The 72,089-nt window shown below is 33.9% G+C and overlaps 2 protein-coding genes, 1 long non-coding RNA gene and 1 pseudogene across 4 annotated transcripts; 1 reads left to right on the forward strand and 3 right to left on the reverse strand.

Annotated features, from left to right (window-relative positions):
• Positions 1-2,905: 2,905 nt before the first annotated feature.
• Positions 2,906-5,250, reverse strand: LOC120142425 (WRKY transcription factor 44-like). 2 transcript variants are annotated; one of them, XM_039157131.1, is made up of 5 exons: positions 4,935-5,250; positions 4,723-4,857; positions 3,948-4,627; positions 3,657-3,815; positions 2,906-3,410 (listed from the first exon to the last, which is right to left on the reverse strand). In XM_039157131.1, the coding sequence occupies exons 1-5, from the start codon at positions 5,151-5,153 to the stop codon at positions 3,221-3,223; spliced, it is 1,383 nt and encodes a 460-aa protein (XP_039013062.1). In that variant the 5' UTR covers positions 5,154-5,250; the 3' UTR covers positions 2,906-3,220. The 2 variants fall into 2 exon arrangements, with proteins under 2 accessions (XP_039013062.1, XP_039013061.1); XM_039157130.1 differs by having other exon boundaries at positions 2,906-3,413.
• A 1,160-nt stretch (positions 5,251-6,410) lies between these two features.
• LOC120142360 lies at positions 6,411-27,049 on the reverse strand. The gene is made up of 3 exons (XR_005517841.1): positions 27,039-27,049; positions 19,337-19,339; positions 6,411-6,501 (listed from the first exon to the last, which is right to left on the reverse strand). It is a non-coding gene; the product is annotated as an uncharacterized LOC120142360 (long non-coding RNA).
• A 10,453-nt stretch (positions 27,050-37,502) lies between these two features.
• On the reverse strand, positions 37,503-38,904 carry LOC120142385 (annotated as a pseudogene).
• A 23,413-nt stretch (positions 38,905-62,317) lies between these two features.
• Positions 62,318-64,490, forward strand: LOC120142386 (hsp70-binding protein 1-like). The gene is made up of 6 exons (XM_039157092.1): positions 62,318-62,565; positions 62,665-62,807; positions 62,899-62,949; positions 63,218-63,439; positions 63,547-63,649; positions 63,848-64,490. Exons 1-6 carry the CDS (start codon positions 62,480-62,482, stop codon positions 64,353-64,355), a joined length of 1,113 nt encoding a protein of 370 aa, XP_039013023.1. The 5' UTR covers positions 62,318-62,479; the 3' UTR covers positions 64,356-64,490.
• The last annotated feature ends 7,599 nt before the right edge of the window (positions 64,491-72,089 follow it).

Below are 72,089 nucleotides of genomic sequence, written 5' to 3' on the forward strand. Positions count from 1 at the left end.
TGTAACATAGTATTTAAATCCATTAGAGTACATAGGGGCAGGACCCCATACATCAGACACTACAAGCTCTAAAGGTTGTGAGTAAGCATTATGTGATTCATAAAAGGGCAATTTATATGATTTAGCAAGCTGACATGCTTTGCACAACACCTGATCTTTATTTATATCAAAAGGAATTGCATTGCAGTGTTTTAGTGCAGAAAACAAAACTTCTTTAGAAGGATGACCTAGCCTTTTGTGCCATACATCCATAGAAACTAGTATTTACAATATAGCAGCTTATTGAAGACACAGAATTATGAGCAGAATTATTAGACACAGAATTATGAGAAGAATTATTAATACGAACCCTATTACCAGTAGGTAAACAATTGTTATTATAACCAGAGTCACTGTCAACATGCTTATTCATGGCAATATTGAATTTGTACAGTCCCCCATCTTCACTTCCTTTAAGCAAAATTTTCCGAGTGTGCAGGTCACGAACTTGACAAAAATCAGGATAAAATTCAAGCAGAACCTTATTGTCCTAAGTGAATTTAGAAACATATAACAGATTTTTAGTGATATTAGGCACATACAATTACTTATTTAGGTGAAACTTATTAGACCTAGCACAGAAAAACGAGTTACTAGTGGACTGTATTGATAGAGAACTACCATTACCAACAATTACATTACATGTTCCAGAGCAAGTATCTTTAACCTATAGGTTGTTAAAATCTTTAGTGATATGGTGTGTTACTCCAGAATCAGGATACCAGGCATTATCATCCACAGTTTTAGGTGTAGCAATGTAAGCTTGTGATGTGGCATGAGGCTGAATAGGGGCTATGGACTGAGGTGTATTTGCAGAAGAAAAAGAGGACATATTGTAAGGATTTGGGCAGGTTTGCTGATGAATATTAAATGGAAAGGACTTTGGGCGAAAAACAGGACCTTGTGGGCCTGTTATCAAAGGTGAAGGAGTATAGTTCATGGAATTATAAGGGATGAAGGTGTCATTGTTTGAACTATAAGAACTGACATTGGCTTGAATATTGGAATAACCTCTGTTATTGCTATTCTGTGGGGGATGAGATGATTCATTTTTATAACTCATGTCAAACCTATAATAACGCCTTTCAACAATGTGTCCCATTCTGCCACACAGCTGACATTGTGGTCTTGAGGATGAGAACCGCCCTCGGTCTCTACCCCTATTACTGTTGCTATTATTATTGAAGTTTTGACCAGCATTCTCAACAAATTCACTCTTATTTTGATATTCAGATTGTGACAAATTATTAGGGATCACTTGATCAGTTGCAGATTGGGTAGCAACATGAGCACAAACAGTGACTTGGTTGAAGGAATGTGACTGTCTAGTGTCAGCATCCAGTAATATAGTGCTAACAGACCTTAAGTCAGGAGGAGTGGGAGTAGCAGTTATAACAGTGATAACTGACTCAAACTCAGGTGGCAATCCATTTAAAATGGCAATGATATGTTCATTTTCTGAAATTATCTCACCACAGCTAACTAGATTGTCACAAACAGACTTGATTTTCATCAAGTAATCTCTCATACTCAGCTCCACCTTCCTTTGAGAATGAAGCATTCTCTTATAAGACATTAACCTAGAAGTAGTCTTGCCACTGTATAACCTATGCAGTGTACTCCAGATTTCAGCTGCAGTATTAAGACCTATGAGATGAGGCAACACTTCCTCACTAACAGTAAAGACCAACCATGAGGCAAGTGCTCCATCTTGCTCATCATACAGTTCATATTCAGGATTCAAGCTAACTACACCATTTGAAGTAATATACTGTGTAGGCCAGGAAACATTTGAGTCTATATATTTCTGAAGCCTATGTGTTTTAATAAGGAGAAAAAAATGTTGATGCCATATCAAATAATTGTGGTCATCTAAAGTAACATTGATCTTCTTAGTAGAGAACAACCTAGTAGAAGAGGCAGAACTACCAGTGGTATTTACAACAGTTTCATCAACAGAATTTGCCATGTAGAGCAGAAGACAAATCACCGGTTTGCAACCAGAAAAACAGCAGAGAGCTGAATGCAATAAGCTAACAATCAAGGAATAAGAACGATCTCACCAGTCGAAGATCCTTCGAAGAGCACAGACAAAACACCGAAATAAGCAGAAACTGAAGAACAACCAGACTAGAGAAGACACAACAAATCAATCCTAAGAATAAGCATAGACGAAAATCAAATTGTCAAGAGACCTAAAAAATTGAACCAATTTGCACCAGATTATGAATTTAGGGCCAGTTAGGGCACAACAACACAACTGCAGCAGAGCGGAAGTAACGAGCGCCGAAGGAAATTAGGCGAATCAAGAACCAAGTGCAATTGAGAGCATAAGTAGAACAATCTCACCATAATCGCAAAGTAGAACCGAAGAGGATGCAACGACTCAAGAATCTAGACGACGCGCAACCGAAGAGAACTCGACGAGGAAGCAAGGAAAATTATGCAGAACGGAAGAAAAAGGCCGCAGGAATTTAGGCGAATGATACCATGACAGTAAATGAAAATGATACTAGCTATGGTAAACTGAAAGAGGGAAGAGAGAATCAAAACAACAGAAAGAAAACAATGTAAACAGAACTTTACTGAATATGTGAAACGAATACAAGGTTCAGAAATTACAGAAAGGATACTTCATATTGGGTCATGTATATTGGACAGGCCCACTATATATAACACAGGGCTTAACTAACTGGCCCAACTAACAGACTTCAATTATAACAACTTAATCAGAAACGGTTACAGCTAATCAATTGTAGTCAGCTGCAATCAGCTGTAGGCAGCTGCAATCAGCTGTAGTCAGCTGCATTATTATACTCTAACATATTAAGCCAAAAAAAAGGGTAAAGGATAGCATAGAGCATCATAAGCTACATAAATGACTGGCATAACAATAACCCGAGAGTTTAGGATCTAGAAAAACTGAAACAAGACAGTATTGCTAATGATATATGAGACATTAGATGTGCAAAGTTTTCGGTTATTATATGATGGGAAAATTAAATTATTCATAAAAATAAAAATTATGCAATAAGCTGAAGGCAGGAAGTCCGGAAAACTGGCCTTCATAAAGCAACTTTTGTAGGAGAAAGTTGTATACCGTCAGCTTGGTAATCGATCTCCTCGATATGCCTCTTGGTGCCCTTGATCGGAGCCTTTCTCGAGACCAAATACGAAGTCCTCATCGCTCGTCTTTGATTGCAGGCGAATTGGAATCGGGATCAGAGGTGGCGGCTGCATGATTGGTGTTCCTAAGTGGCATCTTATGGTTATGTTTACCTTCATATGTTGTAATGAAAGCTCTTGGATCATCCGATGCTCTTTCCACATGCTTCCGTACATTGCATTTTAGATTAGTGCAGCTGTAGTAACTTCGGCAAGAAAACAGGGGCAAAAACTAAATAATTAGCATATGTTAACAGCTCCGATTTTAATGGACATTGATCCATGTCCGGTAATCAAAGAATCTTTTGTAGTTTTTCGGAATCTTGAGGCTGAAATTTTACATTGTTTCAACAGACAACCTTGAACCAACTGCATGACAAAGGTTTAGAGAGTGCCAAATTAAGAGATCCTATATATGATGTATGTATGTATATGAAGTGTATTATTTCAACCTGGGGTATGGATTTCCCTTCACCACTTTCTGCCCATATTTTCTCCATCGAAAGCCGTCTCCGATGATCTTGGAATCAGTACAACTGTGCACTTCAACACGAGGTTCTTGTATGCATTCCCCTAAGGTGCCCACTTCACTTGATTGATTCTCATTTCTCCTGAAGGAAACAGATCACGGTTATTCAATGTAAATCAGGCTTTTTTCCCGATTTTCTTAATGTTTTCGGATCAAGGAAATCATGCTATTTCTTGGGACGAACAATGAATTTTATATCAGCTAATTTTCTCACCTTCTTTTACTTCTAGATTCGTCATCTGCTCCATCTTTGTTTCCTTCCTCGCATTCCCCGCTTAGTCCAACCGAAGTCTCGAAAGTTCCACCGGCATTAACAGCTCCGGTCATAACATATTCGTAAGGTAGTGGAGCTTTTCCTTGATAAGCCGGAGGAATATACAACCCAACTTCATTACGATTTTCAACTCTACTCTCGGAACCTTCGTTCCTTTCACTATAATTATTACTCCACAAGGGGATGTTGTTGGCATCTTGACTGGTTCCATCAGAACTAAATCCCACCCCTTGAGGCGAGTTTCGTTTCGCAGGCTGAGGCTTTGAATGGTTATGTTCACCCTTGTAAACAATTTCAGCTATTTGTCCGTCAAGTGATCTTTCAACTTTCTTCTTCACTGGACAATTCGGATGCGTACACTTATAGTAGCTACGCGGATATTCACCTCCTTTAACTTGTTTTTGTCCATATTTCCTCCAATTATAGCCGTCGTAAGAAGGTCGATCGCTGTTCGCTACCACAGGTAATACTTTGGGGTCCTCCATGTTCTGAGATCCCACCTTTGAGGGTTCACTTGTCTGATCTGTTTCTGTATGTGAAGAAGTATTTCGATTAAGTTCTGGTCTAGCTGGTACCTCTATTGATTGCACTGTTAGTTCATTGCTAGCACCGAAGTTTCCCTGTAAAAAAAAGGTGTCAAATCTACGAGAACGGCATTGGTAATGAGCATCCGACAGGAGAAACTGACCAATTAAGAAAATGTAGACAGACTGACCATGTTTGCTAATAGAGAAACAGTAGTCTTTGATACAAGCTTTGCCTGTGGTTTGTACACCGTCGTGGTAGATTTGACATCGGATTTTAAAACCTTATCTGATGAGATCGAAATGCCTATCCCGGACTGTTCTGCCTGAAATCAACCAATAGCGAAAAGATGAGAGGTTGAAAGATCTTGAAATGAGAAAGATATCCAGATGAAGAGGAAACCTGGGAAGAAACTGTGGCAGATGGAGCACGATTGACAACCGGCTTGAACCTCACCGTCTTCGGCCAAATCGCAGGCACTATGTTTTTGGAACAGACAATAGGTGGTGAAGCATTAATAGCCCCTGCGAGGAGCTCTGAGAAGGACTTAAAACTGGAGCAGGTAGGCCTTGAACCTACTGGTTTAGCTATAACTATCATCTCTGCTTCTTTAACCTCCATTTCAGTAAGTGTATCTATATGGACTAATTATGTTCTACTTGAGCATAATGTGCCTTGGAAACGCAATTTACGCCACCCCTCCAAAACCGATCAAGCCAGATAACAGTAGAAAATATGTATTAGTCTTCTCGAGAAGGAAACCTTGGTGAAAGACGATGACCAGAAGATTTGTTAGAGGTCACTCTTTGTAGGTGTCGACTTCGGTAATTCACGGCTCAAAATCAACATATTCAGACCTACATGTTGCAGTGTTATATAAACAGGAGATTAAATCAACATATGAATATGTGTTTACAAAATGAGATTGATAAATCTTCTAAGCGAAACAAATACACACACACACACACAGATATATATATATATATATATATATATATATATCAGTAGCAAAATCTGCTTATGGAGTACATGAGAATTTGCTCTAGTTCAACATAGAACCATATTCCGAAGCTAATATGAATATATGATCACCTCTACGCCTCTATAATCGGAAAAAAACGACTACAAGCTTCTTCTCAGATCTTTGGCATCCCGAAGACAAAACAATTGGCTGTTGCAAAACATACCAGCAGCAGTCAAACTAGGACACAGGCAAAAGTTCAAATTCAACTCTCCAATAGCAATTCGAAGCAATCTTTTCACTTAGAAAAATGATATTGAGGTGAAATATGCTATAAACTTTCATTTTATGAAACAATTTCCATATTATTTCCCAGATTTTCTGACCAGCCGATAGCATGTAAAACGATGCTAAAAAATTTGCAGCAAATAATCACAAAGGCTTCACCTTAATAGTATTTAGAAGAAAACTTTTGGCTAATAGATAGTCTTCTTCAATGGTAATCAAGACCTCAAAAACTTACTTTGTAGGTTAATAATTAGATTAACAAACTTCCCACAGAGCCTAAATTTTAGACTCTGATCTAAAACCCAGAAAATTATTGAGCATAAATTCAGAGATATAACAATAAAAATAGAGCTAAAGAGGATGGAAACTAACCGGAACAGAAGATAAGAAACAAAAATAGCAACTTGTTTCTGCTTCCATTAAATCTCGTTTAATTTCACTCTTTTCAGCTCGGTCTGCATAATAGACCCAGGAATTTAATGAGAGAAAAAGAAAAACATAACTTTATTAGTAGGAAAGAAGAATAAGATCTACATGTATATTAAAAAAATGAAGAACAAGGAGAAACCTTAACCAGTTAACAGATGAAACAACAAACTTATGTTTGGTGAATACATGTAAGTATATATACAAGAAATGATGTTTCCTTCTGTTCTTGAACTTATTAAAGGAACCCAGAAAAAAAAAGCTTTGCAGACAGGAAGAAGAAAGGGGTTTAAGCTGAAATTGATTTCATGGAGAAATACGTTTATTTTCAGACCAGAGTAAAACATAAATCTTCAATGTATGTTTAGTGTCTGAAACTGAGAATGTGAAAGTTCATAGCTTTTGTTTACTACGGAAAAAAAAATGAAAGGAAAGGTAGTACTTTCTTTTTAATTATAAAAATTATCCATATAAATGAATTTGAATACATTAGATTTCAATGTCAGTGAAATTAATCTATTAAGTGTGGAAATAATCAGAAATTTGGTGACTAAGTTTATGATTTTTAAAAATATGTAAACCTTTTTGTAATAATTTGAGGATTAGATGGGGGTGTTTGGAATGTTAGTTGGGACGAGAGTAGATGAAAGGGAAAGATGTGGTTGGTTTGGGTTTCAAACCGAACTTCTTCCTCGTCACTGACTGGTAGTTGTGTCTGTTCTGTTTCACACGTGCCAATGTTGAACTCATATGAGTAAATAACCAATGGGTAAAGTAAACAAATGCCCCCTGACTATAAAGTTCTATTTTATTTAGTCTCCCAACTATTAAAAGTTATAAAATAATATTTCGATTATAGAGCGTTACTTTGTTAAATCCCTAAATTATGAAAAATTTACAAAATACTCAAATGACAATTCATATGTTCTAAACTCATCATTTTCGTTAAAAAATTAATGACAATTTGAACTAGATGTTAGGAGGAGAACTTGCAGTGTTTGTTAGTTAGAGATTTTATTATTAGAAAACAATAAAAAAGGAAAATATACTAGAAAATATTATTGATGTAACCCAATACAATTAGTGGGTTTATGTACCCCACGTTACAAATTAAAATGAAAACAATCCAACAAAATAATATGTAACAAACTAACTAACATGTCTAACTTTGACTACCATCAATGTTTTAACGAAAAAGGATGAGTTTGAAACATATGAATAATTTAGTGACTATTTTATAATTTTTAATAATCAATGACTCAACCAAATAACATCATATAATTAAATGACTATTTTATAACTTTTAATAGTTATGAACTCAATAGAACAACACCCTATAGTTGTGGAACTATTAGTGTGCTTTACCCATAATAAATATCAACAACAACATCTTTTTACTTTTACCCCGACTTTTTTTATAGGTAAATTTACGTTTTAACTCATATGTTTATCGTTAAGATAATTTATTGTAACTTATATTATTATAATATTTAATAAAATAAGATATTAATTTTGTTATGATAGAATTTGAATTAAGCATATGACAAAGTAAACGAATTTTGCTCTGCAGAGTGAATATGTTATTATTTTTTAAAAAAAAAATTAAGTTCTAGCACACATGATAATATATAATTAATTGATTAAAAAATTAAATAGATATTATTTTCTAGTTACTTAAATTATTAAAAAAAATAATTTATAAATGAAATTTATACCCGTTAGTAAGACAAAATTTTAAATAATAATTTTTATATTTTCAAAAATAATTTAATCTTTGATGCTTACTTTTTTGGCAAAAATATTCATTTTCTGAATGAAATCATTAATTATATTGTCGACATGTAAAAATATTTTAATTATTTTTATTAAATAATATAATAAGTAAAACGTAAAAATTTAAAGTGTCTAAGAAAAGCTTGAGGAATTATTTTGACCATGAAGTAAACTTAAATTAGTATATTTGTCGCTATTTTTTAATTACAACCACTTGATTTTGAAAATCATTTAGTTGTATTAATTTTTTATTTGACTAATATTAACGTTTCGATTAATATGATTGACATAACTTTTAATATATGTTGATGTGACAATTTATGATATTGACGTGTTAATTCATATATAAATAATAACATAGATAGAGAGAAAACTAACTTTTAACAAACTTTGAGAACACAATTGATTTTTTCATGGAGTTCAAAGAAATAATATATTTTAATTTAAAGTCAAATTTATTTAATCTTTAAAAGTTAAGGAATTATTAAAAATGTAAAACTATTGAAAAAGTTAAAATTTATTAAAATAGTAAAAAACATTTAATGATATGTATTTAATATACACATGGAGTTATGGATAATTAACAACAAATCAAGATTTGGTAGCTTCAAGACCTGAGCGGTTATCATTCCAATACTTAACTCATTCACCATCTAACACCTTTTTTTCAACAATAGGACCAATTTTACGATAAAATTGACCTAATAAGCCGGGGTAAAAAAATTAGTAGATTAGGTGAATCCGATTTTCGGATTTTATTTTGAGATATAAAATAAATGTCAAATGTTACAGTGCATAGCAAATTCATCACGCCCACATGACGAGTTCCAACTCAATAATAAATAAACAAATGAATGTAAGGTGATTGTATATTATAATGTTGACTATGCTAAAGGCTATGATACACGACGGTTGATAACTAGGAACATATTTAATATTGGTTAAAGAGCAATGTAATAGTGTAGTAAGAGAGAATTCTACAGCACACACACTGTAGCACACCACTAAAATAATATGTCGAAACACACAAGTAGCTAAATTGTCTTTATTAAGTAAATATTAAAAGGATAAATTAGACGTTTTGTATCTAAATTGTCACTTTTATTTCGTTTTAGTATCTAAACTTTAATTTTTTTTAAACATTAACGGCAATGCATATGTGGCATGGCATGTTATTTTTTTATTTTAATTACCACATCAACTTTGTCTTTGTTCGTCATTATATTTTTAATTAATTTTATTTAACCAATTAAGTTGTGACATGTTTGAAACAAAAGGAAAACAAAAATACTTTTTAAATATCACATGATTCCTTCTATATATATAATGTATTCAAATTGATTCATATGTTAAACATTGGATCTCCTGTCTTAGTTAAGACGGGTTTTAGAAAGAACGGGCTCAAAATCACGATCAATTCTTTTTTCAAATCCCGCTGCGACTGTGGGAGCTATTCCCGCAAGCCAAAAATGACCCACAAATAGGAATAATCCTAGAACAAAATGAGAGGCAGCTAACCAACTTCTCGGAGAGATGTGTCATCACCTATAGAGATAAAAATATAAAAAATCATTATTGCTCTTAGTATAAATTTAACTTGGGTCTCTTAAATGAGAAACAAAACACTCAATCATTGAGCTAAGCTAATTATTTTGATAAATTTATTACATTTATTATTTAACTTATATAACGGTATCACCATATAATCAATTTTTTATGATTATAAAATCCAAATATGAGGCAAATTAAATTAATGAACGAAAATTTAGTCATTCAACTATAATGTGAATTTTATACTAAACTTAATACTTATATCATTATTAAATTAAAAGACTAATTTTCACTTTATTAAGAAATAAAAAATTAATTAAATAATTTTTATATTTTTATAAAATTTATATGAAATCATTATAAAAAAGTATATTTTATAATATCATAAAAATATTTATTTATTTTTAAAAATATATTAATTATTTATTTGAAATAATATTATTTTTAAATTATTTTCATTATTTTTAAATAATTTAAAATTTAGGGTAAATTATAGTTTAGTATCCAGCTATCACTTTGGTTCCATAAAATATTATTTAAAATTAAATAAATAATTTAAAAATAATATTATTTCAAATAAATAATTAATATTATTTCAAATAAATAATAATATGAGTTTAAAATTAAAAAATAATTTAATATATTTTTGCAATATTATATATATACTTTTTTAGAATTATTTAATATAAATTTTATAAACATATATAAATAATTATTTAATTATTTTTATTTTCAAATAAAGTGAAATTATTCTTTAATTTATTAATGATATAAGTAAGTATTAAATTTGATATAATAAAAATAGATTCACGTTATAGTTAAATGACTAAGCTTTTAATCATTAATTTGAAGTGTCTCATATTCAAATTTTTATAATCATCGAAAATTTGGGATACTAATATATAAGTTAGATACAAAATGTGGTGAAATTAACTTAAATGACTAGCTTACTTCAATTGTTGAGCACTTTGCATTTTATGTAAGAGACCTAGGTTCAATTCATTCTAAGAACAAGAATCGCCATAATTGGTGACACATGTCATCACTTAATTGGTTGAATAAAATTAATTAAAAAATAATGACAGAAAAATAGAAAGGTGATGCGAAAAGAAAAAAAAAATAAAAAAATGACATGTCATGCCACATGAGCACTATCGTTAGTGGTTTTGAAAAAAATAAGTATTAAAAAAATAAAAAAAAATAGGTTAAGTACTAAACGTATAATTCACCCTTTTAGTATTTACTTAATAAGGATAATTTAGTTAGTCCGGGTCTACAAAAATATTATATTATATTATATTTATTATTATTATTAATATTTTTTTATTATTTTTGTAGGCCTACACTCAACAACCCTGATTTAGTGAGATTCAAAAAATAAGTCAACGTATTTGAGTCTTATTGAAACACTAAAACCAACGTATTTGAGTCCTATTGAAACACTAAAACCGAAGCATTTGAGTCCATGTAGGACTCTAAATCTGAGCTAAAAATATGTTTCTTTAGACTATAAATAGACTCAAGCATCAAGAGGAAATGACACAGAGAAAAACGTGGGACCTTATTCCAGAGTCTGAAACACAAAGTACACAGTGTGTTGTTGCTTCACACGATCCCAAGACATTTAAATCCAAGTCTGGGGTTACACCAGTGGTGCAAAAGCAAGCAAAAAGAAGCGCTAAGGATTTGTAGCTGAGCTGAATACATAGACTTTAATTTCCATTTGCAGTTCGAAAGGTTTTTTTTAATTGCTTTTGTTGTTTTGGAAAGTGTTTGTTTGCGGAATTTTACAATTGTTGTTTTTTTTCTGCTTTATAAAATACCAACGCTGACTGTTTTGAAATGGACAAGTTCTATATTTGTTGTATTTATTTCACATGTTGGTGTTTCTCATGTTCATTTGTCATAATAAATATGAATTAAGAAATGATAATACATTATTTATTATTATTTATTTATTTTATTATTTATTATTCATTTTTTTCTTTTTGTTTAGCATTCAATATTTTATTTTGTCATATACCATTTTGTTTATTTTTTCTTCGGTAGTAATTTCAACCGAAGGTAAATAATTTGAATCGGGTTTTTAAATTTCAATTTCAATTTTCGCAAATAAAGACAACCGGAAAATTAATTGGTACCGAAAGGGCAGTTCAAGGGTGCTAATCCTTCCTTGACCGTAACCGACTCCCGAACCCGACATGTTTCTGGTACAACGCAGATCAGGTAAAGTGGTGTCCGACCCACCTAAATTTGTTTTAAAGTGGTCGGTAGCGACTCTAACCCAATTCATTCACGTCAAAGCCCAATTCCGGGGCCCAACCGAAAGACGGTCGTGACAGCTTGGCGACTCCGCTGGGGACATGTAAGTGAGTCAAGCCAGAGTTAATTTTAGATTGTCTTTTTATGCGAAAATAGTGAATTTAAATTTTAATTTATTTATTCGATTCAAATTATTTACCTTTGATTATTTTTCAAGTAAATAGTTGTACTGATATTTTTTTTCAATGATTTCAGATTTTTTTTAAATAAAAAGTTTCATCTCAGGCTCTATACATGAGCTCCAAACCCTATTTAAGTGGGGTGAAAACGACGCCTTCGTGTGAATTTATTCACCGTGCGGGACTAGCAAGTAACCTTTGGGATTCATATACCTTATGTCTTCGTGTGAATTTATTCACCGTGCGGACATAAGGGAATGTTTCCTCTCGAGTTTAACTTAGTCCACACAAGCTTGTAATGGGCTTAGGACTAAGGGTCTGGCAAGCCCAATGGGGCACCGGCAAGGAGAACTCGAGTACCTTTTTTAGAACCTAAACCGGGAGAGTACAGGGAATTAGAGCCCACCCCAAAGCTTCATTCCAAACTCTTGGATGCCTGAATTATTTTTTGCTTTACTTTCTGTTCAAAACATACAAACTAGACAAATATGCGGCTTAGGATTTGTTTGAAATTAACATGCAGAATAGAGATCATGTCAGGGTAGGAATTAAAGCATGTGGGGTAGATATCATATGGGGTAGGATTTTTCATTTTTATTATTTTTAATTTTATTTACCTCACTAACTCTTTTTTATTTTTTGTTATCTTTCATTTTGTTTTCATTATTCACATCATTTAAAAGAGGTATTGATCCACTAAAAACGTGTTTGTTAAACATGAATAATCTGCATTAATGGACAAAGGGGTTGTAATACAAGAGATGAAAATGCAGAGGACAGTCAAGGCGACTATGTGTCACATTCAATCCAGAAGACGCGGTACCCACAATTGAAGAGTATATCAATCTGCTGCATTATAAAGGACTCAGAATGAACCGGGTCTACATCAAGCACAATGAAAGTCTATCTTTGAAGAACTGACTGGTAAAGGTTGTAGAGCAAAACGAGGAAAAGGTTACAGACCATAACGCTCCTTTCGAAACTATGAGAACAAGATGGCGAAACCCTAGCTGAGCTTAATGCCATTGCTGACGAATTCAAGAAGCAAACTTTGGATAGTTTCTATCGATGGAGGGCTCCAATGGTGTTGCCGTTAGGGAATAGACTCAGCAGAAAGTGGAAGCCGGAGGTGCAGTTCTTCGAGACTTTTTTTGAGGGCAAACAATTCGTCATTTGCATGGTTCATCCAGAGAAGCCAGAGCGGTTCGACAGGTTATTCAACCAGTGACAGACAAAGGCAGAAGACTAGTCAACATATCAAAAGCTGTCATGATATTTTTGTCTCTTAAAAGATAAAACATTTTTGTCCCCAATAAGGATTATTCCTAATAACAGACACATTTTTTGGATAAATGCCTCGAACATTGCATGCATCAAGCATTTCTGCATATTTCGCATTACTTTTCTCTTTTTTATTATATTCATATGTCTAATAAAAAATGAGAACATTTCGATCCTATGACATATAAGGAGCTTTACCAACAGTTGTTGTCGCACATGTAGTGTCACCATATCTAGAGAAATCCATGAAGCCCCATACCCCATGTAGTATGATGAGAACGCTCATTGCGAATATCATAGTGGTGTCCTAGGGCGCACTATCGAGAACTACTCCACATTCAAGAGAATCGTACAGAAAATACATAACAAGAACTGGATCGACTTCAACAACTCGGGGGCATCCAAGTAAGGCAGATCATTTCATCATTTGAGGCATTCTGTTTGAGTTTGTCTTTTCATTATTTATCAAGTTTTTGTAAGAACATTTGAATAAATTTATGTTACTTTAATGATGACGAGCAATGAATCACATTTGAAAACTTGCAATTCTTTGAATATCAACTGAATTAAGAAGCTCTGTAAATGGTTCAAAGTTATGAATCCCTAAAAAAGTAACATGATTTAAAACAAGGACTTTGACATTACCCAAAAAAATACACTCAAACACCGTATCATGCTTTTGCAATTAACTAATGTGACATTTTCCTTTCATAAGGTGCGGACAACATGAGGCATCCTTTTACATATGACATTACTATACTTTTTATTTAAGGGGTTCAGTGATGATAAAAATCTTCACAGATGGAATAGTCGAGTAAGCAAATCTAGTTTAGGCCAGTTGCTTGAAAATTGAACTCTAAAGATGAGATTCCTTGACTTTTAACAACACTTAGGCTATAACAGGTTCTTCTTGACAATCTTAAGAAGTTAAATCCGTAAAAACTGGGCTATTCCGCTAAGGCAATTGGTTATAGAGGAAACTCGAAAGCCCTGGCTTTATGAATAGATTGCGTTCAAACCATGACATTGCTCAGACACTTGGCAACTCGGTGTTTGCTCCACTGCTATTGTCAGGCTGAAGACTTTGTGATGAGATGAACCCTTCAGTTAACCTGATAAAAGTGATTATAATATTAAGCTTTCCCTCTAAAGCAATTGGTTAAACACCCTGGCTTTATGGATTTGGCTAGCCAGATAATGGCAAATTAAATCAAATTTATCTAAACAAGAAATTTTTGGTAATGATGGACTAAGGGAGTTAAGGAACACCTGTTATAGTCAAATACACACGAGCACTCAAGAATTTCATTTTTAGACCGATATTTTTGCACTATCTTTGTTAGAGAAGCTTACAAAACTTGAACAAATGGAAGATTTCAGAGGACTGAAATAAAAGGTCTAGTAATTGATCATACTAGTTGTGTCATTTTGTCCGCACCCAATTAAAATGTCAAACCAAAGAAAAAGCATGTTGCGATATTTCAAAAAATGACATTTTGGGTTACCGAAACTTTAGAAAGGAAGTCAACCTGAAGTCAATTTGAACATTTTTCAAAGAGCTATAACTTTGAAAGCATTAAAAAGAGTTATTGATTCCTTTGATATACTTTGAACTCATGTTTACAATTTGATTCAATTGCGAACAATATTTTACATAATTTTTATCCTTTTCCCTCTTAAAATAAGAAAAAGGAGAAAAACATTTTCAAACAGGATAGTCTCAAATATGAAAGGTCAGTAAAGCCAAAGCTCGAGAAGCAAATGGGGCACGATCGATTCCATGGATCATATTGGCAGACAAAACACGAGACTCCAATCCAAGATAACTCATTCATGTTGCATGCATCTTAGATATACTTAGGAGCATCACATTTATCATTTTTAGCACACATAATTTTTTATAGCTTGTAGAGTCAATTTCAACTTCGCAGCGAAAGAAATTGGACTCGAAACAACACAATTTGTTCGAGAGTAGATTTCAACTTCACGACGAAGGATATCTAGCTCGAATCTAAACTTCACAATAAAGGGGTCATATACGGTTTCAACTTCACGACGAAGGGAATCGTGTCCACCCGCAACATACAATACTTGGATTTCAACTTCACGGCGAAGGATATTCAAGTCAAGGCTCAACTTCACAACGAAGGGGCCATCAACGATTTCAACTCCACGACGGAGGATATCGTACCCACACATCCACGATTTCAACTCCACGACGGAGGATATCGTGCCATTCGGGGCTCAACTTCACGACGAGGGGGCTTTCCAATTTCAGAGCCAATTTCAATTTCACAGCGAATGATATTGGACCCAAGACAACACAAGCTCAACTTCACGAAGAAGGGGCGGCTGATTGTCAACAAACAACTTTTCAATTTCATTCAGAGTCAATTTCAACTTCATAACGAAGGATATTGGACTCAAGACAACACAAGCTCAACTTCACGACGAAGGGGCGACTGATTGTCAACAAACAATTTCCCAGTTCCATAGCCAATTTCAACTTCACGACGGAGGATATTGGACTCAGAGCAATACAACTTACTTGGATTTCAACTTCACGATGAAGGATATCCAATTCTAGGCTCAACTTCACGACAAAAGGGCCACCCACGGTTTCAACTTCACGACGAAGGGAATCGTGCACACAAGCAGAATCAATCTCTAGATTGGATTTCAACTTCACGACGAAGGATATCCAACTCAAAGAAGTAGTATCTGTCAATAAACTTTCCAGTTTCAAAGTCAATTTCAACTTCACAGCGAATGATATTGGCCTCGAAACATCACAACTTACATTGGATTTCAACTTCACGACGAATGATATCCAACTCCAAGGTTTAACTTCACGACGAAGGGAATCATGCTCACCAGCAACATTCACCTTTATATTGGATTTCAACTTTACGACGAAGGATATCCAATTCCAGGCTCAACTTCACGACGAAGGGTCCATCCACGATTTCAACTTCGTGATGAAGGATATAGTGTTCATTTGCAATATAGCTCAAGTCGATAAGGGTTATCTGCTAACAAAGACCTTCGAGTTTGACTACGCTCAGCTCCAAGGCACATCATTTACAGCATAACTCAAGGCTAGAAGGGTTATCTGTCAACAAAGACCTTCGAGTTCGATTCCATTCAGCTCCATGGCATATTAACCGTGTTGCATTAGCAAGGAACTACTTTTTGGTCAAATTTTTACACCCAGGTCTTTAAATCGAGAAGAAGACCAAGGTCAACCAAGATTGGCAACAAAGAGTCACTTTTCAATTCACCCGCGATTTCAACTTCAAGAAGAAGGATATCGTGCCCAATGGATCGACTTAGTGTCACAACAAACACTATCAAGTCTCAAATCAAAGAGAACCGGACAAAAACTGGTTGTCTTTTTCATCTTTGCCCTATTCTTGTTAACACAAAAATGTGCAAAGAGGGGCAGCTGTAGACACCCGTTTTTGTCCGGGTCTACAAAAACATTTTATTATATTATATTTATTTATTTATTATTACTAATATTTTTTTATTATTTTTGTAGGCCTACACTCAACAACCCTGATTTAGTGAGATTCAAAAAATAAGTCAACATATTTGAGTCTTATTGAAAAACTAAAACCAACATATTTGAGTCCTATTGAAACACTAAAACCGAAGCATTTGAGTCCATATAGGACTCTAAATCTGAGCTAAAAATATGTTTCTTTAGACTATAAATAGACTCAAGCATCAAGAGGAAAGGACACAGAGAAAAACGTGGGACCACATTCCAGAGTCTGAAACACAAAGTACCCAGTGTGCTGCTGCTTCAAACGATCCCAAGACATTTAAATCCAAGTCTGGGGTTACACCAGTGGTGCAAAAGCAAGCAATAAGAAGCGCTAAAGATTTGTAGCTGAGCTGAATACACGGACTTTAATTTCCATTTGCAGTTCGAAAGGTTTTTTTTAATTGTTTTTGTTGTTTTGGAACGTGTTTGTTTGCGAAATTTTACAATTGTTGTTTTTTTCTGCTTTATAAAATACCAACGCTAACTGTTTTGAAATGGACGAGTTCTATATTTGTTGTGTTTATTTCACATGTTGGTGTTTCTCATGTTCATTTGTCATAATAAATATGAATTAAGAAATGATAATACATTATTTATTATTATTTATTTTATTATTTATTATTCTTTTTTTCCTTTTTGTTTAGCATTCAATATTTTATTTTGTCATCTACCGTTTATTTTTTCTTCGGTAGTAATTTCAACCGAAGGTAAATAATTTGAATTGGGTTTTTAAATTTCAATTTCAATTTTCGCAATTAAAGACAACCGGAAAATTAATTGGTACCGAAAGGGCGGTTCATGGGTGCTAATCCTTCCTTGACCGTAACCGACTCCCGAACCCGACACGTTTCTGGTACAACGCAGATCAGGTAAGATGGTGTCCGACCCACCTAAATTTATTTTAAAGTGGTCGGTGGCGACTCTAACCCAATTCATTCACGTCGAAGCCCAATTCCGGGGCCCAACCGAAAGACGGTCGCGACAAGTATAATTATCCAACATCTAAGAGGAATATCAGTTGGCAGTATCAACAACACAAGAAAATGCTTTGTTAAACCAACTAAAGAAAAATCTTCTTCATCTATCATATTATTAGGTAAGGCTTCTATGCGATAATTTATCATCCATGCATCTAGTAGAGAATTCAATTTTTCATGCAATGACAACAAATAGAAGTGCATTATCACTATATTCGTGAGAAAGTCCTTGAAGGGAAGATCAAGATGGTGTCAACAAAATTATATGAACAAGTTGCATGTATATTCATGAAGAGTCTAAGTACAACGAAATTTGAAAAGTTTAGAGAACACTCGAAATGATTTACAAATCATATATGTAAAAAAAGTTTGCGTTAAGAGAAGTTTTGAAGGCTAATGCAATTTCTAGATAAATCTATAATAATAATTAGTGTATATATATATATTGAGAATACTTTAAAATAATATAAAAATAGTAAGTATATTAAAATATTCATAAAATAATATAAATATTTATAATATTTAATATTGTATATAGAATTATCTATAAAACATCTAGATATATATAAGATTAATATAGTTAAGATGATGACACATGTCAATAATCTAACAGTCATTAAAATTTATAAATAAATGTGAAATATATCATTTCTATTGAGTGAACGAGTTAAAAAAGAGAATTTAGAAGAAGTGGATAGAAAATAGTGAGATAAATATATACTATTATAATTATATTGTTATTAGTGGGTGTGTTGGATTCATAACTTTCTAATATTGTTTAATACAAAAGTATCCAAATAAATTAGTCAAAAGTTAAAGAAGCAAAATCTTTATGTGAGAGGAGGAAAGATATAGAAGAGATAAGCTAAGTACGTAGATATAAAATAAATATAATAACTAAATATTAATATGTTGAAATGTTAATAGTGTAAATTTTTAAAGTCCTAAATTCTTTCTCTTTTTAAATTTAACTACACGACATAAGTAATAGATTAAAAGTAATTATATTGTAACGCATTAAACCTAATATGTTAACACTAGGCTTAAAGTGTCACATTTGGGAATAAGAGTGACCCAAAAATCCATCATATAAAAATTTCAAAAATTTAAAATTAAAAAAAAAACATCTTTCATACTTAAATACAAAATGTCTGATAGTTGAGATAGTTTATATACAAAATATAAAAAATCGACTCTTTCCTGATCCATAAGATATGTAATAGTTCAAAATAAGACCCGACTTCCAACTTAATACATATATATATATATATAAACACAAGTACACATGGAATGCACATGCCCCTAATAGAATTCAGAATTGTACTTCGGTAATCGAGATGATGGAATTCCTCAACGATGGTGCTCCTTGGATCTACTATCAACGATGATTCTCCTAGAATAACATATTCTCAAACGCTCATTAGCCTTATCAAACTTTCTTACAGTCACTTATTGACCTTCTTATTCAGCAATATCATGTATCTTGTATCAAAGCATACCTATGATTTTAAGGATATTCACATACTATATATCTCCACTCATGGTTATTAAGCAACATTCTATTAATAAGGTACGTATCTCGTACAATACATCACCTTTCTTGTGGTTGGGTGTGTATCATATACAATACATCACCACTCTTTTATTTAGGTGTGTATATCGTACAATACATCACCACTCTTTTATTTAGGTGTGTATCTCGTACAATACATCACCTTTCTTATGGTCGTATGTGTATCACGCACAATAGATCACCACTCTTGTATTTAGGTATGTATCCCGTACAATACAATACCTTTCTTGTGGTTAGGTATGTATCCCATACAATATATCACCACTCTTGTATTTAGATGTATATCTTGTACAATACATCACTATTCGGTTATTTAGGTGTGTATGTCGTACAATACATCATCTTTCTAGTGATTGGGTGTGTATCCCATACAATATATCACCTTTCTTGTGGTTGGGTGTATCTCGTATAATATATCACCACTCTTGTGTTTAGGTGTGCATTTGATACAATACATCACCTTTCTTGTATTTAGTACACTAAACTAATAACAAACTTACACCAATCAAATTTAACACTCAATTCCAATAGTGGAATATAACATAGACTTACACCAATTAAATCATCACTTAATTACAGCAGTGTTATATAAAATAGACTTATATCAATTAAATAATCAGTTAATTCCAGCAGTGGTATATAACATAGACTTACATCAATTAAATCATCACCTAATTTCAGTAGTGGTATATAACATAGACTTACACCAGTGAAACTTAACATAGACTTGCACTAGTTAAATCATCACCTAATTCCATCAACGATATATAACATAAACTTACACCAATTAATTCATCACTTAATTCTATCAGTGATTTATAACATAGACTTACACCGGTGAAACTTAACATAGATTTACACCAGTTAAATCATCACTTAATCCCAGCAGATATAACATAGATTTACATTACTGAAATTTAACATAGACTTACACCAGTTAAATCATCACTTAATTCCATTAGTGGTATATAACATAGACTTTCTCTGGTAAAATAACCCTTAATATGATCATAATAGTCCTACTCAACCTATGTATATCAAAATAAGGTTATTAAGAACCATTATAATTCTTCAAAAAGAGCCAATTATACCGAGTATCTAGAATTCACCTTAGACATGTCGCTACTAATGGCCACTAGATTCATCCACACGTATATAGTCTTCATTTACAACATAAAAACAATCATTTATATCCAAAACCAAATCCATGGCACTATTTACATAAAACATGCTTTCAACTCACAAATCTAAATATTATGGTTCACATGGGTACTCTAAGAATAGAAATGCATTACCTTAGCTTTAGTCGTTGAAAAGAAAACTCCTTGCTCATTTCTTCAAGCTTTCTCTTTTTGTTTAGCTTTTTTGTTTAGCTTGAGAAGCACTACAACAAAATAGATTTTTAGCGGCGTTTTTTTAGTCCTATAGTGGCATTTTTAAGCGCCGCTAAAAGCACTTGCGGCGATAGGAAAAATGCTGCAAGAAGCGCCGACCATACCAGCGTCGCTAAAGTTAGCGGCATTTGAGAACAAAAAATGCCGCAATAGGTCAATATCTATCGCGGCGTTTTTAGAACAAACGCCGCAAAAGATCGAGATATATAGCGTCATTTTTTGAACAAACGCCGCAAAAGGTCTGATCTATAGCGGCATTTTTTGGTACAAACGCCGCAAAAGTTCAAATCTATAGCGGCGTTTTTTAATACAAACGCCGCAAAAATTTAAATCTATAGCGGCATTTTTTTATACAAACGTCGCCAAATATGCACTCCGTTAGTGGTGTTTTCCCCTAAAATGCCACTAATCGAAATTGATTTTTAATATATCTTCTTCCTATTTTGTATTACCCAAATTTAACCTGTAATAAAATCCAATAACCATCTTAAATTTCATTACGATTCTAATTAAGTAATAATACATAAAACATAAATAAATCAAAGTTTACACATCCAAGTTAAATAAATAAATCTTCAGTGGGTACTGAAACATCAAGCTAGACGTTACATAAGTTTAGACACCAAAATATTGCTTAAGTAAGAGAAGGTTTAGGACAATTGATTAAAAGACAAAAAAAAAAGTCCTACCAACACTAGGAAACACATGATATATGAATATCCTCAAGACTAGCAACCAAAAATTTGCTACTTAAAGCCTCTCCAGTAATCCATCCGTAAGATCATTACTACAAAATTCAAATCGAAGAAGTAAATAGTAAACAATTAAAACAACTTCTTGTAAAGGTAATTTTACTAAAAAAGATTGAACAAAAAGGGGAAGGGAAAAATAATACATTAGAAAGTGAAACTCACATCAACATCAGAGTTCCGAGGAGATGGGCTACGAGAATCAGCAAGACGACCTCATGGTGAAACACTTCGAGAACTTAGAGACCGCCCATCAAAGTTGCGTTATGAACTTTCACCCCTGGGAGATGCCTTGTGTGGGGGAAAGACTTTTCTGAGGACTAGGGTTGCGGTGAGCAGGAGAAGCACATAAACAAAGAAGGTATTGTTACAAAGCTGAAGCAAAAAAGATTTTGAAAACAGAGGAAATTACTTTCTAAAATGTGAGCGAAGTACAAATATAAACCTCATTGTTCTACTACCACTGCCGATCATCATCATCATCTCGCCTTATTGCTCGACCTTTAGAATAGCCAGGACTTGCACTGCAGCTCATGCTTCTACGCCGATAGTCTCTATTTCTCTCATGATATCGATCACGTTCAAACCGGTCATAACTCCTACTACGACTTCTTCTCTTATAATCACTGTCTCTGTAATAATCATACTGGTGACTGAAGATAATGAATATTAGATGATTAGAGTTAGACCATAAGAAATATATAATTAATCCCTATGTAATTTGGCTATTAAAACAAGCTTAAAAGCATCACATGTACAAACCAAGAGTGTTTCCCCTCTTTAACTCAAATAGGATAAAAGTTAATTTAGAAATGTCAAGATGTAAACTGGGAAAAAACAATTGTATTTGTCCAGACATCCAATTCAGGAACAAGAAGATAAACATTGATTTTAATTTAGTAATTTAGAGCAATCAACACCCGATACCATCATGTTCAAGCTATCGTAATCAAGACTCTACCAGTTGATAAGGAAAATGAATAACATTATAAACCCTCATGATTATCCTTTCATCAATGTCTCCCATGATTTACAAAAAGGTGGGGACAAGATAGAAGAGAAAATACAATTATGGTACAAAAATATCAAAAGTTCTTTGATCTCAGTATCAAAAAGGTGGGGACAAGATTAAGAGTTTTTATCATGTAACATAGACATTTACCAAAGGTTCACCTCGAAATCTAACTTATGATCTTAGTATCAAGTTCCTTAATATCTTTTACCACAATTTGAAATACATTTTTGATAGAATCTTAGGAGCATATAAGTAAATATTATCAATAATGAAATCTGACCCCCCCAAATTTATAACTTTAGAATCTGTTGATGCCATTAAGAAATAATAACACAACCATAGCTCTGTAGGACAATACACTACCTTCAAACAATATATCAGGTCCTCTTTGTCATCTGATGACAGTGCAAGGTTTTTTAGAACAAGAGTCATGAAATACATGATTTTCTGCATGATGCACAAAAAGCCTAATCAGGAACTAATATGCATCAATAGATAGAACAAATTAGTGATAATTAGCTATGTTAGGATTCCCCTCTCACTTTAATGATGGTTCCATTATAATTTTCTTCTCATCAGTGACATAGACTTTCATTCCTGACATATGATAAAATCAACAATGAGTATAACTCTATCGAATTTGTGCTGGAATTATGCATGGGGTGGTGGTGGTTGAAACAAACGAATAAAACACAATGCGTGCAAATAAGCTAAAAACTCATAACCACCACATACTTGCAAGTATGTTAAATTAAATGTTCTCAAATGGGCTACTTTCCAATACTTTTCTTGAATAATTTCACAACATAATTATATGCCTCAAGGCCATTTTTTCTAACTCGTTTGCTAGTCTAAAGCATAACCAAGACACCTAGCATGCACTCTTTTTAGTACAATCAAGTTTTACAGTAATAAAAACAGATTTTTTTAGAATTGCAATGCCTTGTATCATGAATGCGGTGGTACTCGGATTCTTCTTGGAATGCAAAGAAGAATTTAGATCAATCAATGATACAATGTGAACACATTTCATGTCATGAACAGCTGTGATTATGTTAAATAAGGCCACATGTTCTCTATAAATTTGTTAAAGCCAATCAACCTTGAGAGAAACATGCAATTATTACCTTGGTGCATAACTTAGGACCAAACATACAGAAATGACATAGCATAGAACATACACGGTCAAAATCTGAATTCTTGACCCACAAGGGGATCTATGGAAGCATCCTCTGCAAAATTTTCAAGTCTTCCTCAACCAAATGATGGATTTTAGGATCCTGAACACAGGGAATGTTAAAAAGGAAAAGAAACAACATGACCAACTTATCAATGGTTCAAAGGCTGAACTAAGACAATGGAGACAATTCGTTTTGTTCAGCCATTTACAAACATCAAAACAACCCAAATTGTTTGGTAAATGCCTCTACTACAATAAGCAAAATCCCAGAAAAACAGGGGTGGGACAGGAGCACAAGAACATAAATAACTCTGGTGAATGTTAGAAAAGTTTTTCAACCCTAAAACTTAAAACTTTCTTAGAAAAACATAAGTTATCAATTTGATCACTTTAAAACCATGGATATGCATCTTTCAAAGCAAGAACACTACAAAATACAAGTCTTAGCACATTAAAACTCGAACTGTATTTAGAAGACAAATTGAGTTAACCATAAATACGAGTAAAATGAAATATTTGATCAGCTTAGAGTAAAGTTATCATTTTTATAATACATATTCATTCTTTAAACTAATAAATATGCTTGCGAAAGTAATCAAAAGAAAGAAAAAGAAGAAGTAAAACATAAGGAAAATTCAACAGAGAGAGAAACAAACCTTAACATCAGTGGGAATGAAGTAGATGAACATGTAATACCCAATGACGATCCCAACAGAAGTTCCAATTCCGAAGCCAAAAACACCCAATATAGAGCTCAATATACCATCCTTCTACTGGGAAGATATTTCAGGAAGTTAAATCGAAGATGCATAAAAAATATTTTTTCTGTTCAGTTCAAGGAGAAGAAAAAAAGCCCAGAAATGGAATCTGAATAAGATTCTTGTCTGAAGCAAAATTGAAAAAAAATAAATAAAGAAAGAAATACAAAGAGATATTAGCGTTACAAAAATAAGGAACAGAAACGAGATAAATAATTGAAAATCATTATCAGTCAAAGCCACAGAAACATTCGTCTACGATCTGCTCCTCCATTTTTCATTGCACTCCTCAACAACTAGCATTATTAATTATAATTAACTAAAAGTACCATTTGTTTCGCGTTGCATAAAGTGAGATCGGCTAAGAAGTAGCAAATTCAACGAAGAGAAAGTGAGATCGGGGAAGAGGCAGCATAAGGGTTTTGGTAAAGGGGGATGAAAAAATAGGTGAATGGGGAAAATGAGAAAGGGTTAAAGGGGAGGGACTTAGAAAATATAAACTTGCGGCGTTTGTAAATAAAAAACACCACTAATTTACGTGTATTTAGCAGCATTTTTGCTTAAAACGCCACTAAAGTACAAGTATTTAGCGCCGTTTGTCAAAAACGTCACTAAAGTACTAGGTTTTAGTGGCGTTTGTCTAAAAACGCCACGATATATGTACCCTATTGCGGCGTTTGTTTACAAACGCCACTAAAGTACTTATCTTTAGCGGCGTTTGTCAAATAAATGCCACTAAAGTACGAGTTTTAGCAGCGTTTATTGAAAAACGCCGTTAATGTTACCATTTAGTGGCGTTTTGGATATAAACGCCGCGATATGTACAAATTTAATGACGTTTGCTTTAAAAACGCCGCAACAAACGCCGCTATATACCTGTTTTACTGTAGTGAAGGTTCCCCTTCTTCCCTCACTATAATGAAATTATCAAATAACACACATATAAGAAAATTAAAGAAGGATAAAAAAGAGAGATACACTTTCACCCTTTTAAAGCTCCTTCACTATTTCTCTTCTCATCCAAGCCCATCAAACCTTAGACGATTACTACCTCCAAAATATGGAGATCCACTACTCAAAATAAAGCTTTAGTCATGAGGAGAACAATTCTTGCCTTAAAAATTTGTTTCTATGGCTATGTGGTTTCAAATAGGAGAAATATGAGTTGATGGAAAATGAAAGAGAAAAAAAAGAATGGAGAAGGTAGAGATGATGATGTTTCTTCTCTCTCCTTTCTTTTTTTTCCCTTTAATACTCACGGTTACCTCACATTTCTAGAACTAATCTCTAGATTTTTATTTACCAAGGGGTTAATTAAAATATAAGTAATTTTCTCTTTATTCTAGTTTCACTTTTATCATCCGAACCTATCAGTTGAGCCCTAAATTCAATTATACTATACCCAATTACACTTCACCTATTAATTTAATTCATACACACATTAACTTAGGTCCATTTCGAATATCAATTTAAGATTCTTCGGACCATTACATATATAATATAAGAAACAAATTCATTCCATAATTCTCGTATTCAACTTTCTTTTTGAGATCAACAAAATATGTTATAAAATAAAAAACTTACAAAAATTTCTTTTGAGACTACAATCTTTAAATAAAAATATCTCTAACAACTCGGAATTTAATAAATAAATAAAATTCAAGATATATTTATATTATTATTGGTTTAAAAAATTAAACTTGAGTAACAAATATTTAATAAATAATGAAACAACTTATATCTCCATTTTTTCACAAACTTAAATAAATAAACCAATCTTAATCCCCTAATAAATTAATATTAGCTTTTTACAATTACGAACTAACAAATTCTAAGTTTACTAGTTAAAAACTTACGAATATTATTAGATACTTCAAGAAAGGTTTTGGAATGTTCAAAAATTATTTTCGTAATTTCTTCAACACTTGTGAAACAAATTTTGTAAACTAAAATCTAAATATTTCTAATATTTTTACTGTCAATAAATACTTTTGGAATACTGATACTCAAAACATTCATGAAAGTACATTATACCTTAGTTATAGATAAATTGTATTATAATACTCATGTATTACTAGTTATAGATAAATTGTATTATAAATTTGGTGTTCTTTTATCAACTTATTTCCTCACGTGCCGCCGCAACCTCCACTCAGCCGGCGGTAAATACCCATTTCTTCTTCCTTCCCTTTCCTCTCCTCCTCTCCATTAAAAAAACCCAAAAAAAGAGACATCTTTACAAAAGACAGAGAGAAGTTTGGCTCTTTAGCAAGGTTTATTGAAGCACTTGGGATTTTAGTTTGTTTCGTTTGTTGTCTCTCTAGGCTTTATTGTTAATAACAAGAGGAGTGGGAAGAAAAATGCTATAAGATCTATTGATGTTAATTTCTGGAAAAACAATATCAATGATGAACTAGAATTAATAATGTCTAATCATACATTGGAATTAGTTTACTTGGTTTTTCGGAAGAAATTCAAACCAGATGGTTCGATCCAGCGATACAAGGCAAGATTAGTTGTCAAAGGGTTCACTCAAAATTTTGGTTTAGACTTCTTCGATACCTACTCTCCCGTGACAAAAATATCAACGATCTGAGCATTATTTGTGCTAGCCTCCATTCAAAAGTTGCAAGTACATCAAATGGATGTAAAGACTGCATTTCTGACCAGAGATCTAGATGAGGAGATCAACATGGAGCAACCTCTTGGCTTCGAGGTGCCTGGCATGGAAGGCAAATTGTGTAGACTGAAAAAATCGCTTTATGGCCTGAAGCAAGCTTCTAAATAGTGATATGATAAATTTCACAAAACTATTCTAAGTTTTGGTTTTGTTGCGAATGGTTCTGATGCATGCATGTATTCGAGGATGTTTGGTACTGATTGCATCATCATAAGTTTATATGTTGATGACATGTTGATTTTCAATACGAACATTGAGTCCATTAACAAAACAAAGAATTTCTTATCTACTAAATTTGAGATTACCGATTTGGGAGAAGTTGATGTGATCTTAGGGGTCAAAGCTACCAAAACTGAAAAGGGATTTTATTTAAATCAAACACATTACATTGAGAAAGTGTTAAATAAGTTTGAAAGTTTTGATGTTATCCCTATTCGAACTCCTTATGACCCTAGCATACATCTCTTTAAAAATAAATGAAGTAGCGTTTTCCGTACTGAATATACTAAAATAATTGGAAGATTGATGTTCTTAATGAACTACACTCGATCTGATACTGTCTACGATGTTAGTAGACTTAGTAGATATACTCATATTCCAAGTGGTGAACACTGAGTTTCTCTTCGACTCTTACTCAAGTATTTTAAGGGTACAATGGATTGGAAACTTGAGTTTGTTAGCTATCCTGCATTTTTAGAAGGATATTTTGACACCAAATGGGTTTATCATAATGATGAGGTAAGCTCTACGAGTGGGTATGTTTTTACTTTGGGTGGAGCAGCGATCTCGTGGAAGTCTGTGAAGAAAACCTATATTGCTCGTTCCACTATGGAGTCAGAGTTTATAGCTCTTGACTTAGCTGGGCAAGAAGCCGAGTGGCTCAGAAATTTGTTAGCTGAAACTCTGTTGTGGGGGAAAACCCTCTAATCTCCTTATTGTGTGATTCACAAGCTGTGATATGTGTGGCCAATAACCAAGCTTACAATGGTAAGAAGAGACACATTCGCATAAGACATGAATTTGTTAGACACTTAATAAAGAATGGAGTACTCTCTTTAGAGTATGTGAAGTAGGAAATGAACCTAGCAAAACTACTTACCAAAGAGTTAAGCCGGAAATTGGTCATAAATTTGACGAGGGGATGAGTTTAAAGCCCATTGGTTGAGGAATTCATGGTGGATACCAACTTAGTTATCTAATTTCAATGAGATCAAACGAAACCATGGAAAGACTCATAGTGTACATTTACCAACCTATCCCTATGACGAACAATGTACATTCACATGATGAGCTTGATTGCTCTTAATAAATTCATAGCCCAGGTTAGGGTGGTTTTAGTGAGAAAGACTTGATGAATTTACCGAATTTGATTGAATATATATTCTTAATAGGTTCATAACCCAGAGTTGAGTGGGTAGTCCTAATTGAGAAGGACAAGATGAACTTATCGCCAGAAAAGGTTGAGTTTTTAAGGAAAACTCTTATTGAATTCAAATCTAAAGTTTGGATGGTCCTAGTGAGAATGACATATTGAATTCATCGACTAAAGAGGTTAATATTTATTCTTAATGATTTCTTATCCCAGAGTATGAGTGGTTCATTTGTAATGAACTTTAAGAAAATCATCATAACCTTTGAGAGGTTGAGCCATAGTAAAAGGCTCTTAATTATTTCATAGCCCAATTTAAAGGTGATTTATGTTGAGATAAACATGATGAAATAACTTACATAAGTGAAAAGGATTAACCACCTTCTATGAAAAACGTTGGGTTGTTTTTCTAGAGCACTTACTAGAATCATGAGGTAAGATGTCATAATATACACTCGTGTAAATATATCTTACACATCGAGGACTTCGATGGATAAAGGGGTTAGTTGTATGCTATAAGTTTACCCTTATCTTATAAATTTAAAGGCTAGTTTCACTTATCTAAGAGAATGATTTCTCATCATCACTATGTACTAGTTCAAGATACGTTCACTAGTGCTTAAGCAACTAATTCCATTATTACTCTTCTGAGAAGGTTATATTTCGAGTTTCAGAATAATTCTTTCGTATTAGTGGGGGAATGTTGGTAATGCTAAAAACAATATCCCATATTGAGTGGAAAATACTAGAAGCTTGGGTATTTATAATGTTCATTCTTATTTCCTTTGTTGAGTGATAGAAAACAAAGGGCAATCTCGCGTGCCACCGTCGCCGTCCGTCTGTCTCGTGGTCGTGGTTGTGACTCGTGGCAATACGTGTTGAACTATCTTTTTGGAGAAAATTCGTAAGGATTTTTCTCAAGCATAAAAGATTGTGAAAGAATATCATTCTGATATTTATAGGCTGCTAAGTATTCTAAATTTTCAGAGGGTAACAACTGATTAATTAGTTGCCGTTCTAATTTCTAAAAATTAAAATTTAAATAGTCAGTTTCTGAATTTTTAATTTGTAAACATTTGAGTGTACTTGGATGGTTTTTCAGCTCTGTTCAGAATGAATAATGAGTTGCTTATTATGCCAGTTACAAGTGTAATTACATGAGTTACAGGAGTAATTACAAGAGTTACAAACAACTGAAAATTAAGCCATGAATATGGATGGGTTAGAGGCTAGGTTCATTCATTTATTTCAACAGTTTCAAACAAGAGATTAAATTAAGAAATTAATCAGATTTATATATGATTTTGCTATGGATGGAAGAGCTTCATAACCTTCTCAACTCACTCATTTTTCACTCAACACTCTCAAATTTAAAGAGTTCTAAATCTCTTTTCTCAGTTGCTATAAGAATAGCAGTACCACAGGCAGTCCACTCCGATTTCGGGTGTACAGAATTTGGAGCGATCGTGTTAACCTCGGGGGGCAATCCGCCTGAAGCAGCGATTGCACACATCGGGACGAATTTGTTTCTAAGACAGTGGTTTTCACCACGACATGGTTTCAGTTGTTCATTTTTTAATATTTTTTATATTGTCCTGTCAGTGATAACATCTCATTTTGCAGTCTATATTTCCAACAAAAGTAACAGGGATTCTTCTGGAGATGGATCAGACCGAGGTTCTTCACTTGCTCGAGTCACCAGAAGCTCTTAAAGCCAAGGTTTCTGAAGCAATGGAGGTTCTTAGGACCGTTGCTCAGCAGCAGCAGACTGGTGCTGGCAATGCTACTGATCAATTGGCTTCATTGTCTTTAAGTGACAACCTTGTCTCCTGATTTTGACAACCTGCTGGATTTTTCTCCTTAAACACCATTGTTGTGTGGTTTCCGTTGAGTTTGAAACTAGTCGCTTCGTTCGTAGTTGGTTTTGATTCGATACTTCCTCAGTGTTTTGGAACTTAAATACCACAGGTCTATTCTTTATAATTTGTGGCTGGTGATTGAGTATGCATTTCATGCATCATACTGCTGTCTCTTTGGAATTGGATTGATTTTCTTTTGGGTGAATAAACTTGGAGATACATTGAACATTATTTAGATTGATATTTAATTGAGTTTGCATTGCCTTAAAAAATAATGATTTAACTTGATTAAAGTTCTATTTTTATTTTTTCAAAAAATATTAATTTTACAATAAATTATTTAAGTTCCTTAAATAATATTATAAATTGTATAATATAAATTAAAATTGTAAAACTCTATTAAAATTAATTGACAAATTCATATCAACAAAGATAACATCTGGTAAAACTTAAAAATATTCCATATATGCATCTGCATAATTATTGAAATGCATACGACAGATTTAATAAAAATATTAGTGATAAAAAATATACTTAAAATTAATTTTATGTGTCAAAATAATATTTTTGACCATAATTTTTTAGGTGTCTATGTAGTAATGTCCGATAAATTTTTTTTACTAAAATAATTCTATCACCCCGACCCCCACCCCCTTCTGAACGTCGTCTCCCCCGTGTTCAATCACCATGAAATCATATAAATCCCACCCCCTAAATCCCCATGAGTTCTCATGTGAATGCACGTCTACAACCCTTTCGTCGTAACTAGGATTGTTGGGAAATTCTCTCATTTATATAATATTTTAAATTTAAGATTAAAGATGTAAGGGTTTATATATTTAGGGTTCAGCGGCACGGTAATATTTTTATTCTTTTTAAAAAGTAAAAATGATAAAAGATATAAACACGATGCAGGTCTAATTAGGGATGGACATGAGATCCGAACTCGATGGGTTCTGACCTGACCCGACCGGGTTGGGTTTTTTAAAAAAAAAATCGGGTTCGAGTCGTGTCAGGTTTTTTAAAGATGATGTTAGGGTCGAGTCGGATTCGGGTTTAGGATGAAAAATACCCGACCCGAAAAAAATATAATTTTGCCTTATATATCTAAAAATAATTATAATAATACCCCTCTATATATATATTTTTCAATTAAATCACTGTTTTATAGATATCATAAGGTTAAATTATCAGCCTAATTTTACAAACACTGCACGTCGTCCATGATTCCTACGGGAAAAATATATAACGTAATCATAAAGGCATTTTAGCAGGCCTCCTAATTTGAGAATGGCATGAAAATCAAAGAAAAACGTTGCACTCATAACATAAAAAGCATATGCAAGTAACGAAGATGTAAATAAAGCAGTACCCTTAGAACAACTGTAACAGAAAAGTGCTAGAAATGCAATATAGTAATGAAGTTCAATTTCGGAATTAGTATATTTGCTTTCTAAATCTCTAACAAGTAAACAATTTTATAGGGAATCAGAAATGCATACTATGAAGCAGCCCTGTCAATACAGATTTCAAAGGCAGACTGTTGTTCAATAATAATTATTCACAAATTAAAGCCTTCATGATGATATCAGCAACAAACAGAAGCAAAGGGCAGTAGACCACTTCCCATTATCTCAGTGTAAATGATAACTGTCCAACCAACAAATGCATTGGACTTCTACCTGTCTCTATCCACATCTACATTAATTGATCATGCCCCAATTGGTGCAGTATCACATTTATGCACAATAATTAAAAATTGAATGCAAAATTAAAACTTGCAGAATCCATCACATGATTAAGTAATTCAAACAAACACTAAAACAAGTAGACCAGTGGCTGAAGGTAGATTGGCTTCCAGTCAAGTAAACCCAAAAATTACATATATAACTCGATTGAATTAAGAACTGCAAATGAACAACAAATTTCTGATAATAAATGCATGTAAGAAAGAACAACATAAATTATGGCTACAAAACTTATGAATTGAACTTTTTAGGCCTAAGATAAATTTATATGTGAGGTTAGTACCTCAGCAACCACTAAATGACCCTACTAGCCACGGAGCTTTCTCCTTCTTCAGCCGCATTGGTGCACATAACGACTCATCAAAGCTTCTTTCTCTTTCGACAAGAACTAAACACGAACGATGCTTCACTCCTTCACCAAAAGTGTTATTATTTACAACAAAGTAAAATAATACAGTATACAAACATCCCCTTGTAAAGTAAAAAAGGGTGGGCATCGCCTGTTGATTTTTCAACAAAAGGGGAATGGTTTTGCTGGCAGAAGAATTCGGTGCAAATTGTCAAAAACGGTGCAGCATTTGTTGATTTTGATAAAGGGGTTAATTACATTTTAGCCATTATACACTTTAGGGTATTTACAAGATTAGTCCTTAAGCTTCAACTATAAATACCCTAGCTCATTTAGCTTCAAAATCATCCCAAAATCTTTTAGTTCTCTCTCAAGTGTGTTTTGTAAACACCTGTAATTTTTTCTCTTTAGTTTAAGATCTGCAACAGTCCGGAGACGTAAGCACAATTGGCTGAACTCCGTTATCAATTTTTCGGGTATTATTTTTCCGCTTTTATTTCGTATTCTCACAAATCTGGCTATAGGAAAATTACTTGTTACTCGTTTATTTCCCAACAACAGGTAATCAGAGCTTTTGGTTGTGAATTTTGTCAATTTTTTTGCGAGGTCACTATTCATTACTGTTCACGTGAATAGTAAATTTCGTGAATAGTGAAATTTTGTCGACGATACGAATTTTTCGACGGAGGTGTTCTAATACACGGTGGTTCGAAGTCAGAAACGATCCAAACGAATCCATATTCGAGTGGGAGCGATGGCTGCAGACGAAGGGAAGGTGAAAATTGAAAAGTTTGATGGTGCGGACTTTAGCTTTTGGAAGATGCGGATTGAAAATTTTTTGTACCAGAAAAATCTATATCAACCCCTCTCAAAAAAGCAACCAGAGGGCATGAAGAATGAAGACTGGGTTCTTCTCGATAGACAAGCCCTCGGAGTTATCCGACTGACGTTATCTCGCAATGTTGCTTTCAACATAGCAAAGGAAAAGACCACGGCGGGTCTTATGGAGGCTCTCTCCAGTATGTATGAGAAGCTATCAGCCTCAAACAAAGTTCATTTGATGAGACGATTATTCAATTTGCGGATGGCGGAAGGGGCATCGGTGGCACAACACCTAAATGAACTCAACACAATCACAACCCAGTTGAGTTCCGTGGAAATTGAATTCGATGATGAAGTTCGAGCTTTAATTATCTTATCATCTCTACCAGACAGTTGAAATGCTACTATTACAGTAGTTAGCAGCTCGTCGGGAAATAGTAAATTGAAATTCGACGATGTTCGGGATCTGGTACTGAGCGAAGAAATTCGACGGAGAGAATCGGGTGAAGCATCAATCTCCTCAGCCTTGCACACGGAGTCCAGAGGGAGAACTTCAGAAAGAAATTCAAATCTTGGCAGATCGAAATCCAGACGGGAAAAATCAAGAACGGGAAAGAAAGATTTTACCTGTTATAATTGTGGCAAGAATGGTCACTTTAAAAGGGATTGTCGAACACTGAAGAAAGATACCGGCGCACAGGAATCTGCAAACATGACAGAGGAGACAGGTGATGCCATGATTCTAAGCGTCAACAGTCCGATTGAATCATGGATCTTGGATTCAGGGGCATCTTTCCACTCCACCCCATACCGAGAAATCATGGAGAACTATGTCAGTGGTGATTTTGGGAAGGTTCATCTAGCTGATGATGAAACCTTGAAGATTGTCGGAAGATGAGACATCCGACTAAAGTTTCCAAACCAGATCACCTGGACGTTGAAAGGTGTGAGACATATTCCTGGTCTTAAAAGAAATTTGATTTCTGTTGGACAGCTTGATGGAGAAGGATATAACACAACTTTTTCAGACTGTGAATGGAAGATTACCAAAGGAGCACTCGTCATTGCTCGTGGTAAGAAAACTGGTACTCTCTATGTAACCTCAAATTTAGAGAATATCATTACAGCCGCAGATACTGATGGAAAATCAAACCTATGGCACCAAAGGCTTGGTCACATGAGCGAGAAAGGGATGAAGACACTTTTGTCAAAAGGAAAGCTGTCGGATCTAAAGAATGTAGATGTCGGACTATGCGAGGATTGCATCTTTGGCAAACAAAAGAAAGTCAGCTTTGCAAAGATTGGTAAGACACCCAAGGCTGAAAAGTTATAGTTGGTTCATACTGATGTATGGGGACCATCTCCAGTTCCATCTCTTGCAGGCTCACTATATTATGTCACCTTCATCGATGATTCTACAAGGAAGGTGTGGGTTTATTTTCTGAAGAAGAAATCAGAAGTCTTTGATACCTTCAGAAAATGGAAGGCCATGGTGGAAAATGAGACTGGTCTGAAAGTCAAGCGGTTGAGGTCTGACAATGGAGGAGAGTACAGAAATAGGAGATTCAGAGACTTCTGCGCAAATAATGGGATCAAGATGGAGACAACAGTTCCCATGACACCGCAGCAGAATGACATAGCAGAGCGCATGAACAGAACTCTGAATGAACATGCCAGAAGCATGAGGATACATGCCGGATTGCCCAAATTTCTATGGGCTGAAGCTATCAACACTACAGCTTACCTGATCAACCGTGAGCCCTCAGTTCCTTTGGATGGAAGAATACCAGAGGAAGTTTGGAGCAAGAAAGAAATAAACCTTTCACACTTAAGAGTGTTTGGTTGTATTTCTTATGTACACATAGACTCTGCTGAAAGAAGTAAACTTGATGCTAAGTCCAACAAATGTGCCTTTGTTGGTTACGGCGGTGATGAGTTCGGTTATCGGTTTTGGGACTATGAAAATCGGAAGATCATCAGAAACAGAGATGTCATTTTCAATGAGAATGTGATGTACAAAGACAAGTCAACTGTAGAATCAAGCAGCTCCAATACCAAAGCTGAAACAAAGGAATTTGCTGAGTTCGAGGAGATTTCTGGAAATGATGTTTAGATCAGTCCTGAAGCAGTTCAAGAAGAACCAGGCACACCGGAACTAAGACGCTCCTCCAGAATTCCTAAACCAACCCAACGGTATTCTCCTTCTTTGCACTACTTGTTACTGACTGAAAATGGTGAACCAGAATGCTATGATGAAGCAATGCAAGTGGAGGATTCAGTCAAGTGGGAGTCTTCCATGAAAGATGAGATGAACTCGCTTATGTCAAATCAGACGTGGGAATTAGCTGAATTACCACCAGGCAAGAAAGCGCTCCACAACAAGTGGATTTACAGGATCAAAGAAGAGCACGATAGGAGTAAACGCTACAAAGCAAGATTGGTTGTAAAAGGTTTTCAACAAAAGGAAGGTATTGACTACAATGAAATTTTCTCTCCAGTTGTAAAACTGTCTACAATCAGACTGGTGTTGAAAATTATAGCTGCAGAAAATTTACATCTTGAGCAGTTAGATGTAAAGACAGCTTTCCTTCATGGTGATTTGGAGGAAGAAATTTATATGAGGCAGCCAGAAGGCTTCATAGAGGCAGGCAAGAAAAACCCGGTATGCAGGTTGAAGAAGAGCTTGTATGGTTTAAAACAAGCTCCTAGACAGTGGTACAAGAAGTTTGACAGCTTCATGAGTAGCAGTGATTTTACCAGATGCCAAGCAGATCATTGTTGCTACATCAAGAGGTTCGACAATAGCTTCATTATTTTATTGTTGTACGTTGATGACATGCTCGTTGCAGGCTCAGACATGCAAGAGATTATAAACTTGAAGCAAAAATTGTCGAAGCAGTTTGCAATGAAAGATCTGGGTGCAGCAAAGCAAATTCTTGGGATGAGGATCAAGAGAGACACAAAGTCGGGGACTTTGATGTTATCACATGCTGAGTACATCAACAAAGTACTCTCTAGGTTCAACATGCAAGATGCTAAACCAGTAAGCACACCTTTAGGTGTTCATTTTAGACTCTCCAAAGAACAGTTACCAAAGACGGAGGAAGAACGTGCACATATGGTGAAGGTGTCGTATGCCTCAGCAATTGGAAGTCTAATGTATGCCATGGTTTGTACCAGACCAGATATTGCTCATGCAGTGGGAGCTGTTAGCAGGTACATGAATAATCCGGGCAAGGTACATTGGGAAGCTGTCAAATGGATCCTCAGATATCTGCGGGGTACTATAAACAAAGCACTTTGTTTCAAAGGTGGAGATACGATACTGACAGGCTATGTAGATGCTGACTTAGCCGGAAATGTTGACATCAGAAAGAGCACTACAGGGTATGTTTATTCTCTAGGAGGTACTGCAGTGAGTTGGGTTTCTCAACTACAGAAGATAGTTGCTCTCTCCACAACTGAAGCAGAATATGTTTCTGTTACAGAAGCCAGCAAGGAGATGGTTTAGCTCCAAAGTTTCTTGGAAGAGTTAGGAAAGAAGCAAGATAACAATGTCTTGTACTGCGATAGTCAAAGTGCTATACATCTAGCAAAGAACCCGTCTTTTTATTCCAGAACGAAGCACATACAATTGAGATATCATTTTATCCGGTCTCTTCTAGAATATAGGATTTTGAAACTTGAAAAGATTAGTGGAGCTCAAAATCCGACAGACATGTTGACAAAGACGGTGATCACAGACAAACTGAAGTTGTGTTCAGCTTCAGTTGGCATGCTAGAATAACAAGACCAGAAATGTTGCTGCATTGATCAAGGTGTGAAGACAGATTAAAATCAGTATTCAAGTGGGAGATTGTAAAGTAAAAAAGGGTGGGCACCGCCTATTGATTTTTCAACAAAAGGGGAATGGTTTTGCTGGCAGAAGAATTCGGTGCAAATTGTAAAAAAACAGTGCAACATTTGCTGATTTTGATAAATGGGTTAATTACATTTTAGCGATTACACACTTTAGGATATTTATAAGATTAGTCCTTAAGCTTCAACTATAAATACCCTAGCTCATTTAACTTCAAAATCATCCCAAAATCTTTCAGTTCTCTCTCAAGTGTGTTTTGTAAACACCTGTAATTTTTTATCTTTAGTAAAAGATCTACAGCAGTCCGGAGACGTAAACACAATTGGTTGAACTCCGTTATCAATTTTTCAAGTATTATTTTTCCGCTTTTATTTCGTATTCTCACTAATCTAACTACAGGAAAATTACTTGTTACTCGTTTATTTCCCGAGGAAAACTGCAGTTAATGTAGTATCAGATTACATGGGAAAGAAAGGTTAACATAACAATGGATAAAAGATAAATTCGACCATTGTTCAATCCTCAAAATTCCACTCGCTATCCCTTCTCAATGACCTCCCAAATACCGAACCCGATCTACTTCAACTTGCAAATCCAGAATCTGAGCCTGAACGTGATGAACTTCTAAACCTCCCGAAAAATGACACAAAACTCCGAAATACACGTCCTAATCCTCTACTCTCTTGGGACCTTCTCCCACTAGGCGCCCATGAAATCCTCCTTGGAGCACCTGCATTATTGAATCCACCATCCATCTCAGTAAACACAACTGGAAACTCCCTCTCCGCGGCTCTCGTACCTCCAGTAAATCTCCCCACACCAAACCCACCTCCCGGCAACCTCCATATGGTTAAGCCTACAGCTTCTTCATCTCTAACAGCATCGTTTCCCACTAAGTTATTTCCGTTATTTTCTGTTGGCAATTCATGGCGGCAATCTGGACAAGATTTTCGAATGGAAAGCCAAGGTAAAATACAATCCGTATGGTATATATGCTTACAAGGCATTTCACGAGCTTCCGAGTGGAGCTCGAAAGGCTCTTTGCAAACTGCACAGTGAGATTCCAACCTTACATGGCTTCCTAGGATTTTTATCACCGGAATTGATTCAATTGCCGCTTTTGAGGCGGGCGGTTGATCGAGACGGCCAACCCCGTTCGCTTCTAATTGAGATAACTGATCGAGAAGCCGATCAAAACCTGACCCATTAAAAACTCCGACATGCTTGCAGGCAGGGGACGAAGACCCGACCCGGACCCATCATCGTAATAAAGCTCAAAATTTCTATTACCTCTATCGGCAACTATACCATCGGATTCGGAGGTGGGTCCACGGAGGACAACAACAGGATTGAAAGGGGAGCGATCGCCATCGTTTCGACGAGTGCGGCGGAAATGAGGAGTGGAGCTGGGGCTTGGGCTGAGCTCGGGGCTTTGCGTTTCGGAATACATGGTGGCGGCAGGGAAACGGTGTTGGACGGGAGATCGAGAGGGCGTTTCGATTTCTTCGATGAAGCCTCCGCCACAGTCGGGGCAGTTGATGGAATCATGGGGAGAACAGATCCGGATACGGATGAAGCGGTTGCATCTGTAGCACCAATAGGGAGATCTAATCGACTCCATGGGAAAGAAACCCAAAAAGATTATGAAGAAACAAAAACGTGGAAATTTAGTAATCAGAGAAATTCAAAAGAACCCTAGAATTACAGAGATATATAGAGAGAGAGGGAGAATTTAAAAAGTGGAAAAGGGGTGGACAGTGAGACAGAAATGATAAAAGGGGAAAGGAAGCGTTGAACACTCAACGGTAGAAGCGCGTGGCTTATACGATTGCAATTACTTCTTTAACGGAATTTAGTTGATTCTTGAGTTGTATAGTTAACGACGTTAGTGATATGGAGATAAGCGGCATCGCCAAGGCGTTGGAATTTGGTTAGCGGCAATCAGGGAAGTTATACGGTGTGGCATCTTAATATAAGATTAAAATAATACGTTATCGGTTTTATTATTATTTAAATAATAAAATCGATAAAAAATTATTTAAAAATTATTATTTTTATTTAAAACATCATTTTTTAACATTTCCGGTAAAAGTGTCCAACAATAATAAAATCGATAGCATCTAATAATGTTTCCGGTCAGTTTTACCAAATCCGGTAAAACATCCAATAATAACAAAACCGATAGCGCCTAATAATGTTTCTTGTCATTTTTTACTGGTTTTGTTATTTAAACAATAACAAAATCGGTAGCACAATTTTTTAATCGTATATTAAGGATGTCGCATGTGAGCATTTCCGGCAAATCGGTGAAAAATCATAGGCCTATTTGTGGTTTCATTCAATTTAAATATTTATCATTTTATAATAATATTACCAAAGTCGCAATTTATTTTTAAAATCTGAATTTTCATTAATTAATTATTTATCATATTAATCATATTTATTGAATTTTTAATTATAATTATTCTTATATAAATTTTATACTCTTCCCATGTTAAAAAATATTTTTAAATCCACTAAATGATTGTTAAAAATAAAATAAATATAAATCCTCCTTTCCTTTTTTTGATATATTACTTTTTATAGATCATATCAATTTTTTCCTTTTTTTTATTTTGTTTAGCTAGTGGTGACACTGATTTTTTATGTTTATTTTCAACTGTCGATTCTATTTTCTTTGTTTTTTTTATTTTTTTAATAAGAATAATTATGCCTTTATGACACGTTTATCTCTACCTTTGTGGTACATTTTTTTTTATTTTTTCTCAGTTGTTTGGTTGTTCTTTTATTAATGTTTTCTCATGGTTGAATTTAACAACGTCACGACTGATTAAGATGACATTTAATTGAAATGTTGCTGATCTTCCATGCTATGGACATTTAGATTAAATTTGAATGCGCGATTTTGCGTTTTTGGATACTTACAACGTTCGACTCTGATTTGAGGTTCTCAGTGGTATTTTAATAGTTTAATTAACTTTTGTGGTTCATTTACCGATGTAATCAGATTTATTCGTATCTATTTTTGTTCGAGTCCTTATATGATCTAAAGTGGCTAGTTTCAATGTTATAGGAAAATGTCCAAATTATGTATTTAGTTTACAACTATCATTGTAAACTATTATTGTAATTTTAGATATTTTCACTTTTTAATAATGTTATCTGAAATAACAATTTGAGATGAAATTCGAACCTGAGAAAAATTAAAAGAAAGAAATTAAATTCTTTAAAAATTAAAAAAGAATTAAAAATACTCTTTTTATTATTTTGATCTTGTGATCGGAATCAGTTAAGGCTTATCCCTATACAGTTTCCTTAAGAAAGATTTTCGGCCACTCCTTGGTGCTCGAGATCTTTTGGTCGTTTGTCTCCCAGGATATAAAAACTAGATGATCAACTACAATAGCATATCAGTAGCGATCATAACTATCATTGTCTTCGACTATCACCGAGACAAAATTGAGGAAAAATAATATTTTTCTAAGAATAAGAAAAACTATTTTTCAAGATAAGAAAATTTCTTGAATTTTGAGATGTGAAAAACCTAACATCTTTGCTTAGTATTTATAGGGGATTTTCAAGAGATTTTTACTCCAAATAAAAAAATTAGCTGGCCCTATTCCCATGTGTGATAGGGTAAGGGGAGGTAGGATAGTAGGTTGCCCCTAACGCCAGGTTGAGGGCAGCTTCCGTGTGAGACCTTCGGCAGTCAGAATTATGAATTGCCCACCGTGGGACTCGATCCCACGACCACAAGGTTAATATCTAAATTTAAACAAATAACAATATCTTTTAAATTTAAAATATTAAATGGATATACACTCATTTTTTTATTCAAACTTAAGCAAATATTATTTAAATTTGAAATATTCAAAAGTATATAATTATCTTTAATATTTAAAGTTAAAAGGATACAAATACCTTTTTAAATTGATATATTCAATAAGTAATTATTCTACTAGTATTCAAATAAAATAATATCCTTTAATTTTCAATATTTAAAAGGACTCTGAATTTAATATAAATATTAAATCCATCAAAGTAATTAACCATTTTTTCCAACAATCCCCTCCGACAAGAACATTTTGACACGGTGTGATGATAACCTCTACGATCGGTAGTTACATAGGATAGGTAGGTGTCCTCCTTTGAACCTTCCATTGTGACAATATATTTACTTTACTGGTTAAATAATAGACGCGATGTCTTTGAACTATTCTGTTGTTTGTGTAAACAATGACATACTTCACACAACTACCCCTCTGACAAGAATCTAGTTCTCATGGGTATGTCCTTAAAGCCATGGACATCACCTGATTCTACAAGAGTTTGAGAGAGCTATACCCAATAGTCTCCTTGAAGCAGCCCAATTCACTCTCACTTAAGTGACTTATATTGCTCGACTCACTGCAATACACAATAGTTATTAAAAGTTTTTTCTTAGCTTATACCACTTTGATATTTGTTTACATCATAGAAACATACTTAGGATAAGAAACCACATAGTGACCATACACGAGTTATGCAATTAGGTTGTCATTTTGAACATAGATCTTGAGATCTCCAGTCAACAAGGTAGTTTTTTCCTTCACCTAACGCCTTTAAATCTCAAGGGCTTTAGTCTCATTCCTTTAGATATTTTCTCAACTTAATTTCGATTTAACCTTTTGGTTAGTGCATCTGTAATGTTATACTTTAGCCTTAAAAAATCATTAGAGATAACTCCATTTAAGATCAGTTGTCTAATGATATTGTGTCGATGATGCATATGTCTCGATTTACCATTATACATAAAATTATGTGCTCTAGCAATTATTCATTGGTTGTTATAGTATATATGTCAACACACATTTTCGTCCTATTAGGATTCAAACTCAAAAAAATAGGATAGAATTTTGCTATGATTCAAACTCCTAAAAATAGGATAGAGTTCTACTATGATTTAAACTCCTAAAGATAGGATCCACAAGCACTATAAATAGCTATTGTAACTCACTATTGTAACACACGATTTACAGACAAAATACAGAGGAAAACACGGAAAATACAAAGGCAAAGCTTGTAACGATTCGAAAAGGAAATAAAAGGTAACATTTTTTTTGATTCGTTCATTTCTCGCATGTGCACGTTATTTTTCTTGAGTTTTGGTTCGAATAACCCAAAACGTTGGGTTGCGCCGATGCCCAAAAATGGGTGGGGTTTCGAAGTTTCGAACCTAGATCTACCCCGAGGCGTGTTCATTTTTTATCCCCTTAATGCGCAATAGCAACGTTAATTGTCTTTTAAATTTGGCCCCAATTTTTATTTTTCTTTATATTAGTCCTTTTATTTATTGTATGTATTTTATTTATTTATTTTTTTATTATTGTCATTATATAAATATATATAGTATGTTTTTTTAATGATTTTCAATTGATTTTTTACACTATATATTATTATTATATATACATATATTTTTTATTTATTTATCATTTGGTTATTTTTTAATATTATATATATATATATATATATATATACACTTTTTTAAATATTTATTATAAGCGTATTATTACCATATATATATATATTTAATTATCTTTATTTAGTTTTTTTACTTTATCATTATACGTATATATATGTTTTAATAGTTTATTTATAAGCCAATTATCATTATATGTATACTTTTATATTTGATTTATATATTTATTTATTTTGTTTTGGTTTTTTTATTTGTCTATATTATATTATATTTTCATATTACTATCATTATTGTTATGATTATATTTTTCTATTTTATTTATTATATATATATATATATATATTAATATTCATTTATTATTTATTATTTTCCTTTTATTTTATTTTTACTTATTTTTTTCATTTTTTTTCATTTATCATTTTTTCCTCTAATACATCTTATGACTTTTTAAGGGTATTTTCGTCAATTAATCAGAGGTAAGTAATTAATGATCAAATTTTACCTTTTAATTTAAAATTACAATTTTCTTAATTAAGACAACTGGAAATTACGTAGTACCGAAAGGGCGGTTCAAGGGTGCTAATCCTTCCTTGACCGTAACCGACCCGAGCCGACATATTTCTGGGAAGACATAGATCAAGTAAGAAAATAGGGTATCGATCAACCCATTTATTTTTAAATAAATGATCGGTGGCGACTCCAATCCATATTTTTCAAGTCGAAGCCCAATTCCGGGGCCAAACCGAAAGACGGTTGCGACAGCTTGGCGACTCCACTGGGGACATGTAAGTGAGTCAGACTAAGGTAATTTCAGTTGTCTTTTTAACGAAAAGGGTAAGTTTAAATTTTAAGGTAACATTTCGATCATTTTTATTTAATTTTGATTATATTTTCGGGTAAATAGTTGTACTAATCGTTTTCTCGTGATTTCAGCCTTCAAATCTTTTTCATTTAAGGCTCTATACCTGAGCTATAAACCCTGTCTTAAGTGAGGGTAAAAGCGACGCCTTCGTGTGAATTTATTCACCGTACGGGCCTAGCAAGTAGCCTTCGGGATTCATATACCTTATGTCTTCGTGTGAATTTATTCACCGTGCGGGCATAAGGGAATGTGTCATCTCGAGTTTAACTTAGTCCACACAAGCCTGTGATGGGTTTAGGACTAAGGGTCTGGCAAGCCCAAGGGAGCACCAGCAAGGAGAACTGAGGTACCGTTTTTTAGCACCTAAACCGGGAGACTTTGAAGAATTAAAGTCTACCCCAAAACATCATTTCAAACCCTAGGATGCCAGAATTATTTCATGCTTTACTTTCTATTCAAAGCATGCGAACTAGACAAATATGCGGTTAGGATTTGTTTTAAATTAGCATGCGAGATAGAGATCATGTCCGAGTAGGAATACTAAGCATGTTCGGGTAGTATCATGTGGGGTAGGATTTTCATTTATTATTTTGATTTACCTCATAATTTTTTTATTTTGTCCTCTTTATTTGTTTTCATCATTTGCATCATAACAAGAGGCCAGTGATCCCTAAAAAGGTATTTGTTACACAAAAATAATCTAAATTATGGTCCGAGAAGACTCAGAAGGAAAAGGGAGACAGTCTTCAAGGAAGCTATGTGTCAGAACTGGTTAGCTACGCCTCTATTAGCCTAAAGCAGAACGACGTGCAAGAGCTTCGGGACATCTGGGGCAGTTGAAAGAATGATTGGAAATAGAAGTTCAGTCAGCGATATGGTGACATTGCACTTTTGCTTTATGTTAAGACCGATGAGTCCTTAACTAGAACCTTGGTTCGATTCTAGAACCCGAGATACAGTTGCTTCACTTTTAACCAGGAGGACATGGTACCTACCATCGAAGAGTATACTATATTATTGCACTGTGAAAGCATTAAACTGGAGCGAGCCTACATCAAACACATTAAGAGTCGGTCTTTCAAGAACATACTGGCTAAGATTGCAGGAGTTGCTGAAAAGTGGGTGACTGACCGACTCCGAAACAAAGGTAACGAGCAGGGAATTGAGTGGATCCACATAAGGAAACTAATGAATAACCACCCTGATGAATGAAAGACTATAGACCTTTTTTGCACTAGGTCTGTATGGCTTGATCATCTTTCCAAAGATTTTGGGATGCATTGACGCAGCCGTGGTGGAACTGTTTGAGCAACTTCCGAAACGGGTCAACCCAGCACCAACCATCTTAGCCGAGACCTTTCGGTCTCTCAACCATTGCCGAAGAACTAGCGGAGGTAGATTCATTGGATGTGTTCAGCTCCTTCAAGTCTGGATTCACTATGACCTTATCTGAACTTTGGTATGTAGTTGGGTATGCTCCATTGTTAGAACTTAGACAGTATGGGGCACGTCAGTTTGTCCCAGCAACATGCGGACTAGCTAAATCAGAGTTTAAGTATCACGGTGACAGTTATAAGAAGAGGATCAAAGAGATTGTCGACTCATGGAAGAAAGTGTTACGGATGGATATTGTGGCTGCTAAAGACATGCTTACCCCAGACTATTTAAAGTGGCGAAGATTACGAAAAAACAACAACACCCCGGTGCCAAACTGTGAGGACACACAGACCATGGAGGAGCATCTCATGCATGTCCCTTTTGGACTTGAGATAGCCAAAACAGAGCTTGAAGCTGTGAATAATGAGCTGGGGAAGAGGATAAAGGAATTTGAAGCCGAGCGCTATCAGTGGAAGCTAGATGCCGGCTCTCAGAAAGATCGAGCAGATAAACTGGAAAGAGAGCAGAAAAGAGTCCGTTTTGAGCTCAAAGATCTGAGAAAGGGGTATCAAGATGCTGTCAAGGATAACTCCAAGTTGAAAGTGTCATCTGAGTATTGGAAAGATGAATCCCATAGCCTGAAAAGAAAATTCGAGGGGCCTGATGAGAGAACTTGGAAGGAACAGATGAAGACTATCCAAAGGTGCTTAGCAGACAGTCAACATCAAAATCAACGCCTGAGAATCCAAATGGCTGATCTGGAGAAACAACATGAGAGATGGTTAGCTTTGTAGACCTTTGAGGGATTCAAAAAGCAAGCGAGCGAGCTTTGCCCTCGACGGGGGTTTGCAGTGGCGTTTCCGTTGGAGCAAGCACAACAAAGGGTGAAGGCCAGAGACACAATCATCCGAGACTTCCTGGATCAAGTACAGAAGGCAGCTCGCCATCTACATGGCCTTACAAGGGAAGCTGGAGTGGTTCGACAAGGTATACAACCAGTGACAGATGAAAACAGAAGACTTGTCAACCTGCTGGAAGCTGTTCGGGCTCTAGAGGATTTACTCCGAATGTACCTTTGATTATTTTTATGTCTCTTACAAGATAAAACATTTTTGTCAAAATAAGGATTATTTATAATAATGGACATTTTTCTGGATCAATGCCTCGAACATTTCATGCATTTTTTCATTTTGCGTTGTGCATCTACATTTCATTTTTAAGCATTTTCATAAACATGAAATTTCTTCATGGAGGATTCGATGAAGTGGTTTTAACCATATGACACCACATGGAAGCAAGATTGTAACATCAAAAGAAAAAACTAAAAACAATACAGTGGGAGCCTGATCAGCTGATTGTAGGACAAAGCCTGCCAGGATGATATAAGAAAAAAATCCCCATATCCTAAGAGCTACGATGTTGAAGTTGTTAGTTGTTACCATATAAGAAGCCCCAAACATTCCTCTGAAAACTGTAAAGCGTTTGCCGAAGAAGGGGGAATGGCATATACGATTTGCACTTAGAGGATTGTTTTGTTTGAACACGTCTTTGATCTTTCATGTTTGCTTAATCTTTTAAATGATTGAATTTATGATGCTTTCTAAGGTGGAGCAATTGAACAAATTTTAATCTTTAGTTCTTCGAATATTAAATGAATTAATGATTCTTTTAATTCTTAAAGAATTATAGATTTTTGACATATGGAAAGATTAGACCTTTCCCTAAAAAAAACCTTAATTCTTTCCCAAAACAACTCATGGTCATTACCAAAGACAAATTTTGACATTACTCCTTTTGAAATTCTTGAACATTGCCTTTATCTTTTTGATACACTCATACCTTTCTTTGAGTCAATAAGATCACACCACTGTCTTTTTTAGACTCAAAAATAACATTTCTTACCATTAAAACCCAAGGCATTGAGTTATTCATTTTAACATGAGCATTCTTCTAAAGAACCAACTTGGGGCATCTCGCAGGGAGCCTGAACATTGAGACATCTGGGGGAAAAAAGAAGAAGAATTCATTCGAAATAATTCTATCATGCATTAATTACATTGTTTTCATGTGAATAGAATTAATCTTGAAAATCTATCCCCCTGGGGATATCTCTTCTGTGAAGATTTACATGTATGAAATGATGAACGACTTTCTTTCTTTATCCCTTCAAAACAGGAAAAAAATATATCCCTTGTGTCCCCTTTTGAGCCTGTAGTATTTTTCTTCTGATTCAACCCTAACCAAGGATCACCCTCCACACTGGGGGGTAAGGTGGAAGAAATATGCTCACATGAGCGAAGACATTGATTCAGATGAGATACCAAAAGGTGAACCAAATGCCAAGTGCGAAGATTCAATTAAAACAAAAAGGGCAAAAATAAAAAAAAGAAAAAAACAAAAAAAAAGAACAAAAATCAAAAAGAAAAGGGGATAAAAAAGCACATGCAAAGATTCCCTAAAGACAAATGGCACATCAAGCTTCAAACTATGAGATTGATCAAGCACAAACATTCCCGAATCACTGAATCACTTCACTCGAAGATCATAGAGTATCAAGAAAGAGACATTTTGAGCAAGACATGATTGAAAGCATCAGAATGAATTGATCCTTGGTTCAACACCCTGAAACACTTGTTTGGGCATATTTATCCCTTTCTTTCATAACCATAAACCCTGACCTACATTACGTACCTTAAAAGTCCCTTCTAATCATACATGGATTTCTAAACAGAAGAGACTATCTTCAGATTTCATCCCGCCCATCAGGATTAATCTTTGTTTTCAAAAAACAATATAATTAATGCATGGTAGAGAAAAATAACAAAGGGGGGTTCAAGACGTAAATCCTGAATAACATCTTGAAACCAAAGGAGGATTCGAGTTGAAAACCTGAAAAGGCGGCTTGAATTTAAAAATTGTGCAACTAAGGCGATCACAAATTCCTTGATAAGGCATCAAATGCCAAACCTTTGACCAAACATAATAACCTGAGATTTTTTTTTATCCTTTCCTTACTTAACCACTTCCCAAAAATAGCTTTGACCTTGGCACTTGTCAAATAGCTATAATTCATTAAAGGATTAACAATATAATTAATTCTTTGATATCCGATGAACTCTAGTTTATCATTCGTCTCAATTGTAAAACCGTGAAAGTGATAATATTTTCAAAACTTTGGATCAAACATTTTTCAAAACACTTTTAATTGATATTTTCATAACTTTGAAAATAAAAGAGAAAAAAAAACATTTTTTGCAAACAAGACAGTCTCTCTAGAGTGGATCTTGGTAAATGACATGTGACTTTTAGACACAAAACTCATGCTCAGAATCAATGCTGAAGCAAGAAATGAGGAACATTTGGGGCATCTTTGAAGATTCAACATCAAATATTGGGGCATTTTTGGATATTGAAGCATCATTTGGGGATTTAACATCCTAATGCAAATTATCAGGCCTTTTTCAGGAGATAAAATATAACCAATTCATGTTACATGCATCTTATGCATACATTTTAGAGCATCATATTTATCGTTTTCCACATACATAATTTTTTGCAGCTTTTAGAGTCAAGTTTCGACTTCAAGATGAAGGATACTCGATTCAAAATCACCTTTAAAGATTCATGTTGGTTGCTTAACTTAGCAGCAAGAAGCTACACTTCGACCAACTCAACAGATTGAAAGTTTCTCTCGAACTCACAATTTGCTCGAGAGTAGATTTCAACTTCACAACGAAGGATATCTAGCTCGAAGCCAAACATCCACGATTTCAAATCCACGACGAAAGATATCGTGTCACTCAAGATAACACAAGTTCAACTTTATAACGAAGGGACGGCTGGTTGACAACAACAATTTTCCAATTTCGGAGCCAATTTTAACTTCACAACGAAGGATATTGGACTTCAGACAACGCAAGTTCAACTTCACGACGAAGGGACCGCTGGTTGTCAATAAATAATTTTCCAATTTCAGAGCCAATTTCAACTTCACAACGAAGGATATTGGACTCCAGATAACACAAGTTCAACTTCACGACGAAGGGACCGCTGGTTGTCAATAAACAACTTTCCAATTTCAGAGCCAATTTCAACTTCACAGCGAAGGATATTGGACTCCAGACAATGCAAGTTCAACTTCACGACGAAGGGACCGCTGGTTGTCAACAAACAACTTCTCAATTTCAGAGCCAATTTCAACTTCACAACGAAGGATATTGGACTCCAGACAACTCAAGTTCAACTTCACGACGAAGGGACCACTGGTTGTCAATAATCAACTTCCCAATTTTAGAGTCAATTTTAACTTCACAGCGAAGGATATTGGACTCCAGACAACGCAAGTTCAACTTCAAAACGAAGGGACCGCTGGTTGTCAACAAACAACTTCTCAATTTTAGAGCCAATTTCAACTTCACAACGAAAGATATTGGACTCCAGACAACGTAAGTTCAACTTCATGACGAAGGGACCGCTGGTTGTTAACAAACAACTTCTCAATTTCAGAGCCAATTTCAACTTCACAACGAAGGATATTAGACTCCAGACAATGCAAGTTCAACTTCACGACGAAGGGACTGCTGGTTGTCAACAAACAATTTCCCAATTTCAGAGCCAATTTCTACTTCACAGCGAAGGATATTGGACTCAAGACAACGCAAGTTTAACTTCACGACGAAGGGACCACTGGTTGTCAATAAACAACTTCTCAATTTTAGAGCCAATTTCAACTTCACAGCGAAGGATATTGGACTCAAGACAACACAAGTTCAACTTCACAACGAATGGGCGGCTGGTTGTCAACAAACAATTTCCCGGTTCCAGAGCCAATTTCAACTTCACGACGGAGGATATTGGACTCGGAACAATGCTACTTACTTGGATTTCAACTTCATGACGAAGGATATCCAATTCAGGCTCAACTCACGACGAAGGGGCCACCCACGGTTTCAACTTCACGACGAAGGGAATCGTGCACACAAGCATCTTCCATCTTTAGATTGGATTTCAACTTCACGACAAAGGATATCCAACTTAAAGAAGGAGTATCTGTCAACAAAGACCTTCGAGTTCGACTACGCTCAGCTCCAAGGCACATCATTTACAGCATAACTCAAGGATAGAAGAGTTATCTGCCATCAAAATTATCGAGTTTGATTCCATTCAGCTCGATGACACATCAATCACACTACTTTCCTGTTGCAGTCGAGGTTTTCAAGTCGAGAAGAGGACCTGGGTTAACCGTGCTTTAGTGACAAGCAACCATTTTCAAGCAAAAGATATCTGTCATGAAGATTCTGAGTTCGATTCCGATCCAAGAACTTTAAACCGAGAAGAAGACCGAAGGGCAACGAGAAGCCACGTGCTGATTCAAATTCCGAACTACGGCTTCAATTTCATATCATTTCAAGATGAACTCGGCTTCACGATGGAGGAGTCATCCGTAACTCAATTCGACAGGGAGTTATTGAAACATCAGAGTCAATTTTCAACTCTACCGAACGAAAAGTGTGTCTTTTAATCTTTGCCCTATCGCCGTTATACGACTATGGCCAAAGAGGGGCAGCTGTCAACACACCTTTTCGTCCTACTAGGATTCAAACTCATAAAAATAGGATAGAATTTTGCTAGGATTCAAACTCCTAAAAATAGGATAGAGTTCTATATGATTAAACTCCTAAAGATAGGATCCACAAGCACTATAAATAGCCATTGTAACCACTATTGTAACACGATTTACAGACAAAATACATAGGAAAACACGGAAAACAAAGGCAAAGCTATTGTAAACGATTCGAAAAGGAAATAAAAGGTAACATTTTTTTTGATTCGTTCATTTCTCGCATGTGCACGTTATTTTTCTTGAGTTTGGTTCGAATAGCCCAAACGTGGGTTGCGTCGATGACCAAAAATGGGTGGGTTTCGAAGTTTCGAACCTAGATCTACCCGAGGCGTGTTCATTTTTTATCCCCCTAATGCGCATATTAACGTTAATTGTCTTTCAAATTTGGCCCCAATTTTATTTTTCTTTATATTAGTCCTTTTATTATTGTATGGATATTTTTATTTATTTATTATTTACATTATTGTATATAAATATATATACTTATGTTTTTAATGATTTTCAATTGATTTTTTTACACTATATTATTATTATATACAATAGTTTTATTTATTTATTCATTTGGTTATTTTTTAATATTTATTTATATATATATTTTTTTAAAATATTTATTTATAAGCGTATTATTACCATATATATATAGATATATATATTGTAATTATCTTATTTAGTTTTTTTTATTTATCATTATACGTATATATGTATGTTTTAATAGTTTATTTATAAGTCAATTATCATATATGTATACTTTTATATTTGATATATATTTTATTATTATATATATATACTTTTTTTAAAATATTTTATTATAAGCGTATTATTACCATATATATATATATATATATATATTGTAATTATCTTTTTTAGTTTTTTTTTTATTTATTATACGTATATGTATGTTTTAATAGTTTATTTATAAGTCAATTATCATTATATGTATACTTTTATATTTGATTTATATTTATTATTTTTGTTTTGGTTTTTTATTGTTTATATTATATTATATTTTCATATTACTATCATTATTGTTATGATTATTATTTTTCTATTTACTCATTTATATATATATATATATATTTTTAATATTTCATTTATTTATTTCTTTTTCTTTTTCTTTTTATTTTTTTTACTTATTTTTATTCTTCATTTTTTTCATTTATTCATTTTTTCCCTCTAATACATCTTATGACTTTTTAAGGGTATTTTTGTCAATTAATCAGAGGTAAGTAATTAATGATCAAATTTTACCTTTTAATTTAAAATTACAATTTTCTTAATTAAGACAACTGGAAATTACGTAGTACCGAAAGGGCGGTTCAAGGGTGCTAATCCTTCCTTGACTGTAACCGACTCCCGAGCCCGACATATTTCTGGTAAGACGCATATCATGTAAGAAATAGGGTATCCGATCAACCCATTTATTTTTAAATAAATGATTGATGGCGACTCCAATCCACATTTTTCAAGTCGAAGCCCAATTTCGGGGCCCAACTGAAAGGTGGTTGCGACAATATACATACAATATGCACAGGTTTCGGTCATTGTAAAATATCCTCAAGAAAATTTTGAAGACATTCTGCTTCTTCTATAGATTTGTCTAGCGCTAGAAACTCAGATTTAATTGTGGATCTAGTTATAATCGTTTGTCCTGAGGATTTCCAAGACACATCTACTCATCCTAAAGTGAATACATATCCACTTGTATCTTTGATATCTTGAATATCATGTATCCAACCAACATCGAAGTATTCTTCTATGATAACAAGATCTCTGAAATAATATAACCCATTATCTCGAGTGTATCTAAGATATCTTAATATTCTTATTACCATTTTCCAGTGATTTTTACCTAGATTGCTCGTGAATTTGCTTAGACTACTAATAGTAAAAGTAAAAGTAATGTTTGGTCTTATATAACTCATGAGATACACTTAGCTGCCTATGACCCTTGCATATTCCACCTAGTGAACACTTTCACCTTGATTTTTAGACAAATATAAACAAGTGTCTATTGGAGTTATGGCTATACCAAAATCATCCTTGATAATTTCTCAAAGATCTTGTCCACATAGTGTGATTGTGTTAGAATGATGCCTTTAGGTGACCTTTTAATTTGGATACCCATAATTGTATTAGCCAATACCATATTTTTAATGTCAAATCTTGAATTTAACATGTCTTTGGTACGTTTTACCATTTCATTGTTACTCCCAACAATAAGTATGTCATCATCATAGAATAACATATCTTATGTTTGTAGTTTTGACATATACACACTTGTCACACTTATTTATCTTGAAGTTGTTTTTCATTATGACACTATCTAACTTCTCATGCCATTGTTTTGGTGCTTGTTTAAGTTTATACAAAGACTTCACCAACCTATAGACTTTCCTTTCTTGACCTAAAACAACATGACCCTCAGGTTATTCCATGTAAATTTCTTCGTCAAGGTCCTCATTTAGGAAAGTTGTTTGAACATCCAATTGAGGTACTTATAGATTCGTAAAGTGGCAATTATTAGTATCATTCTTATGGATGTTATCCTTGATACATGAGATTATGTATTAAAATAGTCAAAGCCTTTCTTTTTCGGTATCCTTTTATTACCAATCTAGTCTTGTACTTATCAATTGTTTCATCTGCTTTCATTTTCCATTTGGAAATCCATTTAGAATTTAATGGTTTAATTCTCGGAGGAAGATCCATTAATTCCAATGTATGGTTCTACATGATGGAATCTATTTTGCTCTTAATGGCTTCATTCCATAAAGTGCCTTCAAAGGATCGTATAACTTCACTATACGTTTGAGGTTCAACCTCCAACATAAAGGTTAGGAAGTCTAGTCTAAAGGATTTTTCAACCCTTGCTCATTTACTCTATTTCAGTTTCAACCTCTTCTTGATCATTTAGATTATCCTCATTATTAGTCTCTAAAGTTCATTTTATTGAATTTTGATCAACCTCCTTAGATTATAAGGGAAAATATTTTTAAAGAATGATGCATACTTTGATTCCATTATCATGTTCTTGTGAATCTCATGATTCTTTGACTCATACACAAGAAATCGATATGCATTGTTATATTCTACATAGCATATGAAAATACAATCCACGGTTTTAGGACCTATTTTCATTTTCTTTGGTAATGGGGTCATTACCTTGGCAAAATACCCCCACATTTTCAAATGCTTATAGAAAGGTTTTTGAAATTTTCATAATTCCTATGGTGTCTTGTCTATTTCCTTTCGGGGTACCTTATTTAAAAGGCAATTAACTAAAAGCAGAGGTTCACCCACATGTTCTGTAATAACTCATAAATGCCTAACAAAGCATTCATCATTTCTTTTAGAGTCTGATTTTTCCGCTAAGCTACTCCATTTGATTGAGGAGAATATGGTGGTGTTAGTTCATGAATAATACCATGTTGTGAACAAAATTCATCGAATGGTTCAAAAATATTCACCACCACAATCACTTCTTACCATCTTAATCTTTTTATTAAGTTGGTTTTCGACTTCTTGCTTATAGAGTATAAATTTATCTATAGCTTCATCATTGCTGTTAAGAAAATATACATATCAATACTTTGTTCTGTCATCAATGAAGTAAATAAAATATTTATTCCCTCCTCTCATCTGAACAAATTTTAAGTCATAGACGTCACAATGAATTAAACCAAACGGTTCGATATTTCTTTCAACAGTTTTAAAAAACTGACCTTGTTAATTTTGTCTCAACACATGTTTCACATTTATCATTCTAATTAATACGAAACGAAGGAATATGTTCTAAGTTAATTAATCTCTGCAGAGCATCATAATTAACATGTCCAAGTCTACCATGCCATAAATTAAATGACTCAAACATATAAATGGAAGAAGAAACATTTTTCTTATTCATGCTTTTGGCTTTTACAAAGATAGCATTGAGTTTGCACATATCATTTAATACATATCCTCTACCCACAAACATTCCCCCTTTAGACAAAATCAACTTTTGGGATTCAAAAACCATTCTAAAGCTGTAAGCACTTAGAAATATTCCAGAAACAAGGTTTTTTCGTATGTCACGTACATGCAACACATTTTACAACTTGAGTTTTTTTGCTAGAAGTCATCTTTAAGACTACAATACTCTTCCCCTTGATTTTAGAAGTCGCAACATTGCCCATGTAGAGCTTCTCCCTATCGTTGCAATATGTCAATTTAGAAAATGAGTCATTGTCGCAACATATATGACGCGTAGCTCCAATATTTAGCCACTATTCTCTTGGATTAGAGTTAACCAGGTTAACTTTAGAGACCACATAACATATATCTATATCATTCACACCATTAGCCTCGTAAGCTTTAGCTTTCTTTGAATGTCTGCACTCAGAGGATTTATGACCCATCTTACTACTGTTAAAGCTCTTCCCTTGGAATTTCTCCTTCTTGAAAATTCTACCTTTAGGTCCAAACTTTAACCTATTTTTCGGGTTATTATCCCTTCTTGAAGTCCTTGACTTTCATCACATTTATCATAACCTATTCTTTGTTAAGTTTTTTGGCATTAATCCTCTTGTCTTCTTCTATTCGAGGTCTGACAACTAGTTCTTCAACGGTCATTTCCTTCATTTTGTGTTTCAGATAATTCTTGAAGTCACTCTATCCACGAGGTGATTTTTCAAAAATGACGTTTACTTAAAAAGATTCGTATATGTCCATTCTTCCGACAAGAATTCCATTGATTAATAGTTGGAAATCATCCACTTATTTTACTACTGTTTTAAAGTTAACCATGGTAAAATTTAAGAACTTGCCAACTAAAAACCTTTTAACTCACCATCTTTAGCTTTGTATTTGTGGTCTAATTTCTCCCAAAATTTCTTTGTTGTTTCATAACCAACATATACTTGATATAATAAATCTTGTAGACAGTTTAGAACTGTATTCCAACATATATAATCTGAGTTCTTCCAAGAAGTAGTAACATTGTATACCCTTTTTCTCCTTCTTTAAGAATAAAATGATCTTCCTTCTAGAACCTTGAAAAGTTCATTGCGGTCAAATAAAAAACCATCTTTTGTTGCCACATCGTGAAATTCTCTCAACAAATTTTGATGGCTTCTAGTTATGGTGGATTGTCACTATCAATTGACTCACATTCAGATTTGGATTATGAACTAGTACCACCATCTTAGCATCCATGTTGGATAAACCGATGGAGTTTTCTATCTCCATTTTCTATAAAAGAAAATGAATCGGAATTAGAAATAATTCCAATAAACCAAAATTAAATTTTGTTTATTTTAGATTTTATTATCGGATATAATTAATATTCTAAAACAAAATCAGTAGCCACAATTATTTTCATGATAATTTATTGTTATATAGATTTGTCCACTTCAAGACTTTAGTAAACCCGTTAAGATGGCAAGATAAATCTCGAAACAAATTTGTTTACTATATCAATTGTTTCCCACAATTTCGAATTATCTCGGATCAAGAAATGTAAAGATGATAAATTTTCTTAAGATTGTTATCCGAAATAATAATCTGAGATGAAATTTGAACCTGAGAAAAAAATAGAAGAGAATTAAAAAAGGAATTAAAAATATTATTTTGATCTTGTGATCGGAATCAGTTGAGACATGTCGCTACATAATTTTATTAAGACAAATTTTTTACCACTCATTGGTACTCGAGATCTTTTGGTTGTCTGTCTCCCAGGATACAACAACTAGATGATCAACTATAGTAGCACAACAGTAGATATCATAAACTATACTTGCCTTCGACTATCACTGGGGAAAATTAAGGAGGAAAAAGAATATTTTCTAAGAAGGAGAGAAACTATTTTTCAAGAGAAGAAAAGTTCTTGAATTCTTAGATGTGAAAAACCTAACAGGTTTGCTCAGTATTTATAGGGGATTTCAAGATAGTTTTACTCAAACTAGATATCTTTTAATATCTAAATTTAAATAGATAATAATATCTTTTAAATTTAAAATATTAAATAGATATACACTCCTTTTATTAATCAAACTTAAACAAATATTATTTAAATTTAAAATATTCAAAAGTATATAATTATTTTTAAAATTCAAAGTTAAAAAGATAATAAATATATTTTTAAATTGACATATTCAAGGTGTAAATATCCTACTAATATTCAAATTAAATAATATCCTTTAATTTGTAATATTTAAAAGGATTTTGAATTTAATATAAATATTAAATCCATCAGAGTAATTTACCATTTTTTCCAACAAAAAATACTAATTGTTTCTATTTAACAAAATAAGATTAAAAATAAGTCAAGTTTGAGTAATATTGAACTTAATTCAACTAAAAATTTCACGAGCTTTAAATTATAAAGTTCAAATTCACAATTAAAAATTGAAGCTCAACATAAATTCAAAAAGATAAAACTTAAAACATTTTCAAACTTAAACTTGATTGAAGGTCAAACTTGAATCTAAGTACATAAAAATTTATAATATATTTTTCTATAGAAAAATATATAAATATAAATATTATTAATAATTTAATTTAAAAAATAAAAATATAATATGCTCCCACCTTTTAAGTTAATGAATTTTTCGAGTCACATATCAGCTTATTTATTTTAACTCTTTAAGAATTTGTTTCAAACTTAATATCGAGTCTAGCATATTCAAAATGAATATTAACCAAACTTTGAATGTTCAAATGAAAATAACCTGTTTAATACTCTAATTATACGCAATTTTGGCCCATTATAGCCAACAAAATTAAAATTTAGGGATTTAGAAAACATTTGTTTTTAATTAGGGATCTACGGTATTTACTATAGTGCATGGGAACTCTTCATCTCGAGGTGATGAGTTCCATGGGATATTATTTATTTATCACGTGCGTGTTATTTTATTTTTTATGACACTCGTCACCTCGAGGTGAAGAGTTTCTTTAAAATATTATTAATTTTTTCGGTAATATACTTGATAATAGAATTAGAAAAAAAAGTCGTTGGGACTCATCACTTCTGCTAAGGTTTTTGTCGTGGTTGTTTTTATGTTTAATATTATATTTAAATAAGAAATTCATAATACTGATAAATGGAGACAAAAAACAACAAATCATTCGAAATACACATTAAAAAGTAATATTACAACACAATTAATACATTACATTAGGGACGTAAATAGGACAAACCTTACACACACTAAACAGTAAATCAAATCATAAATTCATAAACATCTATTGCATTATTTTTTATGATGTTCTACTTTTCGTAATTAGTATACTCGTCAAAAGTAATATTAAGTTCTTCAATTCTCCACACTTTTTCTTATTGTCGTTCATGTACAAATTGGAACCATACTTATAGGTCTCCATCATCTATATTTTATTTCTTCGTCATTTTTCTGAGTTGTTGAGATGTTCGAGCTGGAAGTAATATACTCAACCGTACGAGCAAGGTCGAGATCATCGAACTTTACAAACAAATCGACATTAGACAAAGAAGAGTTGAAGTATGTCATACCAGCAAGGTCGATATCATCGCTTAGATGAAACCTCGTGCATGATAGTGGAATTCTATAATATAACAAGGATTTCTTCTATTGCTTCCCAATTGAACCCTTCTTTGTATATTGAACTTCAACTCGTCTAGTTGAATATTTTTTTTTGAAACACATGGTTAAAGATTTGCAATTATAAAAAATAGTTACATGAATAGTTGCCATGGTCGCAAAAAACTTAAGATTTGGAAGTGAAAAACTAAGGTTGTTCTAGACCAGTAAAATAGGTTTCACCAGACACATATTTATAGGAAAAAAAACTTGTGAACTGAAATTTTTATGGCATGGTGCATTATATTAGATAGTTGTTGAAATGCAGGTTGTACCTGATATGAAGTGATATATCAGTACTGAGAAATTTCAGAAATGAGTTGACATTTCACTGAAAAGTTGTTGAAGATGATTGATGGGACACTGAAAAGTTGCATTTTTTGGCATCATTGATTATTAATGGCCCGTTCTGAAGAGTATTAATGGCCCGTTTTGACATTTTTGGGCATGATGCATTATTAGAGATGTCATTTTATTGAAAAGTTACTGAAGATGATTGATGGGGCACTGAAAAGTTGTTGGCATTTTTTTGCATCCTGCATTATCAATAGCCCATTCTGAAGAGTATTAATGGCTCATTTTGAAATTTTCGGGCATGGTGCATTATTAGAGATGAAATTTTATTGAAAAATTGTTGAAGATGATTGATGGGCACTGAAAAGTTACATTTTCTGACATCATGCATTATTAATGGAACGTTCTGAAGAGTATTAATGGTTCGTTTTGACATTTTCGGGCATGATGCATTATTAAATTGGCTTGCTTCATCTATATTTTCAATAAAAACCTTTCTGAAGCTATGACTAACAAATTTTTCATTGTCGTTCACTCAAATGGAAAAGCGATCAAAAATGAGTTTGGTGTTATGTTTATGTCACAGAATCCTATAAACATGATGTTCCTTATCGATGTATCACATCGGAAAATAAAGAAAAAAATTGAGAGCAAACATGGAGCTTTTATCTCATGTTTGAGTTATCGACACCTAATTTCAGAGAATCCGATCAAATATAGAGCAATCCAACTTGACGAAAATGACGATGTAGCTATTATGGTTGGCTTGCATCAATCTTCAAATAATCAACTGGTTGAGTTATACGCTGAAATTACATATTTTCCTACATTCTCAACTATTGCACCCGAAGAAACATGAGCATCAGAAGATCTAGATGACCTTGTCGGGTGATTCGATGAAACCCTTGGTAATTTTAGCGAGGATGATGAAACTTTTGATCCACTGATGCTAGACGATGACACACCAATAATTAATGTTTCTGATATCACTGAGGCTACTTCAGAGGGCCAAGGCTTTGATATAGAGGGTGATGTCTGGAAGACAGTGGTAGCTCGTGGTCATGCACACCCGAATCCCCAATGAGGTTGGACACATTCAATAACACCCAATCAACCCGAGATACCACAATCCCAAATGTCTGACTATCATCATCCAGTTACAATGCATGATATAAGCTATAATTCCATGAAGAACCCAGAGATTCCAGATATGTCGGGGATATGCACAGTCCACTGGGGTACATCAGAAGAAGGATCAACGAAGTTGGCAGTTGGGTCATAGTTTGAAACTATGAAGGATGCCCAACTAGCGAGTAAAGAGTTTTTGTCTAAAAACTCATATGGAATTCACTATTGCTAAGTCTAATAAGAAGACATACCTTATCAAGTGTATAAACAACAATGTCAGATGTAAGTGGAGGAAACGTGTGTCATACCTAAAATACAAGATGTTGTGAGAAGTCATAAGGTTCCACAACAATCACAGTTGCATGTTGACATTATTGACACAAGACCACAAACACTTGGATTCTAATTTCATATGTCCATACGTTAAGCTTTTGGTGGAGAAAAATGCAAGGATCCCAGTTTCAATGATAGTGGCATCAATTTGAAATACATTTGGTTATATTACGTCTTACTAAAAGGCGTGGATGACGAAAAAGAAAGTTATGACACTTTTTTATGATGATTGAGATCATTCGTATAATGAACTTCCACATCTGTTGCATGCAGTGGAATTCTTTATCCCAGTAACCATTATTCGCTCTTATATTTATCCTACGACCACGTTTGATGGACATGTTATCCCAAGGAAGAGAGTTTTTGGAGGCTTGTTTTGGGCTTTCAAGTCATCCATTGAAGGTATTCGTTACTGAAAACAAATGGTTCAAGTGGATAATACTTTTCTGTATGACGTATACAAACACATCCTGATGATAACTGTTGCACAAAATGGTGACAAAAACATTGTCCCTATTGCCTTTGCCATTATTAAAAATTAGTAAGAAGAAACATGGAATTTCTTCTTATCAAACTTGCGCTCCCATGTTGTCACTCAAGATGGGGTTTGTATAATCTCTAACTATCTGGGTTGTTAACCATGATTAATATACCGGAAAGTAGGTGGTCGCATCCCCATGCATTCTCGCCTATTGAATCTGTCATATTGTGTCAAATGCTATAACAAGGTTTAAGAATAAAAAGATCAAGAAAGAGAATATTAACATGGGTAACTTATTATTTTTTCCTTCATTTATGTTCTTCATTTATTGTTATACTTAAATCTAACTTTTTTAGGATATGCTTTACTTCAACCTAACTTCCGAGCAAGGCTGGAAAATATGAGGAAATATGGACAAGAGGTTTATAATTTTTTCAGCTGAAATACCTCGAGAAAGATGGTTACAAGCATAATACGATCAAGGTTGACTTTACAATCATCTGACAACCAATCTTGCTGAATGTACCAATTCAGTACTTAAAGGGACTAGACATCTTCCGATGGCAAGTATTGTTCGAGAGACTTACTTTAGATTTAGTAAACTATGGGAAGAAAAATTTACCCAAGTGGAGGCAATGATCAAAGAAGGCAGAAATTAGGCTCCACATTTGGAGAAAGAAATGAACAAAAATTAAACACATACAACATCAATGTATCTTCATAATTTTCCCAGACTCGATTCTGCTTACATTGTCCAAACACTTGTTCGACCACAAGAGGGTGGGAATTCTACCAGCTACACTGGTAATTTGAATAGAAGATGGTGCGATTGTGGTCGATTTGAAGCCTTCAGATACCCATGCGCTTATGCGGTTGCTGCATGTATACATGTTAATGTAGACCTATACTCATATATTGATGATTGTTATAGCTTGCATACTATGCGCAACATATATAGTTGTGAATTTAAGTATCTCCCAAATGCTGCATATTGGATGATATGGATGATCCGTAATGAGATCAAGGTCTACCAAAGCTTTATGGCCACTGTAGGGGTGAAGGCCACAACATGAAGAAATGTCCACATCTTCCAAAATATCTACCGGGCCGATAAACCTTCGTATTTTTATTGCTTCAAATATTGTATATTGTACCTATTTTGGATAATTTATCAATATCATTAACCATATATTTAACTAAACTCAAATTCATACATATATTTAAAACATTTTTTTAACAAAATAAAGAACTTTTCCTCTTATTCTTCCACTCGATAAGTCGTTTGTTGTGTCAGTTTTCTAAGTCTTCATTCTTCTTCTTCTTCTTCTTCTTCTTATTCTCCTTCTTCTCCTCCTCTTCCGTTTTCATCTCCTTATGTTGATCAAGAATAAACTTTATTGACTCTTTCACCAACTCCTCAGTTGAAGACGAGTTTGAATCCGAATCATTAACATCAAAGTAATCAGAAGCAAAATGATCTTCTAAAAATTTCCTGAAATATTATTCCCACAACTGCGTGATTCGATTCACATATAACTCTATCAACTAATCCAACTCCTTTATAGATGAAATATTCTCAAAATGACTGTTGGAACTCGTCACGTCCGCAGAATGAGTTCTAATGGTTGTAATCTAATGGAACTCATCAGCTCGAGATGACGAGTTCCAACGTCTTTTTTTTCAGTTTTAATTTTAAGTATATTATTGGAAAAAATTAATAATATTTTAAAACAACTCATCACCTCGAGGTGACGAGTTTCATGAGATATTAATTATTTATTACGAGCATAATACAAGTTATCTTGCATTGTAGTAAATGCCGTAGATCCCTAATTAAAAACCAAAGTGCCCTAAAACCCTAATTTTTTATTGTCATTAATGGGTCAGAAAAGCCCAAATTATAAGTAGAGGTCACATAGTCCATTTGAGCCTGTAAACCCAGACCGACATGGTCTATTTGGGCCGATGTGTGGATCCAATCTGAATACATAGCATAGGTCTTCAGTCAATAAACATGGGTAGGCGGTAGCACTTTCCGCCACTTTCCAATCTGAAAAGAAAAAGTCTCGAATCGCCTGGAATTTTCACTGAATTTCTCTATATAAAGGGAACTTCTCCAAGTTCTACGGAATCTCTTCTGTAATTTATCTGCAAGAAAATCTAAGGTAGTTAAGTTGGCACAAAGAAACCATGGCTAAAGAGGGGCCTAACTGGGATGGGTTGCTGAAATGGAGCATTGCTAACTCTGATGGAACTCGTCCTCCTCGTAATTTAAGGTAATCCCATCTGTTTTTTTTTTCTTGATTACCCTTTTTCTCTGATCGTTAATTGATTATTAAGTGGGTAATTACTAATTATTTGCTTTTTTTATGTAGCGAGGAAGATAGAAAATGGTTTATGGAAGCAATGCAGTCGCAGACCGTTGATGTGATTCAGCGGATGAAAGAGATAACTTTGGTTATGAAAACTCCGGAGCAAGAATTGGAAGCTCAAGGAGTTACGGCTACTGATATTGAAGGAATCCTTGCAGAATACCTAAGTTTTTTTTTTAGTTTTTTTTTCTGGGTTTCAAGAGCAGCTTTGTTCACATACTTATTTGATGGTGGCAGATATGTTGAATGAGTTGCAAGAGCATGTTGAGTCTATTGACATGGCCAATGGTAAGTTTTCTATATTATGGAGTGTGCTTAATTTCAAGCAAGATATCTCTAGTGTTAGCTATATTTTTCGTCTGCTTAGGATTATATCTTATGGAAGGAGAATCCTTTTTGTGTTTCATGGGATTAGTAATTCCTAAGTATGTTTCATATTATTGAATTCATATTTCCATTATAATAACCTTGTTGCATCATTTAACCTTTTCTGTTTCTGGCCCCTTTCGATTGATCCAAAAATATATATATATACTTATGTGTACGTTTGAGGTAGATCTTCACTCAATTGGTGGTTTGGTCCCTCTCCTTGGTTATTTGAAGAATTCGCATGCCAATGTTCGAGCAAAAGCTGCAGAAGTTGTATCTACCGTTGTACAGAACAATCCCCGGAGTCAACAGTTGGTTATGGAAGCAAATGGCTTAGAGCCTCTTCTTTCCAATTTTTCCTCCGACCCTGATGTAACTGTTCGAACCAAAGCACTTTATGCCATATCCTGTGGGTACAACTATTGCTCTATAGTATACTACTTCTTAACCAGTGAACATGCTCGTGAAAAATCTTGAATGTATGTTGACGTGATATCCTTTCTCATTGGATTTCAGCCTTGATTCGCCACAACAAACCCGGTATTGTGGCATTTCGACTCGCAAATGGATATGCAGCCTTGAGAGATGCTTTGGGAACAGAGAATGTAAGATTTCAAAGGTAATCTTTGGGCAAGCCTGCATTATCTTTCTGTTGATATTAGGTTTTATGGTTTCATTCCGTGATGTTTCCAATGTGAAACTAAATGATTTTTCGATATTAAGTAGTTTCCTACAGTTAAATGTCCGTGTATGTATTATTTTATCTGGTTAGCATCTAGATATCTAGTTTTCTCGTTTAATTGCTTTTTTCTTACAGGAAAGCTTTGAACTTGATTCAATACCTACTGCATGAAAATCAATCAGATTGCAATGTCGTAAGCGATCTAGGGTTTCCCCGTATAATGTTGCATCTTGCCAACAGTGAGGATGCAGAAGTGAGAGAAGCTTCTCTCCGTGGTCTCCTTGTGCTTGCCGGGGACAAGACAGGCGGGAATAGTGGTGGTCTAGGTGAAGACGATGAGAAGCTGAAGCAAATTCTTGAAGAGCAAATTAAGGGTATCAGCTTGATGTCTGCTGAAGACCTAGGTGCTGCAAGGGAGGAGAGGCTGCTTGTGGACTCCCTTTGGAGTACATGTTATAAGGAGCCTTCTTCCCTTAGAGAGAAGGGACTTTTAGCACTTCCTGGTGAAGATGACCCCCAACCTGATGTTGCCAGCCAGCATTTTGAGCCTCCTCTCAGAGGTTGGGCTCGTACCGCTGATTCGAACTCCCGTGTGAAAAAGCAAGATGCTCCTCTTTTATTAGGACCGAGCCCTCCAAATTGATGGCTAGCGATCATATCCTGATAAAATTAGCACTAGATGTGTTTATTTTGGCCTGTTTTTCCTCCTGGTGCTTACTGCTATATTGAATATACCATCGATTTTGGATCCGATTAACCTGCATCCACGCATTATGTTTAATTTGTAATCCACGTTATCATCTTGCATGAGTATTGCTATAGTAGCGGCGTCTGAATTTGGACTAATGGTTCTTGATCTGGCTTTAGTGAGGAGAGTAATAGTTCACTCGGTACCCTTGAGTCCTAGTAACTTCCTTTTCCATTTACATGATGAATGTAAATGCTTCCAAAAGCTCTGTACTCTAATGCTTAAAGTCGCCTGTTTTTAGTATTACCTGCAGTCAAAACAAAGGTTCCTAGTATAAGTTTTGGTCTAAGAAGGTGTAATTTTTTCCTTCTGAAGGAACACATTTTTGCCTACTTGCGTTCTCGGAGTTAGGGGTGTTTAATTGGCCGGTTTATCGAATTGAACTTCTAAAATTTCATTATTGAAATTTCTTTCGTTCTAACCATTAATTGATACTGAAATTTTAACCAATTAAAAATAATTAATCGAGCCGAATAAATTTTAGTTAATCGATCAGTTTTAATTGAACTAACTGAAATTTTAAAAAGTATATATTATATATTAAATATTTTTGATTAATTCGGTTAATTTAATCTGTTAATTTGATTAAAATTGAAATTTAAACATTCATAAAGTTATTAATATATAAAAAATATATTAATATTTAAATTTTTGATTAATTCGATTAATTAATCGATTTCAAACCGAATTAACAGATAATCGAACTCTGAAAAAATCATTAACCATGAACCGACCAAACTTAAAACTAACATACCGTTTAATAAAAAAAATTGGATTCGATCGATGATGAGTGTTCTAGATTGAAGTTATTTACTTGTTAATTCTTCTGTGTTATTGATTTATTATTGCTGACTTGGTTCTGTTTCACTTATTTTCGTACATGAATTAATTTCCAAAACTAACAGTAAAAAGGGAACAATCTATATTTTATTATTATCCGATCGTGGTTGAAGACATGAGCATGACATTGAACATGACGCGGTCTAATGTAACACTTTCTAAAAACAGTCTAATCATCACTATTTGATAAGAGAATGGACGAAATCTTTCATGAATCTTAGATTTAAGTTTGAATTCAAAAACATTTGAGATTTATCTTTTAATGTTTAGGCTAATTTATTTTTGAATTTCTATGTTATCTTTCGGATATTAGAAAACTATAAATACCCCTTATAGGGAGTACAATTGGATTTTTATTTTGTTACCTTGTTTTTATTTTATAAAAGTATTTTTTACTCTAAAGTTTTTTTTACTATTTTAAAAAAAAATGATAAGTATGATTACTCAATTCATATTATGAGAATTGAAAATCACTTAATATTTTCGGATATCATTCTCAATTTTCTAAAATCTTGATTTGGCAATCGACCTTATCTTTAAAAATCTGAACATTTTCATTTCAAAAAGTCAACGTTAGTTTGAATGTTATTCTGATTTACAGTTGGGAAGAATAATTGGTTGATAGCAAATTTAACTTCCTAAGAACAAACTTAGAGGCAGTCCACTAAGGGAAATTGAGATCGAATTTGATTCTCATTGAGATAACATAATCTGAGTCGAGCTTTTCCAGCGCTTTAAACTGTTTTGTGCTAATGCCTATAGTCGTAGTTAGTCAAATCAATGACTGGATTTCAAAGATTGACTTAGGAATATCGGTTTACTAGAGATAAAAGTAAGTTAAAAGGGTTGGACCTTATAGACTGTATCCGACATGAATCCCGAAGTGAATCTATTTCGATAATCAAAATAAATTGAGGCAAAGCGAAGTTTGAGGATATTTTTTCATCATTACTGTTTTCAATTATTTTCAACTCTTTTACTTTCATTCTCTATTATTTTCACAAAGTTAATTTTATTTCAATTCTTATATTACTATATCATTTTTCCTTTTTATTACAGTTTTCAGTTTACCTGGATCAGAATCAACGCAACTTAAAGTTAGAAATTTTTTAATCCCTACGGATCAACTCTTTCTTCTCTATACTACACTTATTCCTTATTTATTTATTTATTTTGAGAAAAAAGAATTTTATTTGACAATATACGACACTTGTCAATCAGTTTAATCGATTAACTGGAATTTTGAATACCCTACTTAGAGTACCTCATTCTCAACAAATAACCTTTTAATGTGACTTTTGACAGTTTATATGATCTATTATAGCCAAATATTTTAATAATAATTTTATATGTTTGATTAGACGACGTCTTATAGATAGTCATCATAATTAATTTTGTTATCAATATTAAAAAATACTATAAATTACAAATTAATTATTAAAAGTCGCTATAAATTACATGGTAATTGGAGTATGTGCTCTCACAGTTATAAAGTTATGGATTTTAGACTAGATTTATAAAATTTGAGGTATTTTTTGATAAAGTAAATATTAGATTGGCGATTAGAAGATAAAAAGGTAAATTAAAAGATTTGAGACTCAATGATCGTTGGTGGTTACTAATTTGGGTCGATTATGTTATGCTGTACAGGACTCTATTTTCCACAAAAAAAACAACACTTAAAGGGTGAATTTTGCAGATTTTCTTTATTTTTGAAACCAAAGTTGTATAGATGGGCATGACGATGTCGACGTGATAGAATCTGCAGTCCAGTCAGCATCAGTTTTTAGAAGACGATCCAATCAACGGAATCAAGGAGGAAAACCAGACGGACGAAAACTCCTTAGGATTTAAGAATTGCAATTGAATTTAAATACTTATTATTTAATTATTTAGGATTCTAGTTTACTATTATTTAGGATTCTAGTTTTCTATCATTTAGGATTTAAGTATTTGAATGTTTATAGAATTATCTTTAGGAATTTTATTTTCTTTAGGATATCTCAAACTATAAATACCCTTAGGGTAAAGCTTGAAAAACATGTAATGTTATTGGCTTTAATTAACCTTGGGATTTTTATAAAGTTTATTTTTCTTTTTCATATTCTTTATTTTCTTTTATAGGCTCAGTATGATTTCTATCATGCTTAGCTAAACTTCCATTTAGCTGATAGCTGAGAGAAGACTCAATCTGTTTCGTGAGAACTGAAAAAGTCGCTTAAATCTTCAGATTTCTTTCTTGATTTTTGGAAATATAGGATTGGCAATCAGCCTTTCCTTCAAGCATCTCGACACTTTCAATCCAAAGAGTGCACATTGGCTTGATTGACGTTGTGATTTACATTTGCGGAGAAGAGTCGGCTTGTAGCAAATTCAACTCCCTTAGAACAAACTTAACGACGGTCATCAAGATTGAGTTCGATTCTCATCGAGACACCATAACCCGAGTACAAATTTTTCCAGTACCAAAACACAATATTGACGTTAACGTCGATAGTCGACATTAATCCAAACAAGGGCTAAATTCCAAGGATTGGCTTTGGAAAATTAGTTCACCAGAGAGATGAGCAAGTTATAAGGGTTGTACCTTGTAGATTGTAACCGATAAGTATCTAAAGTAAAATCTATTTCAGTGATTGAGACGAATAAAGGTGAAGCAAAGCTAAAGGTCTCACATCATAACTATTTTCAATCTTTTATTATTCTTGCATTCTTTATTTATTTATTTTCAATTTATTTTGTTTAACTCCCTTCTTTATTTACAAATTTCTTGGTTAAAGATCAATTCAAATTGACATTTGAAATTTTTAAATCCTTGCAGATTGAACCTTTCTTTTCTATATTGCGTTTATAGTTTATTTATCTGAGAAAAAGGCTTTTTTTATTTGAGAATTATGATGCTTGTCAAATTGGCGTCGTTGTTGGAGATTTCAACAAATTACTAATATTATTTGTTTTAATTTATGATCAAGAAAAATATGGGTGAACTAGTAGACTACGATCATGAAATCGAAGCACATGCCCAAAAGTTAAATGCACACACTGAAACACACATTGAATTCAACAAATAATCAATTCTGATGAATGAACAAACAATCCGAAAATTAGTCGCAGCTTCTGTAGTACAACAACCGTTATGCATCGAATTCCCTCAAGGCAAAACTCTGTTCCTACTCAAGACGAGGTTAATTCATCTTCTACCTACTTTCTATGGATTGCCCAACAAAAATCCTCACAACCATCTCACTGAATTTCACATGGTTTGCTCCAGCATGAAACCATAGGGAGTATCTAAGGATCATATTAAACTTCATGCTTTTCTTTCTTTTTCTTAGCCGATTTGGCTGAGGATTGGATATTCTATTAACCTCATAATTCTAATAATACTTGGACTGATATGACTAATTTTTTCTTGACAGATTCTTCCCTACGGTGAAAGTGAGTGAACTAAGAAGAAACATCTTAGGAGTGCGACAGAAAGATGGAGAGTAGTTATACGACTATTGGGAACGATTCAAGAAACTTTATTTTAGTTGCCCACAACATGTACTATTGGAGCAAACACTCATTCAATACTTCTACGAAGGCCTATTTCCTTTAGAGATGAAGATCATTGATCCAACTAGTGGAGGAGAACTAATTAATGTGATTCTGAATGCGTCCAGAAACTTAATTTCTACCATGGCTGCCAACTCTCAATAATTTGACTCTTCTAGTGAACATACTCGATGGGTTCATGAGATAAGTACAATTTCATTGGAAAATAAATTAATAAGTTGGCTGATATAGTTCAATCTCTTGTTGTAGGAAAAATAGGTACAACGAGATTATGCGGGATATGCACAATGATGAACCATCCCACATATTATTATTCGATGTTGCAAGAAGAAACTACCACATAAGTTAATGTAGTAGGAAATTTTCCAGGACCTGAGGCTAATCCTAACGCAAATACCTACAATCTGGGGTAGTTAGACCATCCAAACTTCAACAATGGGCAAAACTTAAGGCTAAACCAAGCGTATCAATCGAGGTCACCTCTATCTCAGCCTTATCAACCGCCAAAATCATCATTGGAATCCATTATCAAAAGATTGACACTATCTCAAGAAAAATTTCAGAATAGAACTGAAGCTCACTTTCAAGGGATCAAAAAACAAATAAGTCAACCGGATCAAACTGTGGGACAAATGAAATCACAAGGAAATCTATCATCTCAAAATGAGGAAAACCCAGTGTCTCGCCCTTCGGAGTAACACTATTATCGCGCCAATCCCTAAAGATATTACCACTAAATGAAAAAAAAAGAAAAAATTAAAATTCCAGAAAGATCAAGAAGAAGTTGACGCAAGGGAGAAAGAAAAATGAGATCCTAGGAAGAGAAGGAAGAAGTCGACACAAAATCCCAGAGGAAAAAGAAATATGCATCACCGAATCCTCTCATGCCATCTCTCTATGCAACAACACCTCCCTTCCCTTCGATGTTAGTAAAATGTGATAAGCAAGGAGAGGAGAAAGAAAATTTAGACATTTTTCGAAAGACGAAGATAAATATACCACTTGTTGAGGTGATCCGAAAAGTACTGAGATATGCCAAGTTCTTAAAAGATCTTGGCATAACCAAAACGAGACTTACAAAATGAAAAGGTAAACTTAGGCGAAAATGTCTCAGTTGTTTTTCAATGTAAGCTTCCATCAAAGTTAAAGGACCAAGGTATGTTTGCTATACCTTGTAAAATAGGTAAGGTAGGAATTAAACGTGCTATGTGTGATCTTGAGGCCTCCATAAATGTTATATCGCTTTTTGTTTACAACTCACTTTCTACTGAGCCTTTAAAGGAAACTAGAGTAATGATTCAGCTCGTCGATAGATCTGTTATCTATCCTGAAGGACTTCTTGAAAACGTACTAGTTAAGGAAAATGAGTTAATTTTTCCAACAGATTTCTATGTCATCGATATGGAAAATGATCGAACCAACACCTCCTCTGAAATCCTTCTTGGCTACTTATTCTTAAGCACAACTAACACTAAAATTGGCATTAGAAATGGAACTCTCACCATGGAGTTTGACAGTGAAGTGGTGAAATTTGCTGTTTATAAGGCAATGAAGCATCATAACTCTATGGCTAATGTTAGCTTTGTCAATATAATCAAACCTTTTGAACATAATTTTTTTGATGAGTTGTACAAGAATTTGAAGGTTGAAACTGATAAGACAACAAAAGTGAATGTCACTTTTAGTGTGGACTCGCAATCGTCTGACAAAGAGTTATGTAAACATTAAATTTGATGTCTTCTCAATCTAAATTTTTTTCATCTATTTTGTAGGTATTAAATTTGGAATTAAAATCACTTCTAAAACATTTAAAGAACACGTATTTGGGTGAAGTAGATAATTTATCGATTTCGGACAAACTTTCAAAGATGAAAAAGATCCGAAGAAAAGCCTGTGAGAATGATATAATCTAGGATTGTAGAATTTCTTATAAGAAATTTCTTAGTTGGAAAACGTATGAAGTGAAGGAAATATCTCTCGCGTAACCTATAGTCTGAACCAGGTCGTCAAACTAACGACGTTAAACAAAAGCGCTCTAATGGGAGGCAACCCATTTTTATTTATTTTGTTTATTTTAATTTAATTTTAGTATTTGATTAATTTATTTTTATTATTAATTTATTTTTCTTTGATTTTTAAGGTGACCCAAATATTTTTGATCGAACTTAAATAAACAACCATATCATCAAATTTACATGGAAAACAATCTGAAATCTATCGAAAAGATGAAACAAAACTGGCTTGCAATTCTTGAGAGTAGTGGTACAAATTAAAAAAAGGCAAAACCAATTTTCCCATCGTGTGTACCAAAACCCACGTGCCTTTTATTAAAATCCCAAGCACTACACGTATTCTACTTTTGTAAAAACCCAAACCCTAGCAGAACACTTATTTAATACTTTCTTTTCTTTTCCTTCTTTTACCCAAACAACCGCCCATTCTTCTCCTTCATCACATATTGTTATCACCCTCAAACCCGATTACATTATTCTTTGTACCACGCAACATTGTCATTCGTTATTTGTCCACTCTTGCAAGCCACGATGGTTCGAACAAAGAGCTCAAGAAGCCGACAATTACTTTTCCCTGGTTAACTGTGGACACCATTGCTCATTGCCGAATCAAAAAAACTTTTTTTGAGGTAAATTACGAGCTTAGTTTTATTACCACATTACTAATGCCTTACCCTTTGAATTTGTCAGGTTAGGAGTTTCGAGCTAACCCGGGAATGAAATTAAATAAACCCATTAGTTATAAGGAAGCCTTAGTCCAAAATTTGTTTGGGTTGAGCTTGGCCTTGACCCAACATGAGTTATAAGGGGTATTTTTAATCTTAGCAAGAATGTGGAAAGATCAAAAGTGCAATTAGACGAACGTTTGAAACAAAAGGTGAATCCCCTTAATGGGAGATGATCTCATGTTCTGCCTTCTCATTTTCTCCATCACATTTGTCTTCTTTCTTCTCCCAAAAGCTCTCATCTCCTTCCTTAGTAAGTTAGACAAATGTTGAAGCTTTATAGTTTTTCAAGCTCATTTACGAAATTTTAAGGTAAGAATTGAAGTCTCCATTTTCAATGATTTCTTTTAAGCTATTAAAATCAAAGTTTGGCCATAGAAAAATCAAAAGTGGGTTTTAGTAGGGGTTTATGAAATCCAACGTTCCAACCCTTTTTTAGCATGTTTAGTGTTAAAAAGTATTCATGACTTCAATCCAAGCTCGTAGGATGAGTT

Source organism: Hibiscus syriacus, unplaced genomic scaffold (assembly GCF_006381635.1).
Source record: "Hibiscus syriacus cultivar Baekdansim isolate YM2019G1 unplaced genomic scaffold, ASM638163v2 tig00110828_pilon, whole genome shotgun sequence".
Lineage (NCBI taxonomy): Eukaryota > Viridiplantae > Streptophyta > Magnoliopsida > Malvales > Malvaceae > Hibiscus > Hibiscus syriacus.

Coding starts and splice junctions, on each gene's coding strand:
- LOC120142425 (XM_039157130.1), bottom strand. CDS start 5,153: ATGGAGGTTAAAGAAGCAGAGATGATAGTTATAGCTAAACCAGTAGGT. Junction 4,858..4,934: donor CTGCCACAGTTTCTTCCCAG/GTTTCCTCTTCA, acceptor GGTTGATTTCAG/GCAGAACAGTCCGGGATAGG. Junction 4,628..4,722: donor TTTCTCTATTAGCAAACATG/GTCAGTCTGTCT, acceptor TTTTTTTTACAG/GGAAACTTCGGTGCTAGCAA.
- LOC120142386 (XM_039157092.1), top strand. CDS start 62,480: ATGGCTAAAGAGGGGCCTAACTGGGATGGGTTGCTGAAATGGAGCATT. Junction 62,566..62,664: donor CGTCCTCCTCGTAATTTAAG/GTAATCCCATCT, acceptor TTTTTTATGTAG/CGAGGAAGATAGAAAATGGT. Junction 62,950..63,217: donor GTCTATTGACATGGCCAATG/GTAAGTTTTCTA, acceptor CGTTTGAGGTAG/ATCTTCACTCAATTGGTGGT.